The 72,089-nt window shown below is 32.4% G+C and overlaps 1 protein-coding gene, 1 long non-coding RNA gene and 1 pseudogene across 3 annotated transcripts; 2 read left to right on the top strand and 1 right to left on the bottom strand.

Moving 5' to 3' along the window:
- Positions 1-22,575: 22,575 nt before the first annotated feature.
- On the bottom strand, positions 22,576-24,179 carry LOC146886439 (uncharacterized). The gene is made up of 2 exons (XR_014995198.1): positions 24,002-24,179; positions 22,576-22,929 (listed from the first exon to the last, which is right to left on the bottom strand). It is a non-coding gene; the product is annotated as an uncharacterized LOC146886439 (long non-coding RNA).
- Positions 24,180-26,324: 2,145 nt separating this feature from the next.
- On the top strand, positions 26,325-54,719 carry LOC114184308 (putative LRR receptor-like serine/threonine-protein kinase At1g53420). The gene is made up of 24 exons (XM_028071605.2): positions 26,325-26,608; positions 26,699-26,870; positions 31,779-31,850; positions 31,971-32,039; positions 32,248-32,319; positions 32,412-32,483; positions 32,733-32,804; positions 32,907-32,978; positions 33,067-33,138; positions 33,217-33,291; positions 33,446-33,529; positions 33,823-33,894; positions 34,659-34,724; positions 43,486-43,551; positions 43,639-43,671; positions 43,869-43,909; positions 51,493-51,869; positions 52,036-52,231; positions 52,319-52,477; positions 52,923-53,041; positions 53,166-53,376; positions 53,480-53,717; positions 53,881-54,031; positions 54,242-54,719. The coding sequence occupies exons 1-24, from the start codon at positions 26,503-26,505 to the stop codon at positions 54,635-54,637; spliced, it is 3,063 nt and encodes a 1,020-aa protein (XP_027927406.2). The 5' UTR covers positions 26,325-26,502; the 3' UTR covers positions 54,638-54,719.
- Positions 54,720-64,155: 9,436 nt separating this feature from the next.
- LOC114184310 (uncharacterized) lies at positions 64,156-67,475 on the top strand (annotated as a pseudogene). Its single transcript, XR_014994777.1, has 2 exons — positions 64,156-64,797; positions 65,480-67,475. The product of XR_014994777.1 is annotated as an uncharacterized LOC114184310 (transcript).
- Positions 67,476-72,089: the final 4,614 nt, after the last annotated feature.

Below are 72,089 nucleotides of genomic sequence, written 5' to 3'. Positions count from 1 at the left end.
TCTAAATTCAAATGGGCGAGCTTTAACAGATTATAGTTGCCTTCCTCAACCTGATCTTTCAAATTCATTCAAATTTCAAAATCTCGTCTTACCTCAATCAGTACCTATTGCATTCATCTATTCTAATATCTCATGTCCAATCATGTTTAGCATTATCATAAAAGTATATTTCATACAATAAACCCACCGCTATACCCATCTCTCGCTTTTTCATCCATTTTACATACACTCCGAATTAAATCGTGCTCCTAAATACCCAAGCCCTACCTGCACCCTACGAAACTTCATTCCGCTGAGCTCTTTGTGCGTCGCTTGGCACTGCATAACTTTCCACCAAGTAGTGCATCAGGGTTATTAGGCAAACCCTCAATTTTGCACCTGCGCAAACCCTAAATTATCACACAATCCTTGGGCTGAAATTATACTCCCACTCAACCTCAAACCCCCATGAACGCTCCAATTGATCCATGCAACAATTTATTCCAATTCAATTAGCATAGAGATATTCCAAGCAAAAAAAACAAACTATATATATATATATATATGTGTATATATATATATATATATGTATATATACATACATATATATATATATGTATATGTATATATATACATATACATATATATATATATATATATATATATGTATATATATATATATACATGTATATATATATATACATGTATATATATATATATGTATATATATATATATACATGTATATATATATATATACATGTATATATATATATATATATATATATATATTTCAACCACACTCATAGAAGGTCAGGAAGTCGAGATTAACACAAAATTCCATAAAAATCCAACAAAAAGTAGAGAACGAGTCAAGTCTGCTCGCGTCGCCTAGTGGACATTCATCGCCACCAGGAGGTTCTTGACCGAACCCAAAATTTTGGGTGAGACAAGTTGAGTCGCCTGGCGGGCCTTCATGGCCGCTAGGCGGTTTATGTGGAAAAGCCTAGAAACGTCGAGAAATAGCGTAAAATGGTGAAAATTCAAGCACCCATGCAACAATGTAACACAAAACACATAATTCGAATTAAAAACAAGTAGGAACAACTCCCCTAGCCTTTTCTTTAGCACATGGAACCCCTTCCTAGCCGTCTATGCTCCCCTTAGGTCTCCTTTTGATGCTCTAAAAATTTTGACTTATGAGCTACACGAATTTCCCTTTAATTCTTAACTAATTAACCCATTAAATCATTTTTCAGCCCTAAAAATATGAATAAAAAATAATAAAACGAAAATGATTAATTACCATTCAATTTTGTAATAACATGGAGGTTTTGTTGTCTTTCCAGCGAAAAAAAATTACTTAGCATTAACCATGGTTCAAACTTACAACCACATAATTATCAAACATATGCACAAACCAACAAGTCATTACATGTTTCATGCCATCTCATACATATATAAGTTTATAAAATTCTCCAACATGGTCGTGCATATTCAAAAGTAAAATAAACAATCAAATGTCACACAAGTGGCATACACAGGACTTGAACCAAAGCGTTGTCTATATATTCTTCAAAAATACAAATGCTCTATAGACAACGCTTGGAAGGACAAGCGCTCTCTATGTATTCTACATGAATAAATAGTGTTTTCTCAAACAATCGTTGTGTATTGGTTCAATTATTTTTTTTTTAATTTAATAATTTTTTGTTTATTCCTTCTTATTTTAGTGTTATCTCTCAGAAAACATCTATGACAACTATAATAATCAATAAAAACCTAACCAAATGTGATTCAAAGAAATATCCATACATTAACTAGGCAAGTGTTTTTTTTTTTAAGATAGTAAACACTTATCCATAAAAATTAAAGATAGTTAACAAACTTCTATAAATGAACACTTGTACAAAAAAGAGCCTAGCAACCAACATCAAATCAAGCATCTAACTCAAAGTGGTACAAGTAACCAATCAATATCAAGCCACAAACAAGTAACAAAACATTAATACAATCTGGAACTAACACGCTAATTAACCAAACCAATAGACCAACTAGCTTATGAAAATAGCAAGCCTACCCTACCCAAGTAAAGGTCGCCCAAACTGGTAGCCAAAACCATGTAATAGATGAACTTAAACAAAACAACAACAACTTGATGATTGAATAAAGAACGCTGATCGAAGATTTAACTCAAAGTTGAACTTGATGTAAGCATCAAATGTTTGAGTTAATGTTGTTCGATGAACCAACTTGAAACAAAACATTATATTAAATTTTTATTTTGACAAGATTAAGCAAACATGACTATGGGGATTAAACACAATTTTTATTTATGATTAAGCAAACAGATGGGATTATGCATTCTCTTTATAGTCATTGAAAGTGATATTGCATGTCAACCGAGATGTATAATTTGTATTTTCTGAATGGATTGATATGAAAAGGAAGATAAATGAGTCCACCAATTTGTAGAAAAATTGAATTATGTGATTGGAATGACACCTAGAAAAGACCCCATTAGTGTATTTGGTTACGGACATAATGCTAGTAGTCAATAGACACATGGATTATCGTTTTATTAAAAGAATCAAAGTTTGCTATCCGAATTTGAAGATACGAATGTAACTTGAATTGATCAGTCCTCATTTTAATGCAGTACTTGTAGTGAATTGGAGAAATTGTAGTGATGTTACTATTAAATATAGATAGTGATTGGTAAGTACAATAAATAAATAAATATATATATATATATATATATATATATATATATATATATATATATTGTTTTAGTTAATACGTAACTGATATGAGTTTGTATATCAATTCTCTAAACACCAATATAATAGATAGCCCTAGAATTAACTTCAAATAATTACAAATATTACTTTCTATTTACATGTGTATACTATACTAATATGATTTTATAATGTAAAATAGAATCTTCACAAATATTCACCTTATGTAAGCAATTCTTAATTTTATCTTCCCAAGTAAAGTACATGCATGAATGTATAAGTCATTTTAACCCAATTACATTATTTTTTTTAATGTGTCAAACATGTTTTTCTACTGACATTGAAATGGGAACATATCAAATGATGTAAAGACCTTAAATACTAGCATAAAACTTATTTGACACATAAAATACATTTAATATAACTAGGTTGAAAAGATTATATCCATTCATTTTCAAAATTTGGGGACCAAAATATATAAAAGTCTCGGATAGAATAAATTTCAATTTCACATTAAAGTTCAGATACTAAAACATATTTAATCAAAAATAAAATAATGAATTAAATATATTTTTCATCCCCAGTTAAAATATAAAGTATTTACTTCTTATAAGCCATGTAAAATAAAGGATATGTGAAGATTAATTATATTATAGTTTCATGTAGAATTTCATTTCACTACAAGAAAATCCTCGATTAAAAACTAATTTTAGTGAGAAAAAATTAGTTAGTCACTATAGTGACTAATCTAAATACCAATTTACAAAATACAAAATTATTGGTTACTAAAATAGTTACTATTATAAATAAAAACTATAATTGGTCACTAATTAATTAGAGACCAACTTAGAAACAAAGTCATTTTGGTAACTAAAAACTAGATAGCTAACTTCTAGTGATCAATTTCATTTGGTAGCTAATACCATGGTAGCTAATGTTAAAGACCAATGTAGTGACCAATCATAATTTTTCATTCATAATATTGACTATTTAAGTAACCAATAATTTTTAGTTTGTAAATTAGTATCTAAATTAGTTACTATGATTACTAATTATTATTGATCACTATAATTGGTCACTATTTAGAATTTTTTTTTAAAGACAAATTATCATAAGAATGTCTTATATAACTTTTATAAAGTGTGTGACCAAATATTTTATAATTAAATTTAGAAATTAAATAATCTTTTAAAATAATTCAAGATAAAACATATTTTTAGCTCTAAAAAATAAATATAAATATAAATATTTGATAGTGAAGAAAATCTATATTTTAACGGTTTTTGAGTTGATATAAAATAATAAAGTGTAATTGAAAAAGATTTTTTTTTGTGAGCTTCGAACTTATTTATTTTTTGTAAATGATATATATATATATATATATATATATATATATATATATATATATATATATATATATATTGTATGACATATTATAGAAATAAAAAACAAAAATTGTCACCATTTTGAAAATTCTTTGGAAAATGGAAAGCTTTGCCGACAGAGACATGGAACCAAACTGCACTAGTTCAACCGACAGAATTTAATGGTGTCCAACTGTCATGAACATGATATTTTTTTACATCAGTACAACTCTTTCATTAATGCTTTTGTACGTTTCACGAGTCATGATTTTTTCTTACTATTACATTACCATTTTATCACAGACTATTTTACATTCACAATAACTCTCTTTCGCAAGCTAATGCAAAGAGAATAATAAAGAGATTGTAAGGAGATAAGGAGGAGGAGAATGTACTTTCATACAGGTTCCTTTAATCATATATATCACGGTTAAATCTTAATCTATAAATTAAGTCTTAGAAAGTAAGCTAATGATCCAAAGTATAATGCGAACATTTATTGAGCATGTAGCCACGTTTAATTTCTTGAGTGTTTTTTAGTTCGCGGAATAAGTCACTTATGACACAACCATACATTTTTTTATAGAAGTCACTCCATACTTAATTAATATTCCTTTTAAGAGTCACATCTTATTTAATTAAATATTCTTTCATAAGCTACTTTTATCTTAAATAAATATTTTTTAACCAGTGTCTCAACGTCCCATTTAATTAATAAGCGTAATTAAAAGAAATGTCACGTCCAAATGGTATAGCAGCGCAGTCCTGGGGTATTAAACGCAACCCCTACAAGATCCTAGGTACACCACGAGATCAAAGTAAACCAGTTACAACATTCAACAGCAAACCCAAAGGGAATCAAAACAATAAACTATTACATGGGCCATAGCCCAGAAAGAAAACCCATAAAGATACAGATCCAGTCCAAGCGGACTATGCAGCAGAATCATCTCTCCTCTGTTGATCACGAGTATCTCTCGCATCTGCTCCCATCAATAAATTGATGATCATCGCAAGAGTAGAAGAATAACACACAAGGCATTCAAACAAGAAAAGGGTAAGCTAGAGCCAAAAGATTTCATCAATGCAATCAGATATACTTTCGCAGTCCAATATACATACATCACCCAAGCATGTTATGACCTTCCAAAACAATACACTAAGACTCGACTCGACTCATCCGGATACATATAACCTGGTCGGATTCAGCGGATGCTTGCACTTGTGGTGGATACCTCTGCTCACCCCCGAGCTATGTGTTACAAGTGTTACAATGAATCAATTCCCTCACACACAAGGTTAGCCCTTAATGAGTTTCAAGCCTCCGGCAACTCTCACCATAGGAGTCAGTCCGCTCTAAGTGAGCCTAGCTGACTCCTTAGAGTGTCAAGATGCAATCCTTACCTTGAATCCTTACCAAGTTATATAGATGGGGCACCACTGTGGACACCCACTAACAGGGGCCATGGAATTACGTCCCGACCACTGAAGCACGACCCTGAAAATCTCACCTAGAGATTCCAAGGAATTACGCACTAACACGGACCAATCATGTTCATTCAATCAAGAAAGACCTATCATGCATATTTATATATATATATATATATATATATATATATATATATACACACACACACACACACTATATCAATCGTTCCCATTCACATTCCAGATCAATCCATACCAATTCATCATACTCCATCCATGAATATACCATTCCAACTCATCTCGTTACCCTGACACTTTAATACCAACCACCTCATTAAATTCACATGCTAAGTTCATGCCAAACCCATTATTCACAATTCATGAATCACATCACTCATGCATGTTTATTTGTCTCATGCATTTAACACAATACTCAAATCCAAGCAAGCATTAACCATTCAAGATTCGGGGAAACGATCACAAATCACACCGCCCTCGTCCAGCTCCTCGCTCAGGCTGAAGGGTCTTGCTCAAGCGAGAGACTCTCGCTGAGGTGAGCCCCTCTCGCCAAGGCGAGGGCTCGGGAAGGAGGAATAGTAACCTCACACGGGATCTCGCTTAGACGAGACCCCTCTCACTTGGACGAGATGCTCGCTCGCTCAAGAGCAACGTGGGTCACTTGAGCGACCACTCGCGTGAAGCAGCTTGGGTGAGCCTCTGTTAATCTCGCCTAGGCGAGACATGCTCGCTTGGGCAAGAAAACCAGTGCCCACCACTGTTCTCTCGTGCAACAGTCCAACATTACCACCAAAGCAACGCAATAGCATCTCATAAACTCATAGTAGCATGCCATCCAATCAAATCATGCAATATCATCAAGCAATCACGAAAAATCATAGATTTGGCAAAAACCCTAACTTCCCTTACCTGGAAATAAGCTAGTAGACTATCACTACGCGACCTCGACACCGAACAAAGAGTGCAGCAGCTCTAGGAACAAGGATCAGTGGTTGGAAGGAAACAATGGGACAAGCAGAGCGGGTCACTGAGATTAGCCTCAAGGAAATGCCAAAAATGAAGCTAGAGGAAGACTACTACGAGTTCAGAAGCAACTTACATGGAGAGGAAGGGCTTGAGTTCACTTCGGGAAGTTGACGGCCAACCCTAGCAGAGTGTTCTGAAAAGGAAGAGGGTAGTGTCTTAGGTTCTGTTTTTGCAAGAATGAGGCTGACAAGGAAACCCTAGCAGCTTTAGGGCCTTAGCACCCTATAGGCCAACCCTGAGGCCCAACAGATTAAGGCCAAAAAGGCAGAAAATAAAACTGGGCTTTACAGTAAAAATTTTTGCGAAAGAATCATTAATGAAATTAGTAAGACCAGAGGTGATACTTATGTTCTCATTTAATGTTTAGTTTTAAATTTTTAATTGAATTTTGTTTTTAAAATATTAATTTAATTGAGATTTAATATAATTTGGTTTATTGAGCATGAGATAGAAAAACATGGTTAAAAATAGTTTTATAGCTACAAAAATGTTCTTTGGATATTTTGAGGTGTGTTAGTGTAGTTGCAGCTAAGTTTAACTCATGGAGGTGTGGAGATAAATTGATTAAAGCTTCATGACATCTTAAAGATAAATTTTGATAATAGAAAATGATCAAAATAAAAAAAAAATCAAGCAAGCATTGCACGAAGAAGGCAATAAAAGCTTAAACAAGTAAAAAAGTTTGGCTAAGCCAAGAAGACGAAACAAGCAACAAAAGTTGGACCTTAAGATTTTCTTTATCTTTTTTCAGAGTAGAGCTTTAATAATTCATAAATATTTTTGATAAAAGATAATTTGGGAAAAAATATATCTTTAGATATTTTATATGATATTTTAAAATAATTATCGTATTTAATTACCAAATCTTTTTAAGTATGACAATATTTTCTTAAATATTTTTAGATATCCGCAACAAACACATATATGTTGAAGATATTGGATTATTTAAAAGATAATTGGAGGAAATTACAAGTAGTTATTTGAATCATTTATGCAAATATTAGTTGATTATAATTTATCATATGTCTTTAAGTGATTAATTTGTTTAATTATATCAGAAATTATTAACCAACTACATTTATCAAATAATTTTAAAATTGGCTATACAAATATTTTTAGATATTCATAATAACTATAAAGATAAATGATATTTATAATTATTTGAAAGATATTTGAGAGATTTTAGCAACAAAAAAGCTCAGTCCAAGTCTTATATAAAGAGACCAAAGGAAGTAGAAAAGACAAGCCGAAACTTCGGAGTTTAGTAACCCTTAGGGGGCCTATTTTCTTTCTCTCTCTCCACCCTTTCTTCTTTTATTTTTCTTTTATTTTGATTTTATGGAGTGCTAAGCTTCAAGGGTGAGTTCCACTATAATTTCATTATGGATTTTGAAGTTAGAGTTAAATAATTTCTTTGTTCTTTTTATTATTGTCATGGTTTCCATTCATATATGCCTTTATATTTGAGTAACGTAAAATGTAATGATTTTACATGCTAGCTAATTAGCGAAGTGTTTAAATCTATATGAATGTTGATCATATCAGTCCAAGAGTTTTTAAATTTAATTGAGACTTTAGTTTGATTTTGTTTAGAAACTTTCATGTGATCAAATGAGTTTTTAACAATAATTAAGACTTTACTTTGGTTAATGGTATTTACTCAAACTAAAATTAGTCAAGACTTTACTTTGATTAATTAAGATTTTTGTTTGGTGAGGAGATAAAAGAATAGACATGATTAGGCATAGTAAATTTTGATTAAGATTGTACTTTGGTTGAATTTACTATGAATAATCCAAAAATTCTCACTGTTAATTAAAATTGTACTTTGGTTAAAAGTGTGCCAACAATCTTTCCCTTTCACATTCCAGATCAATCCATACCAATTCATCATACTCCATCCATGAATATACCATTCCAACTCATCTCGTTACCCTGACACTTTAATACCAACTACCTCATTAAATTCACATGCTAAGTTCATGCCAAACCCATTATTCACAATTCATGAATCACATCACTCATGCATGTTTATTTGTCTCATGCATTTAACACAATACTCAAATCCAAGCAAGCATTAACCATTCAAGATTCGGGGAAACGATCACAAATCACACCGCCCTCGTCCAGCTCCTCGTTCAGGCTGAAGGGTCTTGCTCAAGCGAGAGACTCTCGCTGAGGTGAGCCCCTCTCGCCAAGGCGAGGGCTCGGGAAGGAGGAATAGTAACCTCACACGGGATCTCGCTTAGACGAGACCCCTCTCACTTGGACGAGATGCTCGCTCGCTCAAGAGCAACGTGGGTCACTTGAGCGACCACTCGCGTGAAGCAGCTTGGGTGAGCCTCTGTTAATCTCGCCTAGGCGAGACATGCTCGCTTGGGCAAGAAAACCAGTGCCCACCACTGTTCTCTCGTGCAACAGTCCAACATTACCACCAAAGCAACGCAATAGCATCTCATAAACTCATAGTAGCATGCCATCCAATCAAATCATGCAATATCATCAAGCAATCACGAAAAATCATAGATTTGGCAAAAACCCTAACTTCCCTTACCTGGAAATAAGCTAGTAGACTATCACTACGCGACCTCGACACCGAACAAAGAGTGCAGCAGCTCTAGGAACAAGGATCAGTGGTTGGAAGGAAACAATGGGACAAGCAGAGCGGGTCACTGAGATTAGCCTCAAGGAAATGCCAAAAATGAAGCTAGAGGAAGACTACTACGAGTTCAGAAGCAACTTACATGGAGAGGAAGGGCTTGAGTTCACTTCGGGAAGTTGACGGCCAACCCTAGCAGAGTGTTCTGAAAAGGAAGAGGGTAGTGTCTTAGGTTCTGTTTTTGCAAGAATGAGGCTGACAAGGAAACCCTAGCAGCTTTAGGGCCTTAGCACCCTATAGGCCAACCCTGAGGCCCAACAGATTAAGGCCAAAAAGGCAGAAAATAAAACTGGGCTTTACAGTAAAAATTTTTGCGAAAGAATCATTAATGAAATTAGTAAGACCAGAGGTGATACTTATGTTCTCATTTAATGTTTAGTTTTAAATTTTTAATTGAATTTTGTTTTTAAAATATTAATTTAATTGAGATTTAATATAATTTGGTTTATTGAGCATGAGATAGAAAAACATGGTTAAAAATAGTTTTATAGCTACAAAAATGTTCTTTGGATATTTTGAGGTGTGTTAGTGTAGTTGCAGCTAAGTTTAACTCATGGAGGTGTGGAGATAAATTGATTAAAGCTTCATGACATCTTAAAGATAAATTTTGATAATAGAAAATGATCAAAATAAAAAAAAAATCAAGCAAGCATTGCACGAAGAAGGCAATAAAAGCTTAAACAAGTAAAAAAGTTTGGCTAAGCCAAGAAGACGAAACAAGCAACAAAAGTTGGACCTTAAGATTTTCTTTATCTTTTTTCAGAGTAGAGCTTTAATAATTCATAAATATTTTTGATAAAAGATAATTTGGGAAAAAATATATCTTTAGATATTTTATATGATATTTTAAAATAATTATCGTATTTAATTACCAAATCTTTTTAAGTATGACAATATTTTCTTAAATATTTTTAGATATCCGCAACAAACACATATATGTTGAAGATATTGGATTATTTAAAAGATAATTGGAGGAAATTACAAGTAGTTATTTGAATCATTTATGCAAATATTAGTTGATTATAATTTATCATATGTCTTTAAGTGATTAATTTGTTTAATTATATCAGAAATTATTAACCAACTACATTTATCAAATAATTTTAAAATTGGCTATACAAATATTTTTAGATATTCATAATAACTATAAAGATAAATGATATTTATAATTATTTGAAAGATATTTGAGAGATTTTAGCAACAAAAAAGCTCAGTCCAAGTCTTATATAAAGAGACCAAAGGAAGTAGAAAAGACAAGCCGAAACTTCGGAGTTTAGTAACCCTTAGGGGGCCTATTTTCTTTCTCTCTCTCCACCCTTTCTTCTTTTATTTTTCTTTTATTTTGATTTTATGGAGTGCTAAGCTTCAAGGGTGAGTTCCACTATAATTTCATTATGGATTTTGAAGTTAGAGTTAAATAATTTCTTTGTTCTTTTTATTATTGTCATGGTTTCCATTCATATATGCCTTTATATTTGAGTAACGTAAAATGTAATGATTTTACATGCTAGCTAATTAGCGAAGTGTTTAAATCTATATGAATGTTGATCATATCAGTCCAAGAGTTTTTAAATTTAATTGAGACTTTAGTTTGATTTTGTTTAGAAACTTTCATGTGATCAAATGAGTTTTTAACAATAATTAAGACTTTACTTTGGTTAATGGTATTTACTCAAACTAAAATTAGTCAAGACTTTACTTTGATTAATTAAGATTTTTGTTTGGTGAGGAGATAAAAGAATAGACATGATTAGGCATAGTAAATTTTGATTAAGATTGTACTTTGGTTGAATTTACTATGAATAATCCAAAAATTCTCACTGTTAATTAAAATTGTACTTTGGTTAAAAGTGTGCCAACAATCTTTCCCTTTCACATTCCAGATCAATCCATACCAATTCATCATACTCCATCCATGAATATACCATTCCAACTCATCTCGTTACCCTGACACTTTAATACCAACTACCTCATTAAATTCACATGCTAAGTTCATGCCAAACCCATTATTCACAATTCATGAATCACATCACTCATGCATGTTTATTTGTCTCATGCATTTAACACAATACTCAAATCCAAGCAAGCATTAACCATTCAAGATTCGGGGAAACGATCACAAATCACACCGCCCTCGTCCAGCTCCTCGTTCAGGCTGAAGGGTCTTGCTCAAGCGAGAGACTCTCGCTGAGGTGAGCCCCTCTCGCCAAGGCGAGGGCTCGGGAAGGAGGAATAGTAACCTCACACGGGATCTCGCTTAGACGAGACCCCTCTCACTTGGACGAGATGCTCGCTCGCTCAAGAGCAACGTGGGTCACTTGAGCGACCACTCGCGTGAAGCAGCTTGGGTGAGCCTCTGTTAATCTCGCCTAGGCGAGACATGCTCGCTTGGGCAAGAAAACCAGTGCCCACCACTGTTCTCTCGTGCAACAGTCCAACATTACCACCAAAGCAACGCAATAGCATCTCATAAACTCATAGTAGCATGCCATCCAATCAAATCATGCAATATCATCAAGCAATCACGAAAAATCATAGATTTGGCAAAAACCCTAACTTCCCTTACCTGGAAATAAGCTAGTAGACTATCACTACGCGACCTCGACACCGAACAAAGAGTGCAGCAGCTCTAGGAACAAGGATCAGTGGTTGGAAGGAAACAATGGGACAAGCAGAGCGGGTCACTGAGATTAGCCTCAAGGAAATGCCAAAAATGAAGCTAGAGGAAGACTACTACGAGTTCAGAAGCAACTTACATGGAGAGGAAGGGCTTGAGTTCACTTCGGGAAGTTGACGGCCAACCCTAGCAGAGTGTTCTGAAAAGGAAGAGGGTAGTGTCTTAGGTTCTGTTTTTGCAAGAATGAGGCTGACAAGGAAACCCTAGCAGCTTTAGGGCCTTAGCACCCTATAGGCCAACCCTGAGGCCCAACAGATTAAGGCCAAAAAGGCAGAAAATAAAACTGGGCTTTACAGTAAAAATTTTTGCGAAAGAATCATTAATGAAATTAGTAAGACCAGAGGTGATACTTATGTTCTCATTTAATGTTTAGTTTTAAATTTTTAATTGAATTTTGTTTTTAAAATATTAATTTAATTGAGATTTAATATAATTTGGTTTATTGAGCATGAGATAGAAAAACATGGTTAAAAATAGTTTTATAGCTACAAAAATGTTCTTTGGATATTTTGAGGTGTGTTAGTGTAGTTGCAGCTAAGTTTAACTCATGGAGGTGTGGAGATAAATTGATTAAAGCTTCATGACATCTTAAAGATAAATTTTGATAATAGAAAATGATCAAAATAAAAAAAAAATCAAGCAAGCATTGCACGAAGAAGGCAATAAAAGCTTAAACAAGTAAAAAAGTTTGGCTAAGCCAAGAAGACGAAACAAGCAACAAAAGTTGGACCTTAAGATTTTCTTTATCTTTTTTCAGAGTAGAGCTTTAATAATTCATAAATATTTTTGATAAAAGATAATTTGGGAAAAAATATATCTTTAGATATTTTATATGATATTTTAAAATAATTATCGTATTTAATTACCAAATCTTTTTAAGTATGACAATATTTTCTTAAATATTTTTAGATATCCGCAACAAACACATATATGTTGAAGATATTGGATTGTTTAAAAGATAATTGGAGGAAATTACAAGTAGTTATTTGAATCATTTATGCAAATATTAGTTGATTATAATTTATCATATGTCTTTAAGTGATTAATTTGTTTAATTATATCAGAAATTATTAACCAACTACATTTATCAAATAATTTTAAAATTGGCTATACAAATATTTTTAGATATTCATAATAACTATAAAGATAAATGATATTTATAATTATTTGAAAGATATTTGAGAGATTTTAGCAACAAAAAAGCTCAGTCCAAGTCTTATATAAAGAGACCAAAGGAAGTAGAAAAGACAAGCCGAAACTTCGGAGTTTAGTAACCCTTAGGGGGCCTATTTTCTTTCTCTCTCTCCACCCTTTCTTCTTTTATTTTTCTTTTATTTTGATTTTATGGAGTGCTAAGCTTCAAGGGTGAGTTCCACTATAATTTCATTATGGATTTTGAAGTTAGAGTTAAATAATTTCTTTGTTCTTTTTATTATTGTCATGGTTTCCATTCATATATGCCTTTATATTTGAGTAACGTAAAATGTAATGATTTTACATGCTAGCTAATTAGCGAAGTGTTTAAATCTATATGAATGTTGATCATATCAGTCCAAGAGTTTTTAAATTTAATTGAGACTTTAGTTTGATTTTGTTTAGAAACTTTCATGTGATCAAATGAGTTTTTAACAATAATTAAGACTTTACTTTGGTTAATGGTATTTACTCAAACTAAAATTAGTCAAGACTTTACTTTGATTAATTAAGATTTTTGTTTGGTGAGGAGATAAAAGAATAGACATGATTAGGCATAGTAAATTTTGATTAAGATTGTACTTTGGTTGAATTTACTATGAATAATCCAAAAATTCTCACTGTTAATTAAAATCCAAAAATTACTATGAATCCACACATTCCATGTATATTCTTGGCTATGCTTAAAGGATGTCATATTTCCAAATATCGAATGCATGAATGATTTATTATGTTTGTTTGGTAGTTAGGAATTGCGATGATGCAATTTGAGGCGCGTTGAACTGCAATAATACTTAAATGGTATTCTGGATGTGTGACTGCGATGCCTTGGTGTGTTAGAAATCATTCTATAGTGCTTAAACTAGTAGAATTTGTTTTACTAATGTACCGCTTGGTGGTGTGGATGGTACCGCTAGGCGATAGCTACAAACAAATAGATCCCTAAAGCGCATGGCGTTTAGCAGCGTGTGGGTATCACCAAGTGGCCTAGAGCACAGCTTCGCTTGGCGGTGCTTAAGCAGCGCCATGCGATAATGTAGGGCTTGTTGTGGAGCATTTGGCATGTGTGGTTATGATTGGTTTGGTCTGGGATATCCTTGAATAAATTACGAGTGGGGAGGTTCATAATGAAGTTTGAAACGCATGATTAATACGGGTGGGGAGGTCCGTGTTGGTTGTACTCTTGTGTAGGGATACGAGCGGGGAATTTCGTATGTTCCGTGCTCACACTTGAAGCTATTATGAGCGTGAAGGTTCATACTAGGTGTTCACACGTGTTGGTCTATGAGCGGGGAAGTTCATAGAGTTGGACTATGAGCGAGGAGGTTCGTAGAGTTAGACCACGAGTGGGCAGGTTCGTGGAAGCATTAGAATCCTTAAGACCATAGTTAGGTCTGCATTCTTCTCATATAGGTTATAAGATTGGGGTGACATGGTACAAAGGAATTTATGAATCACAAAATGGCTAAGTTGTTTTGGGTGAGTGCAGTTATCATTATTTATGTATGATTGGTTTTTTCAACTCACCCTTTTTGTTTGTGTTTAGTGATGATTGTGTGACTTGTCACACGGGAGCAAATGGGAATCCAGGTGACGATGGTGATGCGTAGCGACGGAGTGGGGATAACTATAGGGATTGGTTTATGACTTATTTTCAAACCTTTTGTAATTTTCTTTTATTTTGGTTTTGGACTATGGATTTTAATAAGGCCTTTGAGGAGTATTTATATTTTATGCGGTATAAGTTTTAAATTTTTCCAGTGCTTGGGAATCATATAAGTTTTTGAATTCCACATTTTATATCAAATTTGCTTTATCAAGTAATATTTGCTTAGGGTGTTACACCACCTTATAGGAAAGTTGTGATATTAATGGATAGAGTGAGAGAGAATGAACAATCAATTAGAGATTACCTGAAACTGCAAAATTTAGAACACCTCGTCATCACATAGAGGATGTGTTTCTAAAGTTAGCTATTAGAGCGAAATATATGTTTGATGATTTAAGTCAGCTAATGAATGATGTAGTTAGGGAGGCCACTTTCTAAAATATGATGAAAATGAGGGTTGAAATGAAATAGACAAGATAAGACAACAAAAGGTCAATTAAATGAAGCACAAGATAGATGTCATGAATCAAACTTTCCAAAGCACTAGAACAAGAAAAGGATTTGACATCAGTTATTTCTGGGTTCTACTTCGGTTCTCCAATCGAAACATATCAAGGTGAGGTAAAAAAGGGAGGCTTTAAGCTTTGGTTTTTACCCAAAGCATATTGTTCATAGATAGGCTTTAGTTATGGAAGAAACTGAAGCCTATATGTGACAAAAAATTAAAATTATTTAAATGCATAAGTGGTAGTGTGCTTCAAACAAGGGAATGTAGAAATGGGAGGCTACATGTCTATAGGGTGGGCAACACAATGAGAAATGCCCGAACATTAGAAGGAGAAGGTGTGAGCAATGGACTAAGGCGTTAGTAACGGAGCAAAGTGTAAGACCCAGGAAAAAATGATTATTGATTCAAAAGGGGTTTTGGGACGTGAGGTATCATTTAAATAAGTAAATAAATAATTTTACACAACTGAAGTGTACCACAATTGGTTAGAGCCTTATTATGGGTTGATGGTTAAGGGTTTGAGATATACGTGTTTGGCATGAGCTTGGCAAGAGTGGTCCTACCCAAGGATTTGTTAAGCGGGTGGAGTTGTTGCTTGTTAGTCTATGGAAAGCAAGGGAAGGGACTTTTTCGAGAGGCATTGTTGTTCAGGAAAGGTATAGTGGTTGGTTATGAGAGAATGTCATACTATTTGATATTAATTAGTGGTAATATGTTAATGATTACATGTTATAGTTTGAGAACATGTGACAAATGATAGCTTGGATGAGTTGATGAGAACTTGTTCTTATTTGTTTTTGTGGTTATGTGTGGAGATTGTGTATTTTTTCCAAGCATGAAATTGTAAAGGAAGCAAAGTTTGTTTTTATGTTCTTATTATGGATGAGGAATTCGTTGATGGTGGTTGGTTAAGGTGTTGAATTCAATAATTCTTTTTTATGGATGAATCATTGGTGTAGTTGGAGATAATTGATTTCTATCATGTTATTATGTATTTTTATTTGTGAGTAGAGAATTGGGTGTGAATAGTTTTATTCTTTTGGAATGTTAATTATGGTTTGGAAATAACCATGAGTTGATAACAAGTTGTTGGATATGTGGCCATGGAAATCTTTTGTGAAGTACAGGGTGTTTGGAGGTAAGTTGATTGGTATTTTTTTGATGGGCTGAACTTATCGTTACAAAAGTATAGGTGAACGGTTGTATGGAATATAATTGTTCAACTTTTGGCATGTGGGATATTCTGGGTAATTTGAAGGTTTGATGATATGAATTTTTTTTTTGTTCTTGATCTTATGGGAAATTCCATTGTGTAATAGCAATTGGAGGTGTTTCCTTGTTACGATGAAATTATGGTTTGTTTTGGAATTAGCATGGCGGGTTTAACTTTTGAATCAATTCAATTAAGGTTTATGAAGTGAATATGGTTCAAAAGCGTATTATTTAATTGGTTTGGGTGCAAAAAAATGTTTGTGGATATTAAGAAATCATAAGTTCATGTCAATGATTGGGTTGATTTTAATTCCAGGTTGAATAAGTGAATGATATGCATGAAATGGAAGGTTGAAAGGTAAGGAATAGAGTTTGGTAAAGCAGTATGCATGATGAATGATTTTTTGGTATAATGTTATGTTAGAGTGCTTTTGAAGTGATCAAAATATGTGTAGAATGTTATAGTGTAATGGGGTTTAGGTTGTGAAGGATTTTAACTAAGTTTATTCATAGGCAAAGTAAGCATGTGTATATATGGTTTCTGTGATTTTAAGAATTAATGTGGGATGTGTATGCTTGTGCATGAGGATATTAGTATAAAAAGCATTTTGATATGTGTATTTTATTCCAAGAGGTAAGTATATGGTGGGAGAAAGTTTAGAATGTTTGTGTACATGTTTTTGGTTGTTGGAATGTGTGAAATAGGTACCTCGTTCATGAAAAATGTGTTTTCGTGTTTCTACGTTGTTCCTCTGAAAACAAATAAGGGATGTTAGGGAACACAAGTAATGCCTTACCCCAATCCTTGACCTCTGAAGCTGGCTTCTTCTTGACTTGTACACGTCGTCTCCTAACGTAGGCGGTTTGGACCCTTAAAGGGTTACCTACGGAAAGGGCTTTGACAATCAAGTCTGCAAAAGGCTCTCAAAAGTCAAATCTCATATTAGGTAATTAATGAAAGTGTACCTCTTAATTGTTAGGGTCCACGTGTATTTATAGAGTTATTAATTACGTCTGTCCCTTCTTATGGGCTGGGCCACCTTAGTTGTGTTGAGCCAATATTCAGATTCTAGATGAGTCTGGGCCAACCCAAGTTCTGTTTTAGCGAGTGGACGATAGGGGCCTCGCTTGCAATTTCCTAAGTTTTGAGTTAGCTCTTTATTACACACTATCCTTTTATAGTAGGCGGCCTAGGCCATCATGTGTGTTATGTTGTCTAGTTAACCACCTGTCTATTCTTTTTCATACTAGGACTATACGTAGGCGGTTTATACTGGGTAGTTATTTGGGTTAGCCTAGGTATAGTACATGTGCAAAGTGGGGGTTGGGCGTTGGCTCACTACCCCCAAGCAGTAAGTCTTGGGATGTTAGGCACTAGTACCAATCACATAGGAACATAAGAAGTTGTGCCTGTCACATGGGTACATAAGAAGTCATGTCTGTCACATGGGTACATAAGAAGTCATGCCTGTCACATGGGTACATAAGAAGTCATGTCTGTCACATGGGTACACAAGAAGTCGTGCTAGTCACATGGGTACATAAGAGGTCGTGCTAGTCACATGATAACATTAACTCTCGTGCAAGTCACATGATGACATAATACAAAGTCACATGATAACTCTAATTTGTATTATAAAAGACCACCTTCATCATCACATTCTAAACTCACAAATTCAATATTGTAATTTCTCCTTACTCTAAAACTCAATTCGAAAGTCTTGTTCAACGACAAACTTAAATGGAAGGATTAATGTTTGTTTGCGTGTACAATGATAGAGAAATTGCCAATGACCCTCAAACTGGTGTCTCATTTGCATCTCTAAAGACAATCATGATATGCATCCATAGAGGTTTCGAGTTGTCCAAAATTATTAGCATAATAATGGACAAGGCAAACAGAGATCCAAGGGATGGAGTTTCATTCATACACTTCAAATTTCCTACTAAAGTGTGTGGCCAGATTGTCACATACACAACCACCCAAATTCAAGATGACGATGACTTAGATGGCACTTTCAACATGATACATGCCACGCCAATTGTTACATCTATTGAACTTTGCACCACCCACAACTCAGGTACCAAACCTTCACAACCAAATTCTTTAACACATTTTGATGCACATCATCCATAACCAAACACTAAAGCCACACAAGAACCATTTGACCTTAACACTACCTATCTAAGGGAATGGAGGCATGATATACAGTCATATACCAAACTATTAATCGGTCTGTCTACCTTAAATATTTTTCAATCACCCGCAAATCACAATACCCAAACATTCTCTCCTCTAACTACTGTAGAAGTTGAAATTCTAGGTCTACCTACAGTGTCCTTAAACATGTTTAGTGAAGATGAGGACGAAATACTTTTTGATCAACCTGATGACCATGATCAAAACTTAGATGTCCATCCCTTACAACAACAACACCATCATACACATGTCCCCTACAACCCACCACAACACTTCAAATTATATGAAGAATACAACCAGACCCCACACCAGGATTTCCAAACACATTTGACCACCACAGAATGTTGCATGACAACTTTGAGCACGATGTCGGTACACTAGCCCAAGGAATGAAGTTCCAAACAAAGGAACAATTTATAGATGCTTTAAATAGGTACCACATAACAAACCACTGCACCTACAATACCACACACTCAAATACAACAAGGTTGAGGGTGCAATGTGTACAACAAGTGTGTCCTTGGAAATGTTTGGAAAATTACATACAAGAGACCAAGTGCAGGAAATCAGAAAGGTTGAAGGTGTGCACACATGTGCCACACAACTCATAACACAAGACCACAAGCACTTGGGCTCAAGAATAATTTCCCAGCATGTAAGACAAATGGTGAAGTAAGACCCATCCACACCAATTACTATAATAATTTCTTCCATCTAGACCTCTATGGGTTATAACACAACCTGTAGAAAGGCATGGTTGGCGAAACAACAAGCAATTGAAGATGTGTACAGAAACTACAAACAGTGTTACAATTGATTTTTGTGCCTACTACAAGTCATGCAAACTTATTTGCTTGGGTTTGTATACAAGTTGAAAACCAGTCCAATTACAAATAGGGAGGTGGTCCTAGAAAACCAACAACACTTTCGAAGAGTGTTTTGGACATTCAAACCATGCATTGATGGCTTCCAATATTGCAAACCAATAATGCAAGTGGACGGAATCTTCCTCTGCGGAAGGTATATGAGCACCCTTCTAGTAGTTGTTGCACAAGGTGGGAGAAATAACATTTTCCCCATTGCATTTGCTATAGTAGAGGGTGACATGGCTGAAGCTTGATTTTTTTTTCCTTAAAAGCCTTAAGAGGCACGTTACACCTCAACAAAATTTATGCTTAATGTCGAACCACCACAATTAAATTTGTGTAGCATTCAACAAACTTAATAGTGACTTGACTGAAAGGAACTGTGTGCAAGTCTTTTGTATTCGACACATTGCATAAAATTTTACAAAAAAAGATTCAAGAATACAACTCTGAAAAAGGACCGCATCAACATGGGTAAGTTATTACATGTAAAAATATGTCTTTCTCATTTTTTTTTGCTATTAATTATTCACTCCCATTATTAGTAACTATTTTTCAAAATTATATTTGTAGCGTATGCATTGATCGAGCCACGCTACAACTACTATTACAACATCATTAGGGAATATCACCCAGAAGTAGTAACATGGGTTGACCAAATTCCAAGGGAGCAATGGTGTCTTGCATACGACCAAGGAAGAAGGTGGGGTCACGTAACAACAAATCTAGCTAAAGCAATAAATTTTATGCTAAAGAAGACAAGGAATTTACCAATTTCTTCAATAGTATTGGCCACGTACACCAGGTGCAACACCTACTTCACCAAAAGAGACAGACAAATAACTGTAATGGTGAGTGTTGATCATGCGTACTCTGAATATGTGACCAAGTTTCTACAAGATGCAGACTCTAAGTCAAACACGCACTAGGTCGTTGAATTTGATAGAAATACCATAAGATTCAGAGTGGAGGAGATGGTGAATCCCAAATAAGTACGTCTTGTAGGAAAATTTGTCAGATTAGATAAAAGGTGGTGCGATTAGATAAAAGGTGGTGTGATTGTGGAAAGTTTCAAGAAATCTATCTACCATATTCACATGTTATTGTAGCTTGCAAACATGTACATCACGACTTCAACATGTACATAAGTCCCCATTATAGGTTGGATGTCGTCATGAAAGTATATGACAATTTGTTTGGCAAGTTAAGACATGAAGAATATTGGCCACCATACCAAGGGTCACAGGTTTGGCCTCATCCTGCCACATAAAGGAGCGAAAGGGGTCATCCTAAATAAAGTAGAATTAGGATTGAGATGGACATTAGCGAAGGAAGACAATCAAGAAAGTGAAGGACACACAAGAAATAATTGTCCTAACAACCCTACACTTAGATGATCTACATCGAACCACTTACTTTATGTTGTACTTTTAATTGTGTTCAATAAATTTATCCTTCATTCAATTCAATGGTACATCTTTTATTAGGGATAAGTATGTTTTTCGTCCATGTACTTTCATACGAAAGTGGAATTGGTCCCCCTTTAGAACTTCATACAAAAAAATCCTTATACTTTTAAAATGCTTGGAATCCATCCTTCATCTTAGACAGTGTTAAGTGATTAATGACGTGTCTAACGAAGTTGGTGATGTGAATATAAGTGAATGACACGTGTTAATTTAAATTTAAAATATTAAATAACTTAAAAATCAAATAATATTTTATTGTTTAGGGTTGGTGATGTGAATATAAGTGAATGGCAACCATGTTATATTTTGCATTTTTTATCAATGGTTTTCGAGCAACCAAAGCATCAAGGTCACTATAACTGGATTTTGAACTCAAGGTTGGTCCGTGGGCGTGATTGCGAGTTCAAAATCAAAGTGGGTTCAAGGTGGTGTGATTGCGAATCTTAGGGTTTTTCATTTACAACAACAAAGGTGCATTTTGGAGTCTCAAATTTACTGTTTATGGTTTTTTCTGGGAAAGTATCAAATTTTTAGGGATAAATGTTAAACTATTCTTATGTGTTGATTTAGTGATGGAATCACATGGTGAAGGTTGTACATTTGTTCGTAGAAGCTATGGATCAAATAGTACAACTTCATCAACATTGTTTTCGAGCTTAAGAGGAAAAGGAAAAGTATGTGGTTGTGGGACAACATTAATGCTTCTCAAAGCAAACACCGTGAAGAACAAAGGAAAGTTGTTCTAGAGATGAAGGAACTGGAAAGTAAGTAAACTATAATTTTGGCATTAAATTATGTTATGACTATTTTGTTTATGGGTTGTGGTTTTCATTGTAGAGTGATTGTCACTACAATTTCTTTCAATGGGCTGATGAAGCAGAATGTGAAATGGAAGAGAAGCCGAAAATAGAAGAAGACGAAATGGGTGACGTTAACGAGAAATTGATCATGAGTTGGTAAGGAAGAATTCAAAGTTGAAGATGAAATTAGAGTCAGAAAGAAAATAGGGAAAAATAAAGTTCTTGTGTTTTGTTGTATCTTGGGCATTTACAATTATATTTTGTATAATTTTTGTGTTAAAGAGCAATTGTAATTGACAATTAAGTTTAGGTTGAAGGTTTCCTTTTGGACTAGTTTGCAGGTGAAGAATGTTGTTAAGTTGTGAATGTAATGAAATTAGAACAACACCATGTCCTGGGCGAATAATATTGTCAAGGACCGGGATGCTCTGTTCAAACTCGCAAAACATTGCATGTTTTATTATGCATGTAATACTAAACTTCGATGTAATGGCACGGTATATATTACGTGTTTTAGAAATCAGGATTATTATACAAGATTTCGAACGGACTTTAAAATCATTAAATTCATTGGATTTTCAAGTTGCTAGAATAAGTTATATTTTATTCATTCAATTTAAATGCAGAATAAATTCTTTAGCCATAATCATTTATGTCACATTAATGTTACTTTAATATTTTCTTTTGTAAAATGAATGGTCTATAACAGTGACATAATACAGTGAATTAAATATCATTTTCAAGTGGTCTATAAGAGTGACATAATATAGTGCACCACAACTATGTGAATTGTTTAACACACTGAAATCCAACTATCCAAAAGCAAAAGATAACAAAAAGTGAACCCTTGTGACAATTGTTTAATAGTCGAATACAACTATCCAAAAGCAAAACTCCAAAAGCAGTGGACCACAATGCAACAATAGTACAAAAGTTTCAATCAAGGGGTTGCTTTCCACGGATTGGGAGCCTCAATTTCAAGACCCAAAGTTGTTAGTTCTTGCTTGGGAGCATAAATTATTGTTCATTGTGCTTGGTGGTCTCCCTCTCCTCACTCTTGCTGTAATGTTGGTGGTAGATATGTTATTTCTCTTCTCCACTAGTTCAATAGGGGTGGTGCTCTTCCTGATTCTCCTTCCACATGTAGATGGTTGTGTCGATGAAGGTCCAGTCTTTGATTTCCCCTATTTTGGAGCAATAAAAACTGGCATTAATCACCAAGCAAAGGTAAACTACATAATTTAAACATCAATAGTAGGAAGAATTTGGTATACCCGTAAAGTTGTGGTTGGTTTCTTTTTTCATCCTCTATTATTGTAACCATACTGGTGGCACCTACTACACCTCATCTGCATATTTCTTCTACTATTTTTTGAATGGCTCATATTTTCATCAGCCTCCCTCCTCCTTAATTTCCTTGGTCTCCCAAGAGGTGTCTTGTATGTTGGAGGTAATATTTGTTGTGAATTTGTTTTAGGCCACAATTCTTGACCATTAATGGGGCTAATTTGTTCTCCATAAGTACATTGGTATGCTTCCCTCTTGTAATATTTATGGACATAATTTTCTGGCTCTTCTAACCTATAATTAATAACAGCCACAACATGTCTACATGGGATACCAACCAATTCCCAGAAATTACATGTACATGAATTATCTTTAAGATCAACTACAAACTTTTCCATTGTAAACCCATGTGTAATCTCAAACTTATCACCACCAACCCAAACAACTATTCAGTTACCACTCCTTTCAATTTCCCTATCTAATCTTTTTATAGGTTTGGGCATTACAGTTCCAGGATATTTATCTAATTCTTCTCTTAACTTTGCAAATCTACTCATCAAATAAGTTCTTATCCACTCCATCATTATTATGATAGGTTTGTCTCTAGCTAATAATATGGTGCTATTAAAGGATTCTAACAGATTATTCATCAAGACATCACATTTGAGATAAAAGCTAAATGCATGTTTGCACCAACATTTTCGTGGAATACCCATATGATGAAATATTACAAAGAAGCCCATTTCTATACAATTTCAAAACCTTACTTTAACCCCCATTTCAAACCCCTGGACCAATTCAGCAAAAAAGAACCCAAAATACATGAATCAGAAAAATAAATCCCTAATTTTCGATTTCGCACATCACCATGAAAATGCAAATGAAACAATAATGTGAACATTAACTCAAATAATAACAATAATCTGCATAATTCTTCTTTCAAAATTAAGAAAACCCATAAAACCATACCTTTGTTGTCGTAAGTGAAAAACCCTAAGCTTTGCAATCACACCACCTCGAACACACCTTTCATTTCGAACTTGCAGTCACGCCCACGAACCAATCTTCATTTCGCACTGTAACTTCAGTTACATTGATGATTTGGTTGCTCGAAAACCATTAATCGAAAAAAAAGACGCTAAATGCAACTTGGCTCATGAAATGGGGTTTTCTATGGCAAACATAAAACACGTCCAATTTTTAAGAGGTTGTTCTTATTTTAAACTTTAATTAAAAAATTATTTGATTTTTAAGTTATTTAGTATTTTAAATTTTAATTAACATGTGTCATTTACTTATATCCACATTACCAACTCCGTTAGACACATTATCAATCACTTAACATCGTCTGAGATGGAGGATGGATTCCAAACATTTTAAAAGTATAAAGATATTTTTTGTACGAAGTTCTAATTAAAGAGCGACTAATTCCATTTTCGTATGAAAGTACAGGGACGAAAAACATACTTATTCCCTTTTATTATTATCTTTTGTTGTTATTTATTTTACATAAACCAAAAACAAATTAATTAAAATATAATAATGAAATGGTTTTAAATTATTTTAGTAATTTCTTTCATTTTAAAATTATTTTTTACAAATTTGCAATGTTTTTTTTTTCACTTCTTGCACATAATTATATTTTATTAAATATATTTATAACCTTTTTTCTACTTTCTTTTTTAACTTTTTTAATTACAATTGCTTTCAATATAATTTTAGGTTTAATAAATATAGTCAATATTCGTTGCCTTTATTTTTAAAATAATATTGCTTAACAATTTTTTAATGAATCTATATTTTGAAATTTATTTGTTTTAGAAAAACATTGCTACATTACAAATTACTACAACAAAAATTCTTACCATATAAAAAAACTAAATATACCAAATCAAATTATTTTTTTTAACATTTTAATATACAATTTTTAAAAATCACCAAAAATTAAAAGAAAACTATAATTTCAATATTTATAAACATCTATTAAAAAAATTAATACTAAATCTATTTTTAAATTAAATTGACTTTTATATTTCCACATTACACCTAAAATAACTTAATATGCAATACTAAATCTATTTTTAAATTATTTTCTTAATTCAAGAAATTCAATAAAAAATTTAATTACATTTACTTTCATATTTTTCCAAATAATATCTAAAATAACTTAATACACAATACTAAATCATTTTTTGAAAAAAAAAAAATTAACTCAACAAATTCAAAAATAAATAAATTGCATTTACTTCCATATATTTCCAAATTAGCTAAAATAACTTAATATAAAATAAGAAATTTATTTTGAATATATTTTTTTAATTAAAAAAATTAAAAAAACAAATTATAATTTTGAACCTCTAATTCCACAATTTTTTGAAAAAACAAATAAAATAATAACACTTAAATCTATTTCTTTAACAAAAATTCAAATATCCTAATTTTAATTATTTTAAAAAAAATGAAAAAAAAACAAAATAAAAAATCCATATCAGAATTTGAATTTTTGGAGACCGAATTCTGACCGACAATAAAAAAATAAAATGAACTATGACATGCTCAAATTCGGATTCCTAGAAATCGAATTCGCACCTGCAAATCAAAATCATGTTATATATGTAATATTTATAAAAAAAAAAAACGAAACTGTGCTATATATGTGTAAAAAAATCCCTCCACAGCATATTTTTTTTTTGTCTTTTATTACTCTGTTCAGTTTACTTAAGTAAGCAGGTGTGTCTATAAGTACAAATCTTAATTAGCGTGTAAAAAAATCTAACTTGTGTGTAACAGTGATCCATGAAAAAGGTGACTCAAACCTAGTTTTAAAGTTGCTCTATAACAGTCTCAGATTGTTTGTGGAAAAGTCTTTGGTATCTTCTTTTTCCATTCCCCAATGCCACTTTCATCAAATAAATGCACTCCAATAATTGCATGGAAAATATATTAGACGACTGGGTAGACTTTGACTCTTTCTGAATGAGTATAGATATTTTTCTTAACAAACACTTCAAAAATAAATATGTATATTTCTTAAAAATTTAATTTATCTCAAAATAGTTTTATTTTATAATTTTTTATATTTTTATAAATGTACATAAAGAAATTTATTTAAGATGAGATTTAAATATTTTTAATGGATTTAAATTCTTTCCCCTTCTATTTTTTTTGGACCTTTTCCAAGTATCTAATACCTCAGCTTGAACTCTCATGGTTTAAAATTTTCACTTTTCTTTTCTCATCAAAAATACAGATAACAACAACAGTAGCTTCATCTTACGTGGTCTTCTTTGATTACTCCTACTAATATTTCAGAAGTCAATTTCTTCACTTTGCTTTTCATTACCGAAAATACAATGAAACTTCTCTCTCCTAAATTGCAAACCCAAATACTCCATGCATTATCTACCTTAAAACTTGATCATTTGCAACTCATCTGAACTTGTTTTCCACTATTCCTAATTGTGTAGTCAATGAGCATGAAGAAGATGACTCCCTCTCAGCTTCTCTTCCTTTCACTGCTTCTGCCATGCTTCACATCGCTTGCCTTTGGTCAAAATACCACTGACCCAGCTGAAGGTACCATATTTTTATATATATAAATGTAGTTTGGAAGATAATGAAGAAATCCTTTGCTGATTATAGCCCTTTGAATTTTGGTTATGATAGTGGAAGCTCTGAAAGATATAGGCAACACCCTTGGTAATAAGAATTGGGACACAACCATAGATCCATGCAGTAATAAACCTCCGTGGAGTGTAACTATGGAGAAAGACAAAGCCAACTATGTCAGATGCAATTGTTCTATCCCCACCGACACCTACTGCCATGTTGTTTCAATGTAAGTTTCTTTATTTAAGGTATTCCCATTCCTCTGAACATTTCAAGTTTATTTTTTAAAGAAAATTATAATTACTTTTGGACCAACACATGTTAGACTGGATATAACTTTTGGTCTAAAAAAGTTGAACTCAACCCTTCTTCCGAAGCTCATTTTGTAAACTGAGTAAGACTCATAGGTGAATGAGTTTCTATCAACACTTGTGGTCTTTCAATTGGAGTTCATCTTGGTTTACTCTTTTTAAGAAGAAGACTGTTTTTGCTACATAATAGGAATAAAACTATAATTTCTCTCATCATTCTTTCAAACCGACTTTTATTTTATAGCTCCGTGTAATCTATAACTGTAATTAAGGGTAGATTAGTTTTGGTATTCTCCAGTTAATATAGTAAAGAATGGTGCTCAATTCAGTCCCAAAAGTCTTCTGTATGCATAGTGACAGGAAAGATGGGATATTTGAGTCTGATGGTCCTACTGACCTCTCCCATCCGGCGGAACTTGGACAAAAAATTTAGAGGCATCAAATTAAATTTGTTACATATAATTTTTTTAGTTAAATTTTTTTTTTCTCTTCATTTCTTCAGCTTAAGACAAGCACACATAATAGTAGAATTCAAAAAAATATGACTATCATTCGTTATTATATCATGCTATTATATCGTGATATAAACCATGAATACCATTTTGATAAGCCCTTCGTACCTCATCAATTTGATTTGGTGGCCATTGTCAAATGTGAGGATATTTTTCCGGATCGTGTTCTAATGAATTATTAAATTCATTATATGTAACCCTAGAAAATTTAGATATTTGTTTTTTATTATCTTGAATTCTTGGTTCTCTTGAAATTTCTTAAGTTTAGTTAATGTAGATGCTTTTTTTTTTCATCTTTATTACAAACCTTCCCCTTTCCAACAAAAGACCAATTCTTTTACTCTTTATCATAATCTTTCTAATATAAATTTATCACCTCTCACATATTTAGAAAAAGAAAATTTGTATTCACAAATCACAATTATCACAATGAAAAACATAACAAAATTCACATAACTTTAATTAAATAAGCAACACTATATAAATTCAAAACTAAAAAAATTTACCATAGGTAGTTGAAAACATAAAATCCCTAAATTTCATAATTAAGGGTTATAATAATTTGGGAAAAATTATAATTAAGGTTCATACAAATCTCATCAAACAATCTCTAAAATCAAAATTAGGGTTTATACTCATTTGGAATAAACTTAATTTGGGAGAAACATCCTAAAAAGAATCGTAAATTTAACATATATAAATTATAATAAGATACTAACCTTGATATGTGAGAGATCATCCGAGAATGTATACTTCAATCTCAATCTATGTGTTCCTCAATCTCTATTTTCTAATCTATTTCTTTGTATTTATTTCTTTTCACACATTTTCATAATAATTTACATTATGGAAAGTTCTTATAGATAGAAAAAAAAATTCTAATATCTTTTATAAATTAATATCTCCATTAAACTTTTTATTTTATCTTTTATTATAATTTTTCATAATATAAACTTAATATAAATAATATATAAATATAATTTAAAAAAATAAATAAATATATATAAAAAATAAATTTCAAAATTTTTGGGGAGCCGTGACTCTCCTCTCATCGAGTAGGTCCGCCGTTGTCCACATTATTTAAATGTTTTTAATTTTTATTATTGTACAGCATTGTTTGTATCGGAATATTATTAAATATTTTATTTATTTATTTATTTATTTATTAGATTTTCTTTTATAGTTTACTTTAATATATTTTTGCTATAAATCTCTTTACTTGTGTAGTTAATAATAAATTAGTCTTCTATTACTCTTTCATTTCTAATCATTGTAGTAAATTCTTATTTCTTTTTGTAAAATAATCAAATTTGAATCTAAAAAGATTAAAAAACACTATTTTTTTTTCCACTTTTCTAAATTTATCCAGAGAGATTTAAAACTATAGTTATACGAGATAGACCAAACTTATTACACTACAAATGTTATGTGAATTAAATTATGAATTACTAAAAGAATTTATATTTTTTGTAAATTTTGTTTTAAAATTTTTTTCATCTGTTGTTATAAAAAAAAATCGTAAGAAATTGTTACCCATTTCTTTATGAAATATTTTATATAAAATATTTTTCACAAAAATTTTATAAATAATATTTACAAATTTATAAATTTTATAAAATATAACTATCTAAAAAAAATTATTTATCAATTAAAATTATTATAAAAATTGATAAAAAAGTTTTCTATTACAAATTATTTTTAAAGGTTTACAAAAAAAAATTCACTTAATATAAAAGATTTTAGTAACAGTCCTATCTGTTTTTATGGAACAAAGGTGAGATATAAAGAAGGGACTAACTAATTTGCAATGATATATATATATATATATATATATATATATATATATATATATATATATATATATATATATATATTCAAGCTACCATAACAAATTATCGGAAAGGTTAAAAAAATGATATGTGTAAATAATTTTCTTGTAAAATATTTATAAGACAAAAAACTAAAATTATATTTTTTATAAATTATAATTGGTTTACGTATAATATAAACTGAATTCGACTGCTATAAACAGAACTATTTTCCAAAATGTACTATTTTTGAACTGAATTGCATTATTTTTGAACTGCAATGCACTACTTTTGAATTAAATTGCACTATTTTTTAACCTTTTTTGAATTAAATTGTACTATTTTTTAACCTTTTTTAAATTAAATTGCACTAATTTTGAATTGAACTACACTATTTTTTATCCGAACCGTACTATTTTTGAATTTGAATTGAATTGTACTAATTTTGTACTAAAATGCACTATTTTTTACCTTAATTAAATCGAAAGCTAAATATAAAAATATGACTTAAATTTATATTTTTACATTTTTTCTTAAAAACATAATATATTTACAATTTTGTTTCTAAATATATCATATTTATATATTTGTAAGTGTATTATTAATTTTATATAAATAAAATTTAATTTTATTATATTTACTTTGTAAATAAATTTGAATTCTCGCTAACAGCGGTAATTATTTTATAAACATCCTTTTAAAAATATATTACTATTACTTGCATATTATTATTGTTGTTGAATTCATTTATTTATAGTTAGAGTATACTCATATTTATATTCTTCTATAATTATTCTATTCCTTGACAACTTAATTAATCGATTAAAACATCAACACAATAAATTAAATATACGTAAAATAATGTATTAATCAAAATCAATTTGTGAAAGAATATTACTATTTCCAAATATCAATTTCTTTAAAAATAAAAAGTATTATTCTTACAAAATATGAAAATTAAAATTTAATAATATTAAACTAGAAAAAAGAAAAATCCATTTAAAATTCACATATACCAAACCAAATTCTAAATTGATGGAAAAGAACAAAATAGCTAAATTCGGGTGGTAAATAATCCATTGTAATTTAGACGGTGGATTGGTTAGGTATATGAAAAATAAATTTGGATAATATTGTAAAAAAAAATATTCAGTTTATGCTAAAGCATGTGTTACACGACCATTGGGCTGTTGTGGGTAATAGAAATCAGTTCCACTTACAATACTAAAAAAAATGAAGGAAGAGTTCAGTGCAGTTATGAGAGTAATTAACTGTTATGAGTTCAGTTTTTCAAAACTTAAACTAATAAATAGTATAGTTTATTTTTCCTATTAATAGTTCAGTTAGTTCTAGTTTAATACAGTTCAATTAACTATAATTCAGTGTAGTTAGGTTATTTTTGCCCAACCCTAGCCCTACACTCGACTAGGCCTTCAACAAAGTTCCATTTGGCTAGGCTTTCAGCCAAGACCCATTAGACTCAACTTTTAGTTAGGATAGACTTTATTCAACCTTTGGCTTAAGCCAACTCTACTTAGTCTTTATTGGGGATGTCTCATCCCCAACTTTATATCAGTTTGATTTTTCAACCTTATCCACCTCGATTGACCTTAAGCCCTCGACTCAGTTGGACCTTTGGCTAAGGTTCACTCAATTTGACATTTGGTTGGGCTCAACTTGACACGACTTTCAACTAAGGTTGACTTAGTCTGATCTTTGGTCAACTTTTGTCCTAGACAGACCTGGCTTAACCTCCAACTCAGACAAAATCAAATTTACTTTCAGTTCAGACCGACTCAGCTCAACCTTCGATTTAGGTTGACTAAAATTGACCTTTGGTCTAGGTGTACTCATCTTGACCTTCAAATTTGCAACCTAAGTGACTTAGCTAGAACTTAGGTCCAAACAACTTTGCTCAATCCTCAGCCCAGACCATCACTTGGATCTTTAGTCTTGGCATACTCACTTCAACCACTAGGACCAACTACAATCATGATTGACTTGACACGACCTTCTATAAATCTTTTTCTAATTTTCAAATTGTTCCATGATCTCTTAAAAGAAATGTAGAAAATACTCGAAAATATATAAAAAATTAAAACTTATTTATTTTCATATTTTTATAAAGGAAAGTTCATTGTTGATTTAAGTTGACTTTTTTCTAGAATTAAAAAATAAAATTCAAATGATATAATATTATGCCATTTAGAATTGTTCTTGATTTTTTTTTCATAATAGATATAATCTTCTAATGTTTATAGTTGTTTAACTTCTTTTACAAGAAATTTGCTATATATTCATTGTTCTCAGTTTTGATTTGGCTTCCATGTTTTTTGTTTTTTTAAAAATATTTTTTGTGTGATGAATGTTTTGTGCATGGTAATGTTTAACTTGGATTTAAAAGAAAAAAAAAACGGAATATGATCACCCTTGATGAAAAAAAGAAGTCATTTTTTATAATATTTCTAATTATTTTCATTTTTTTATGTTGCATAAATAATTGTAGAACGCTGAAAGCACAAAATCTTACTGGCACGCTCCCATCTGAATTGACAGGGCTACCTCACCTTGAAGAAATGTACGTAACAATCAATTCTTTTTAAGAACAATAAATTTGCTTCATTCACTCTACTATTAGTTTTGCCCAATTGTGTATGGATATGTGTCACCAACCTTTTGATTTTCTTTATTTTGACAGTGACCTCACTCGCAATTATCTTAATGGGACAATACCTATTGCCTGGGGCTCCTCCAAACTTCGTATTATGTAATTTTTTTCTCTACTTTTCTTCTTTGTTCTACTTTTGCTTTTTACATTTTAATGTATAATTTATATATTTTGTTTTATGCACTTTTCTATCTTTTATCTTTGTTTCTTTACTTTTTTTCGTTGTATTTTTTTATATATAATTTATATATGTCGTACTCACTTATGAGAACATTTATCTAATTCATGTCTTCCATTTTCATGGTAGTTCTCTTCTTGGAAATCGACTTACTGGTCCCATCCCAAAAGAGATAGGAAACATCACAACCCTCGAAAGTTTGTGAGTTTTTTACTATCAAGCATAGATCATAAAATTTTCCTTTTCGATTTTTGAATTTTTATTGTTCATTGTAACTTACTACTACTTAACAGGGTGCTGGAATTTAATCAATTCACTGGAAATATTACACCGGAACTTGGGAACCTTTCTCACCTTCAAAGATTGTAAGCCATGCATTATCCCTACGGGGAGGGCTAAAACAAATTTTCATTATGTTTACAATTTTTATACATAATGTTGTATATGATTAACTAATATAAAAATTACAATAAATATTATTCTTAACATATTTCTCATAAAAAATATAAATAATCATCCAAAAATATCTCCTTCCCAATTTTTTACTTACCTTGAATACTAATTTATGAACAAATTTTTTAATATTTTTATATTAAATTTTACTGTACATATAGGCATCTTACCTCCAACAATTTTACCGGAGAACTTCCCGAAACTTTGGCTAAACTTACATTATTGAGAGAACTGTAAGTTTCCCATTTTATTGTCATTATTTATTTGAATTTTGTTGTCTTTTTTTCGGTACTTTGAATTTTATTTGAATCGTACTTTCCATTGTTTACATGCAGTCGTCTTAATGACAATAACTTCTCAGGAAGCATACCCAGTTTTATTCAAAGATGGACAAATCTTGAAATATTGTGAGAACAATGTTTCAACTAAGATGTAATGCTTTTTCTTCTTTTTTTTTTCTATTACTTTTTGTTGAACTGTATTTTTATTGTACAGAGAAATTCAAGGTAGTGGTTTAAGTGGGCCAATTCCTTCTCAAATTTCATTGCTGCACAACTTATATGACTTGTAAGTATAATGTTTCATAAGTAATCATGATTTAATTTTAAACCATTTTCTTATCTCCATCAAAAATATTTAATGCAGGAGAATTACTGACTTGATTAATGGATCAGATTCTACTTTCCCACAAATTAATAATATGACAAATTTGAAGACACTGTGAGTTAATTAATTGCTTTCATTATTATTAATATTATCATTTTTTTCGTTGCCATGTGAGATTCATTTATAAGGTCTACACCCATTTAAATGAAAAATTGAGTGTTAACCTATTTTCGTTGCAAAAATCACAAAATTTGATATTGGTTCGTAGGATACTAAGGAACTGCCAAATTAATGACGAATTACCTTCATATCTTGGGTACATGAAAGGCATTGACACTACTATGCAAACCTTGTGAGTGTTTATTCATGCAATCTATTTCCAATATGAACTCTTCCATGCAATTTTCTAGTATTAATTTATATGTTAAAATATGAGCTATTTATTTGAAATACTCTATCTGAAAACTTACTTATCAAAGTAATTGAAAAGAAATAGTTAAGTTAGCTCCGAGAATAGCTTATTTAATTTTTCAGCAGATTTTATTGACTTATTATATTCCTCAACTATCTTAATGTTCACTATAATGTTTTATTATTTCTACTGTAAAAATTTTCATAAGTTGTTTTGGGTGATATTTCTTTCAGAGACCTAAGCTTTAACAAATTACGCGGAAATATTCCAGAGAACATTGGAAACCTATCAAAACTGTCACACGTGTAAGTTAATTTTATTAGTCAATATTTGGTGTGGAAAAATATTTTTTTATTTATTCTATAGGGTTAAATATATTTTTTGTAATGGTTATATATTTTCTTATGATTCTTAATTTTTTTTAATCTTTTTTAAATATATTATTTTCCGTAAAACATTATCTAAAAACTTTATTTTACTGTTTAAAGTACTATATGAACTATTTTTGGGACTGAAAAACAAAAATGAAAAAAAATTGAAATAGAATTTCATGAGCAAAATTGAAATTTATTGGATGACATTACTTCAAATGTATTTTGTTTCGTTGGTTTGGCATTTGTGTAATTAGCTAGTATGTTTTATCTATTCAGTTTTACTATGTTCTTAGTTTAAATGTATATTTAATTTGCCAATAAGGATATAGATCCAAATTTCGGGGTTAATATATGGATATTTTTCATGATACTCAATGATGTATAAGTTTTTTGTATGTTTATTCCATTTTTTTTTTCTGTTAAAAGAAATCCCTCCAAATTTATATATTTCTTATATGGTAATACCATCCAGTTAGTAAATTCAAATTGATAGCCAATTGAAGTCACACAAAAATTAACAGTGCAGAATTTGATTACCCTTTTCCTCTCCTCTATAATGTGTTAGAGGCATTTTTTTATATGGTGCAAAATATTATTATGATTTTATGAAAAAGAAGAAAAGAAAGATGGTGAGAATAATAATGATTAGCTTAGCATTTGACTAGTACATAATTGACTTTTTTAACGTTTCTTAGATATTTCACTGGAAACCAACTTACTGGACCTCTACCTAAGTGGGTAGCTGCAGGAGGTAAACCTATGTGAGTTCTATTTCAAACCCTAATTTATGTTTTTTTATTTCTTTTTTATTGGTAACATTAATTTATTACATCTTCCTCCTAATTTTACTACGAGATTAACCTTATATCTCATATTCTTTGGTTATTTAAACAATTTAGGCTTGATTGAATGTATTAGCTTACATTTTTCATACAAAAGTAATTTAAATATATAATGTTCGAACTTTAGGCAACACCACACACTACAAATACACTTGTTCCCATTGATATAAAATATCTATTTTTATACATCCCTCACCTAGTTTGATATAGTATCTTTATTTTGACGAGGAATTTCAACAATTCTAAAAAATTAAAATATCTAGTAATTAAATTAATTGTAATTGAATTTTTTTCATTTATTAAATAATTGGTTTGGACGAAGTAATTAAAATATTTTATATTTTAATTTTTTTGTTTGGATAAAGGAATTTAATTTTTATTTGAGTCTAACTTAACTTAACCCGACCTTTAATTGTGTACGACTCGTCTTAACTTTTGGTTCAAGTCGACCTTTGGCCCAACTCCACCTCTGGTTTGGCCTAGGCCGAGTCAACCTTTGGTCCTCACTGGATCGGTTCGACATTAGTGCAACCTAGCTACTTTCGATCCGACTTGACCATCAATCCAAGCCAGATAGGCTTGACCTTAGACCTAGCTAGCTTAACTCTACGTTAAGCCAAGTTTGAGCCAATTCAACCTTCGACTCGACGCGACTCGGTTTGTTCCGATCAGGCTCTGTTCGGCCTTCCGCATGAGCAAGTCAATTTGACATTCAACCTTTGGTCTAGTTCGATTTGGACTCCTTAACGTTTTATTTAAGTCGACTTTCGGCTTGATTCGACCTTCAGACCAAGTTGACCCGACTCGAATTTCAGTCAACCCGATCTGACTATACCTTTGACTCAGCATGACTCAACCTTCAAGCTGCCTCAACTCGACTTGACCTTCGGTTCGGGCCACTGTCATCCTGGCTCGACTCGACTTGGGTTAGCCTTGGCAATGTCATGATCAACTCGACCTTCGATCCAAATTCACTCGAGTTGATCTTCTGTTCGATCTAACACGACTTTTTCGGCTTGTGAACTTTTTTTGTTCTAACCAAATAACAATTTCACAACTTATAGAATTTCAATTTTCTTTTTTTTCGAGTGAATTTCAAATTTTACTATTTAGTTATTTATAAAATACCTTCTTAAAATTTTTCAATTTTAATTTTATTTTAATTTCCTCATCCAAACATATATTTTTCTTGAAAAAATTTCAAATAGATGAATTACTTTCTTAAATTTCTCCATGCAAACACAAACACCGATGTATTTCCCCACATCTTTGATATAATTTTACCTCGTATCTTCCTTCTAGATTACAAAATTCCCATTGCTAGAAAATTAATTCAACCCTATTATCCCTATGGATCCCACCACCAATATTCCATTCTTGCCTTGGGCTACTTATTATTATAATGGCATTAACAATTAAGAATCATGTTGCATTCCATCTAAACATACCGTCTCAAAATATAAACGTTAGTCTAATTCATCTATTAAAAATTTGAAAAATGAAAAAAATCTAATTCACTTAAAATCTTCCATTTTTTTTCATGATTATGATTATTAAGAAAGACACTATATAGTCGCGATTCATTTAAAGATTAAAAACGTGGAAAAAAAATATAACGATATGATATAGGAGAATAAATAAAAATGTTTCTAATAATACTTATAAAATCAAAATATAATTTATTAGGATCTACTGCTATTTTTTTAATGGAAACTTGTACAATTAGTTTATACATTTCCAAACATCATTTTATTCTTATTAATGTTTTCTCGTAGTTAATCGTATTAGAATCTGAGAGACTTAAAACAAAATATTTAAATTGAGTATTTGATCAATAAGTATTGTACAAGTGTCATACATGTGTCAATGTATGATATGTGGCAAACATAGATACACCATTGAAGAGGATTGAGTTTCATATTATTTAAATTATTATCAACAACTGTTTTTGTCGGATAGTAATCATAACATACTAATTAGAATCATAAAACAAATGATTGTATTATCATTATTATCATGATTTTACTTGAAATAAGTGTGTTCATTTGCATTTTTTTATTAGAAAAGATTAAATAAATAGATATAGCATAGCCCCTTGTGGGATTCTTTAACCCTTTTATAAAATTATAAATTGGCCTTCTACAAAAGAGATGTTTAGAACCCAAAACCAGAAGCCACTACAACTAAAGGTTCACACCATGACAAGCATACCATATATGTCTCTCCATGGTTATATACTTCTTTGCTTGCATAGAACATTTAACCAAAATAATAGCCTACAATACCACAAGATAAAAGACATGGTTCTCAAACAAAACCAAAGTTGTGGTATTATATATACACCCTTCATAGTGGCAAAAGTTTGTCTTTTAAGTTCTTCATGTTGACTTCATAACTTTGGTCCTTCTGCCACATTCCCATCCTCATTTAGATGAAGGTGTTTTGAACTCCTAAAACACTTATAGCTTACAAAGATTACCAATTCACAAGGATTTTGAGCACATAAAATGGCACACATACCATTCACTATAGGATAATTTAACTTTCAGAATCTTACATTGCATCCAAGTCCATGCCTTCACCTGAGCTAAATAGAAAATTCCTTTCAGGTGTACCTTCCTTTGCCTAAAAGATACCCCATTTCTATGTTTCCCAACTTCCCTGATGATTGTTAACCACATGCCTCTCCATATGAGATTTTTCTTACTATTAGGGTTAAGGAGGTAGAAGTGTTGACAATTGACCTTAGCTTGATTATGATGCACCAAAGACACTCCCCACTCATGTATCGTACATGTTCAACACTCTTTGAGATACCCTACAAGAAAAGAATAAGTGTGACACACTCTCTTCACAATCTAAGCAAAGCTGACACAAATTATTTTGTAGCTAGATCCCTCGTACAAGTAGTTTATCCTTTTTTGGCAACCTATCTAATAGTATTCTCCATCTTACTTAGTGTGCCTTCGAAATTACCTTAATGTTCCATAGCATTTTAAATACACCACACTCATCCCCGTCGGTGATTCCCATAGGAATATTGTATGTAGACTTCACCATAAACACATCATTATCATTTTCCTTCTACACTGAGATATCTGAGCTTTGTTTCTTAAACTTTGGCTATTTATAGATTAGAGGGACTATATCTCCCGAGGTGTTTCCCATTTCAATTTGGTTTTCCTCTGTATTAGATTCCACTTTCAGATACTTTCATCCCAACTCTCAACCTCCCCTATAGTTCTTTCTTTATAGTTGGTAATCATATAAAGCCTAGGAAACCTACAACTTAGTGGTTCATCCCCTACCCATCTATCCTCCGAAAACTTTACTTTGTTACATCCCTTACTCTCCATACCGTGTACTTATCGAACCATGTACCTTGGTCTGAGCTTTCACAGTCTCTACATAAGTCTTTCCATCACCAAAAATGTTTCGTAGATATGTTATTTTAACACAAGTTTCTCCAAGACCCATACTTTGATTCCAATACCTCTTTCCAAACTCCCTGGTCCTCCGTTCCTATAATCCACTTCCATTTAGTTAATAGGGCTATGTTAAAGTTTTCAATATCTCTTATGCCCAGTCCCTCTTCTTCCTTAGGTTTACATAAGTTGTCCCACCTAATCAAAGCTATCTTCCTCTCTTCAAAGCCCAAATTCCAAAGAAATTTTCTTTGTATTTTTATGAGTTCATTACATAGTATTTTTGGCGCTTTGAAAAACGATAGGAAATATAGTGGTAGATAAGAGATTACTGATTTTATGAGGCATACTCTACCAACATAAAATAACAATTTGCCCTTCCACTTAGATAAAATGTTTCTCACTCAAGATATGATAGGTTGCTAGAATTGTTGTATCCTTGTATCCCCCCTATAGGCATGCCTAGGTACTCAAATGGTATATTCATATATATAGAATTTAGTATCTTTGAGGCTTTTTAAATGAATGCCATATTTAGTGCCAATCCACCCACCTTAGTTTTTGAGAAATTCACCTTAAGTCTGAACACCATTTCAAAACTTCTTAATGTAGCTTTTATGACCAATATATTTTCAACACTAGCACTTCTCATGAAGAGAGTGTTGCTTGAAAACTATAATAACCCCAACTTTGTTTCGCCACAATACAAATTATTCTTCATTACTTCTCTAACTAGCCCTACTAGGCCCTCGATTACTAAAAGGAATAAGAAAGGTGCCAAATGATCCTCTTGTCTCAAGCCCTTTGTTGGGACAAACTCCTTGGTTGGGCATCAATTAACCAAAACTTACATTAAAGATAATTCCACACACTCTTTGATCCAATCAACCCATTTATTGCAAAACCTTACCTTCCTAACATATAGTATAAGAAATTCAAACTCACTGAATCATAGGCTTTTTCAAAATCCACCTTGACTCTTACCATTATCTTCTTTTTTATCTTACACTCATCCATTGTCTCATTTGGAACCAGGATGTATCCAATATAGCTCTCCCTTTGATAAACATTGACTAACAGTAGTGTATGGTAGCACACACTTCAATCTATTTCCAAGAATTTTTGAAATTATCTTATATATACACTTAACTAGAAGTATTGGTATATAATCTTCCAAGCCTAGTGGATTTTGTATTTTGGGCACGAGTGTTAGGATTAAAGAGTTAGATCCTTTTGTTATTTTCCCTATGTTGTAAAATCATTTGACTACTTCATATACTTCATTCTTTTAGATATCCCTATTATTTTTTATGAAGAAAATTTTAATCCATTTGAACTCGAACTCTTAGTTCCCCCACATTGGTTTATTACTTCCTCAATTTTCTTATCTTTTATTTCCATTAGCAAAAAGATATTATCATTATCACTTATATTTGGGAATGCAACATCTTGAAGGTTGAGACAATAGTTCTTAGGCGTGGTAAATCTTTTTTCAAAGGTATGCTTAACCTCCTATCTTACCCTAATTAGATCCTCAGTCATCTTGTCATCCATTTCCATCCCTTTCAGCTCATTCTTGATTTTTCCCCACCTTATCCTAGAATGAAAACACTTTGAATTTGTATCCCTATGTTCTTGCCATTTGACTTGATCATTTTGATTCAAAATTGAGCATTCCTTTACACTAGGCTCTATTAATTCACTCATTAGTATTATGCCTTTTAGCTTATTTGCCTCATCTAGATTACTGACTTCATCCATGTTATCCAACTCTTCTAACTCCTTAATTATATTGTGTTTTTCAGTTCCTATTATCCAAAGACCTCCTTGTTCTAAGATCTCAAGTCATGTTTCAACTTTCAACTTTTTCAATTTCTCTTTATGGACTACCATAGCATTTCCTCTTCCAATATACGAATTCCATGAGCATTTTACCACCTCTTCAAGTCAAGGGTCGAAGTTCAATATATGTAGCATTTTGAAAGGCTTAAGGCCTTAATGATAGATGTAGATTTTAAGACTAATGCATAATGGTAAGACACTTGTCTTCCTAAAATACACCATTGTTTACACTCTTCTGTAGACTTTATTTTGTTTAAGTTCTCTGAAAGGGCTTCTTTGTCATTGATTTCACATGACGAGTATACATTAGCCGTAGCCACAAGGACATGAACAATTAGTATTCCTACTATACTTACCAAACACCCCAATGAATCCCTTCCCCACAACTTGGCATTCACACCTAAAACTGACCTTAAGCCACCTAGTTAAAATCCCCCCTGAATTACCATTTACCTCTAAATTTACCCATTCAATATTATTGTCCCCCTATAGATTATAGCAGTTACTCTTTTGTAATTTTTGTAACTTAGTTTCCTGAATGCACATCATATCAATTCCTTCTTTTTCTAGGATTTCTTTTAGGTACCTCCATTTGAATCTCGCACTTAACCATTTGATACTAATGCTAATTATTTTGATTAGAGTCATTTCTCCCCCCGCAATTTTTGCCTCCCGCCATATTCCTATCCCTTGCCTCTATCTCATCTAGTTCCTTATTATTTTCTCCTTATCTCTAAAAAACCTTACTCCTAATTCTTTAGCCAACTCCTAAAGCTTAACAAACTCATTACTCCCCATATCCCTATTTGACCAAAACAAACTATTGCCTTTTTGAATATTATCACTAGATAAGGAATTACATATCGTTTGAAGTACTGACATCATCTTGTTCCTCTTTGCCACCTTAAAACCTTCCACTGCTTTGCCTTTCATGGATTGGTTTTTTGTATATCATCAAATGTTATCTGCACTGATGTCAACTGCACAATAATTGTATTAAATTCACTAATATGATTAATAACCAAGTTACCTTCACTCATTTCTAAGTTGACTAGCCTGCGAATCAAATACAGTTTATTGGCTGCAAATGGCTTTTCATACATATTCGACAATGCTTGCATCAAATCTATAGTTGTTTTCTCATTCATGATGTTGAACACAACATTCTTGGCTAATGTCAACCAGATCACACCGAGTGTGTGCTGATCTAACAACACCCATTTTGACTGCGCCATATCGGTTGGCTTATACCCTTTTAAGGGTAAATACAACTTCTTCTTATACAGGTAGTCCTCTATTTGCATATTTCAAAACCCAAAGTAACTGCCATCAAACTTCTCAATCCTCACCTTCCCTTCTTCCAATGCCATTGCTCTTGCTGCTTTGAAGAAAGCTCCTATTACTTTGACAAAACCTCTTGATGCTTTTGACAAAAACCCCCCACTACTTCTCTAAACTGAGATTTCCAAGAAGAAAAAGAAACCAAATCTTTTCTGATGTGGAAGATCAAACAATGTGCAACCACAAAGCATACCAAGAAAAATGGCTATTGATACCAATTATTAGGAACAAGGCAATAAAGGAAGGAATAAATGAGAGAAAAATAAATGACACGAAGAATTTAACGTGGTTCAACGTACAATGTGTATGCCTACGTCCACGACTACACTAGAAAGTACTTTTATTTATTTTTGGTGTATCTCAAACTTTACAAAGGGTGTCTTATGTAGCAAAATAGAGAACCACATCTCACAATTCTAAGCGATGTAGGACTAAGTCAAGCACCATAATACTAATAAAACATCTGCATACATTGAGCACAATTGTAATAAACACAATCCCTAACACATTTTCTAGTCTCTATACTTAGCATACTCTTAATCATTTTCTAAGTAGTCTTTTCCCTAACCCTTTATATATTCTTTGCATATAATTTACCATGTTTGAGTTGAACCCCCTCCCATCCTATTTGTTTCGTGCTTACATTTATTGTTCACCGTTATAGAAACCCCAAACATGTTACTAGGCTTATATAGCAATTAGAATATTTCAAGTTTGCTTTTGGGATTTTATATGTTACCTATGCCCAAACCTTTCATTCCTCTACATCCTATACCTTATAACAAAAAATATCTCTATGGTTCCATATCGTTCAAGTAATTGCTATTCACATATAACTCCACATCTTATTTCCTTTATTATTCAATTGTAATAAACTGAACTGCAAAAGGTGTTGTTGTGGAGCATGATGATGTATAAAGCTTAGGCACAACCATATGTCACACATATTGACACTTTTCTTTAAAATTTACAGCTAAAGAACAAATGATTTGATGTTTCTTCACACCATCCACATAAAATGCAAGTTGAACTCCCAATTATCACCCTTCTATGGCCTAAATTTTCTCTTGTAGCCACTTTATTTATAATCACCATTCAAGCATAATAGTAGGGATTGTAACACTTTTAACATTCCAAAACTGGTCATAGATGTTTGCATCTTCTCCTACAATACTATTTTATAGTAACTTATATGCATGTTTGACAGTATATTACCGTGATTCCACTCCACTCCAACTCTACTCATCTTCGATTCCTTTATTGACAAAATTGTGTCTATGGTTTGCAAGAATTTTGTTACACGTTTGAGTTCCCATTCAAACCATGCTTTTCTTTCCAGTTGCCTATATCAATTGCGTAAGCACCCTTAAAATTTGAATCACTAAAAATCTTGGGAAAATTGTATTAGTGGCACCTCACGCATCCACTTATCCCCCCATAATCTAATTTTTCAACCCTTACTATTTTTCATATGACATTGTTTTCATACCACGTGTTTCATTTTCTTGCCCCCACACACCTTCCCCATATCCTTCCACCACCAAGATTCTTTTGGCGTGTCCCCTGTTCTATTCAAATTCCTCGTCATATTTTGGCTCCGAAACATCTTTCCACAATTCATGTGACCTTTTTCCTAATGTTCGTCTTCACTTTGCTAAAAGCACTTTATTAAACAATGCTAGGTCGTTAACTCCTAACTCCATTCCTCCTTTAGTTGACAATACATAGGTTTGTGAGGTTGCTCAAAATAAAATTCCTACCAATGTGAAATTTTAGCTCTAATAATATTCTAATAATTTTTGCAAAAGACATCAGTCGAGTCAATCATATCTTTGTGCCACTTTTTTCTATTATACTTTTACATTTCAATTATTGATAAAGAGAGGATTGGCATTATAAATCATGTTATGTTGATTGATTTTTCATGCATTTGTTAAATATGTTGCATATAAACATTTCTTCCTTTACTATTGTTTGAATAAAGTGATATTTTATACCTACGTGCTTAATCTCAAAATGAAAGTGATATTTTATATCTTTGTTTCTGAATTGCACTTTACATGTATTTATAGAGATCTTTCATATAACAACTTCACTGATAAAAACTCCTCCATGGCATGCCAAGAGAATAAAGAAGTGTAAGAACTGAAATATTTTTTATTCTTTTTATCTCTAAATTTATCAATATATTTGTATTAGTATTATTCATATATTTTATACTACAGGAATTGGTTTGCAAGCTTCCCAATGAGCCAAAAGTAAGTAATATACATTATTTTTTCATGTGTAAGGTTTAGGTATTTAGAAACCATTAAAGTTGGTTTAAGCTTAAAATGCAGTCCATGTTTAGAAAAAAAATTGAATATTTTTTCATAAATTAGTACGACGAGTGGCTTAAGGTTTGGTTAAATGTTTCTGCTAACTCGTTTTTGGTCTTCTCTTAATATTCCTACAGTGGACCTATTACCTGTCTGAGTAGAGAAAACTGTACAAGACGTAAGTTTGAGTATTTCCTTCAAGCTAAGTTGTCTACTTTTGCATTATATATATATATATATATATTTGAAAATATGTACAAACAAACATAGCATTATATAGTTTAGCCTATTAATAATATTAACATTTTAAAGAGTTTCTAAAATCATCCTAAGAAAAGTTAATGTAACCCTATATCAAGCTACAATCACTACAACTAAACTCCAACACAAGTTTGTAGCTTAGTTTAGAAGTTTGAGGGAAACCTACTTATAACTAAACTATAACAATTTTGCTTTCTTTGTTTCTATATCAATAATGAATAATTTTATTTGTGATGAAACATTTAGAGTGTTTTACCCATTTTTTTATGTATAAAATTGAGGTCAAAATAAACCATACACCAAGAAACATAGATTTTTGTCCATCCTATTAATAAACATTGAGTCTTCCTCTTATCTTCGTACCAAAAGTCAGAGTATCTATTCATCAAACAAAATCCTGATTGGCACTTCCTTCTTCTTTGGTGGTTTTCTATTTCTGCTTCATTCTATTGTCTAAAAAGCACTTTAACTTTGCTTCATGTATTCTTCTCCCTTAGCCGTGTAAAGTCTATAAGTTTCCTTCTAGTTCAAAGGTCAAAATCATTCACTTATCATCCTCAAGGTTGTTCACACTTCAAGTTCTATTGCGTTTGTAACATTGTTGTTGTTATTCTCTTGTGAGATTGATATGCAATATTACATAAGACAATTCTATAAGATAATTCTAGATTATGAAGTTTGAGATTGATTAGGTTATACCCCAATTTTACATCAGAAAATCCAAAGCATATATGTTTAGGATTGTCTAGTTACTTCAAAATATTAGCCATTGTCACTCTTAATGAACACTATTAGGACTTCAAATATGAGTTAGAAGTCTACAATTAAGTTAAAATGAAAAACTGAGTGATATAAGAAAAAAATGAAAACTCATAAACATTAAATTTTATGATTTTATATTAAAAGTGGTGTTAGGTCTCTTATACATGAGTAACTCATATCTTAAAAGTGGTCAATTTTCCTAGTTTATTCCAGAAAAAATGTCAAACAATGATATTAAAGTTGATAGATTGTACATTCCATATATGAAGTCTCTACATATTCTTATTTATATCCAATTAACTAGAGTGGAGCAAACAGATATAATAGCATTCTTATAGGAAATCTTAGTAAAACCAAAGCATAATCTTTTGCATCCTAACTCTTATATTTGTTTAATATTAAGAGTTGAACAGTGATTCTAGACTAATTGAGACACAAAGTAGAATGAAAAAGGGATAGGATTGATTGTTCTATCATTAAGGATATGATTTGAAAAGGTCTGGCCTATTAGATTTTCGTCCATTTATTCAAAGTCATTGTAAAAGTTCATGCCTAAGATTATACCTTTGTTATCTCCCTATTAACACGATTTTTATGCCATGGCTTTAACAATCATGACTTATATTGTCCAAGAGCCTTCCATACCACCTTTATCAAAATTAGTTAGAAATGAACTTTAAACTTAAATCAATCTCATAAAACTGACTTGTAAGGAAAAGTTTGCAATTATTTATATATTGTGAATTGTACTTATGTCTATTAAATGTGGGATTTCCAACACAATGTTCTAGCCATACAAAACATCCTCAGGCCTGACAACATGTGAAACATAATTTAGGAGTCATAGACTACCACATAATATGTGCATTACTATGTCCTTACTCCCCATAAACATTTGTTCTTTGTGTGGGCTCCCACCTCATCTCCTATGTTTCTCGTTCCACAAAAATCCTTTCATGGAACACCTGCACCAAACAACATATACAAAACATACAACTGTTGAGCTATTGTGCCTATTTGCCCACATTGTCATAACAACACCCAATCCTTGACATATCAGGTGACATATGTTACTACACTCCGCAACCCATTAAGATTCAAATTTAGGGTTAAATTTTTTAGTTCATATTCTACACATACTATTTCTGCAATATTTGAATGGATTATAAGGAAACTATAAGACAGAGGTACCATTTTGAATATGAGAAGGAAACTTTTGGAACATTCTTGGTTAGTCATGCCCACACCTTTATTGTGTCAATCGAAAGATTTCATCCTGTCCATCTTTTTTTTCCTAAAAACTACATTGCTCTTGTAACTTCAGATGCACCAGACTATTGTTAATGGACACGAATATTTAATTACCCATTTGCTAAAGAGATTAAAACATATATCACAGTATTTGATTTGAGGATACTCGCTAACTGTTAATAATTATTACTGAATTTTATTTGAGTATTTTTTTTTTAAAATTCAAGTGATTAAAATAAAATGATTAGTGATAAAATATTAATCACTGAATAATTATTTAAAATTTGACTTTATTTATTTATTTATATATATATATATATATATATATATATATATATTCATTTACACTTATGGAGTTGAAGTTATTTTATAAAAAATATAATTTTTTTAAAATTTATATTTTGGGACAACTCATTTAAATTTTCTTTTAAAAAGACCAAATTTATTTACAGTAATATTTTATTGACTAATTTGATTTGAGTTGTACTTAAAAATTAGGTTTCATTAGTAATTTGGTTCCTATAATTAGGTCTTCCAATCGTCTTTGTCCCTATATCTAGTTTTTTACTTAATTGAGTCATAATATTTGTAAAATAGAGTCAATGAATAATTAGTAATTTGGTCCCTATATTTTTATTTTCACTCAATAAAGCCCCTATATTTTTTAAATGATACAGTGGGGTCCCCTTTTCCATCAACATCATCCTCCACAAATCTTGGAAACAAACCTGAAAGCTATAGTTGAGTTCATGTGTTCATCTTCTACGATGGAGTAGACAAAAACAAAGATATTGGACTTTTAATATTGGTTTGAAAGAGGTGATTTTGCATGGGATTTTATTGCCAGAAAAGAAAGAACTAGAGAGGAAGAAAAGGGTTTAGACTCTTAATGTAACAACTTGTTTCCTCACCCTTCCATATCCAACATCCCCTTTCCTAAGTTAGGCTAAACTCATTTAGACTTTGCATCTATGTAGAAATTTAAGGGAGTTTCCAAGTAAACTAATCACTTCTTTATTTCAACTCCTATTTCGATATATTATTTGTCCATCTTTCTTACTCTCGCACCTTTTCATCTTTTAAGACTACATTGTAATACAATCTAAGAAACATGTGTTTAAAAGGTATGGTTCCCTTGCATTCGTCACTCAAAACGGTAACCATTGTGTCATCCCCAACCTTCAATGTGACATTTATATCAAATCAATTTCCCAAATTCTCTTTAATGCACACCTTCGTTAAGTCTTTCAACCACCACGATTCCTAGGTTTTGACTCACTCACATCCTTTATGTAATGTCCCTAAAGAAAATTACTTAAATAAAATAAATAAATAGAAATTGAAATACAAATGTCCTCATTTATTATTCCGAAATGCGAGAAAAATTTAAAATTTATACAACACGCTAAAAATTCAAATTTAGCAAAATCCATAAAAAACCATAATCGTTTACAAGTTCTCAAAATGAATTGAATGAAAACTAAACTCATATATAAAGGCAATTCAAATCCCATGCGAGCCCTCTCTCCGTCTCTTGGCATCACCAGCATCACTTGGAATATCATCTGTTCCCGTATGAAAAGTCACATGATTATTGCCAAACACAAACAGAAAGGGTGAGCTCATAAATAAATATCATATAACTTGGTAAATAAGAATTCACCCAAATTACTTTATTCTATTTAGTTATTGGACAAGACCTTATACCCCAAGGTTTTTCAACCTGCAAGTGACACAACAATTGACCATGGACTCAGGATATATGATGCTCCCACGAACTAGCCCGCTCGTGCTCCTGCCTCTACGAACCTCCCTGCTCGTAGTCTAACTCTACGGACCTCCTCGCCCGTAGTCCAACACATGTGATCCATTAGCTATGAACCTCCCCGCTTGCAGCAACTCTTAAGTGTGAGCACGGAACATACGAACCTCCTCGCTCGTATCCCTACACGAGAGCATCAAAATATGAACCTCCCCACTCATATCATCACATGTTAACCACCAACCATTAACCTACCCACTCATGGTGCAACATCTCCTTATCCAAGTCTCACATCACAACATCATAACAAAAACAAGACGAAGTTCCTAGTTGGAGCGCTATAATCCTGCGCAGACCGCCTAACGGGACACATGCGTCACCAGGCGTTAGGATGCATTCAGACCCATTGTCTCAGGGTCTATCGCTTCGCGATTCACACCTCACCGCCAAATGCCACACGTTGTAGGGACACCCTGTTAGTCCTATCGCCTAGCGGCCCACTCATGTCGCCAAGCACCATACTAGTAGCAAGATGCTACTGGGTTTTAACATCCAAAAACAGGTTTTCCTACAATCCCAATTGGTTCCAAAATTATTAACGTAAACCCCTCAATCAAGGTCTAATTTTTATTACCTTGCCATCCATACATGGTTCAATTACCTATAATTTCACATTCACAAATTCCTCTATTTAAGGTCTATGATTCCCCAAGTACTCTAGGCTTTTATACTAACTCAGTCTTGTTTATGAAAATGACTACCAATTTAGTATCTTAAAATCAGGCAGCCTACTTCTAATGCACTACAATGGTACCAAAACTTTTCAGTCAAATACCCTCTAATTAAGTTACACAAATTATGATGGATTCCTGAACCTGCTATATTATAATTATCCAACATCTTTAAGTCTTTAACCAGCTGAAATCATATCTTCCCAATTCCTACAATCCTAATTACGATTATCCTTCATTCTGTTTTAAATTCCAGATCCACATTAACTCTCAAATACCCCTACCATGATCATATCTTCATAATGTTTTCATTTCGGCATTCTGAATTATCAAGGCTTAAGCACAATATTCCCGTCCATCCAAATTTATACAATGACCAATAACCAAATCATGATTTCCAGCACTATCAAAATGCTAAGCTGGAAAATTTCAATTATCGCCTGGCGGCAGATAATGCGCCGCCAGGTGGCAAATTAGATTATGGGAAAATTCTTAGTTTCTCTTTTGTGCGAATATCCCTTACTTTTCCTCGACCCCATCTCACCGTACAACTAGGTCGAATTCGTACGCAATTCCAGAAATAAAATGCATAAACAATGTTAAGATTAAATAACAATTAGACGTTGGAATCAATTTCCTAGTTGTCCTCTTTCAGCCCCTCTCATAATCCCATGATCGCCCACGCCCCCTTACTCCAAAGCCTTATCATACGACCCAATTACATTTAGTCCATAGCATTATTGATTAAATACAATATACACCAACAAATTCCATAAGTCAAAGTAACTTCTGCACCAAACAACGCAAAACAAAATAGAACAGCTTCGCATTGCCTAACGGAAATTTATTGCCGCCATGCGGTTCATATTAGAACCTAACAACGGGGTCACCATTGATGCGTCCCCTGACAGCATACTCATGGCTGCCAAGCAGTTTTTGCGCGGAAACCCAGAAACTTACGAAAAATAGTGTAAAAATAGATAAAGTTCATGCAATGATACATGGCAAGTCACATTCATTCATACACGAATAAAAACACAAGAAACAACTCCCCTTACTTGGAAGTCCTTGCCCTAGTGATAATTCACACATTTTGCTTGATTTCCAATAGCCTCCGTTGGCCTCTCCAACCAATAGCTCTCAACCCTCTCTACATAGTAGCTCGAATCCTCTGGAAAATCTATGCCCCAAGACCCACACGAAACTACAATCCTTCACTCTCCTTTAATTACCTTCTTTCTCTAAGTTACTACCCCTTAATCACCCTTTAATCCACCAAAACGAAATTAATAAAAAAAAATACTTAATGGCTATTCAATGACCATTATTGGTTGTTTTTCCCAACCCACTAGGCTGCCCTTCTTGGCAGCTAGGGTTCCTCTACCTTTTCACATTCATGCCAAAAAGAATTTTGACAAAAAGAAAGTTTAATTCGTTCTTAGAAAGGTTTGAACACATAACCACTCCATTACAAAGGAAGTGCACACCCAATTCAACCAATTCATGTTTTGTGATAATTCCTATAAATCTAAGATTTTATTATCACTCCTCATGATCAATCATATTAACAAAAATAATACACAATTAAAAATAACACAACTTGGCATACATAGGACTCAAACCCAAGTCCTTTCAACATAACCAAGTACTCTTAACCATTTGAGCTAGTACTATTTCACATCTTAACAATCCGCATTAAATGCCATAAAGGCTCCCACTACCCGCATTTATTAAATAATTATTCATTTAATTATTTAAATCCCTCGGGTCTTACCCTTTAGATTTCTCCACAACCCAAATGTTGCCTCTAGAAAATCCTTCTAGAAGCCTTCTAGTATTTCTTTTATGTTTCCATTTCAACTTTTTCAGGAGGTCATAATAGAATGGATAAATGTGATTTACCGTTAGAACTCCTCTTTCTTTGGGCTTACACTTGAATTCTTACCTTTACACTTGGATTCTTACCTTTTCAAGCTATTTTCCTTCTTCTGCTTCCATGTTCCTATAGAAAATGTTTCCACATTTTCTTAATCTCCTCTCTAACTAAAGTTGGCATTTCAATGAAAGTAAAAGAAGGCGTCGACAAATAGTTAAAACTAACTTAAGCAAGCTTACTCTAATAACAAACGATAAATAAAATGTCTTTTCATGTTTCTTTTAATAGACTTCTATTGATGAGATAAGGTAGACATCAAATGATAGACATCAATACCATTTAGTCATTTATAATGATTTTAGCAAAATTATCCAATAGACTTTTATTAGTTCCCATTTCTTCTAACTTATTTTTCACAAAATTAACTCTTAGAGCCCTTATGCAATTTTAAAAAATCTCAAAATGTGATCCAATTTCACCTTACACAAAAGCAAAGTAACACACACACATGAAATTTTCAAAAATCTCAAAATGTGATCCAATTTCACCTTACACAAAAGCAAGGTAACACACACACACATGCAATTTTAAAAAATCTCAAAATGTGATCCAATTTCACCTTACACAAAAGCAAGGTATCACACACACACATAAAAAATCTCAAAATGTGATCCAATTTCACCTTATACAAAAGCAAGGTATCACACATATCACACACACACACACACACATAAAAAATGTCAAAATGTGGTCCAATTTCACCTTACATAAAAGCAAGGTATCACACACATCACACACACACACACACACACACACACCCACACCCACACCCACACACGCACACGCACCCACCTACACACACACACACAAATATATATTAGGTCTATCCTAGCCCTTCTAGCTCCTACACTCACCCGTTGTAACATATTCCTTTCCTCAACCTACCTAACTAATCTAAATTGTCCTTTTATCATGAAAAAATATTTTTCCCCTCATCATAAAAATAAATAAAAATTAAGATCTCATTATCTTGAACATAACCAATACTTAAACTCGTAATTAAAATAAAAATTAGTATTACATTACTAAATTTGACTTTTTTTCTTCTTCTGTAACAGTCTTTGACTCATTCCACATAAATTGTGGTGGTGAACAACAAAGAAACAATGAAAATATTATGTACGATGAGGACTTTTATCCATCAGGGGCAGCAACATCTGAAAAGCCCAAAGAAAATTGGGCATTTAGCAATACTGGTCATTTCTTAGGTGGTCACAATGAACTAGCCTATATCCAGCAAAGTCAAAATACACTTTCTATGGCTGATTCTGTATTGTATCAGACTGCACGTGTGTCCCCCATTTCCTTGACTTATTATGGAATGTGTCTAAAAAATGGAGACTACACAGTATCACTACATTTTGCAGAGATCATGTTCACTGATGATAACTCATATAACAGTCTTGGAAGACGTATATTTGATGTTTACATTCAGGTACTATGTGATTAATTTAATTATGTTTCAATCATGATCAACAAAGTAGAATTTCCTCTTTGTAGTGCATTTGACTTCACTTGTAGAATTATTCAAAGTTTATATTGTATATATTAAGAACTACAAAAATAAAAATTCATTAAGGTTTGGATTTGAACTATTGTAGGGAAAGCTAGAATTGAAGGATTTCAATATTGCAAATGAAGCAGGAGGAGTTGGTAAGAACATTACAAAAAGAATTTCAACTATTGTTACTAATAACTCTTTAGAAATTCGTTTTTATTGGGCTGGAAAAGGAACAACTTCTATCCCATATAGATCAGTGTATGGCCCACTTATATCAGCTATATCTGTCACTCATGGTAAGTCAATTTGTCTCTGTCACTTTATTCTTCCAATTTTGCATTCAAGGTATTAAATAACACATATTGCTCTTCTGCAATTGTCAGTAAACACTACAGTTCCCAACAACATGCATCCAGACATTGACCCAGGTGGCATAACTATAGGGGTTGTAATTGGGATAGTTCTTTCTGCAATGGTATTTGTCATCCTTATTTTACTTGGCTGGAGATTGCATTTTGCAAAAAGAAATTCATTGGCAAAAGGTGATTCTCTATAATAAAGTGACAAACTTTAAATGTTAAATATACGTGTCTATTTTGCTCTTCTTTCCTAGATTTCAAATAAATTATGTCATTTTATTCTCTTAAAAATATTTACAAGAAAATAATATATGTACATCACTATACAATGATTTATAAAATGTTATTTCAGTTTGGTATATTGTTTCTTAATTAATATAAGAGAAAAAAAATTGTACACTAATATAGAATAATTTTATATCTTCCAATCCAACCTATTATATAAAGCAATTATATTGAGTTTTGTAATCATTACCTTAGAAATATATTAACAATGATTTTCAATTTGATAACAACATCATAATTAAACTCTTAAAAATAATACCTATGTCTTTCAATATATTGACAAAACACAACATTTTCTCCAAGATGTATGAGGTATCTAATTTCAGTTCTATTTTATTGACAGAGTTAAACCATTTAAATTTGCAAGTGGGTTTGTTTACTATGCGTCAAATCAAAGTTGCAACAAATAACTTTGATATTTCCAATAAGATTGGAGAAGGAGGCTTTGGTCCTGTCTACAAGGTATACCCTTCAAAATATTACATAACTTCTCATAACTGTTATGATTGATTTATTGAATTTTATAAATAACCTACTGCATAATACGTCAAACTCACAAAAATTATGTACTATTTCATAATTGTAGGGTACTTTATCAGATGACACAATAATAGCAGTTAAAAAGCTTTCATCAAAGTCTAAGCAAGGGAACCGTGAATTTATAAATGAGATAGGGTTGATTTCAGCTTTGCAACACCCTTGTCTTGTTAAGCTTTACGGTTGTTGTGTTGAGGGTGATCAGTTGTTGTTGGTATATGAATATATGGAAAATAATAGCCTTGCACATGCTTTATTTAGTAAGTATTTGTTTTAATAATCATCAAATATGGTTCCTTAATTTACTTTAATGTATTTTTAATATTTAAATGACTTAATGGTTTTAATGTCTAATTTATGCAGGAAATGAAGAATCTTGTTTGCAATTGGATTGGCCAACCAGGTATAAGATTTGTGTTGGTATTGCTAGAGGTTTAGTATTCCTACATGAAGAATCAAGATTAAAAGTTGTTCACAGAGACATAAAGGCTACTAATGTGTTGTTAGACAAAGATCTAAACCCAAAGATATCTGATTTTGGTCTTGCAAAGCTTGATGATGAAGACAACACTCACATAAGCACAAGAATAGCTGGGACTTAGTAAGTAAATGAAGTTTCTATTAATAAATCTTTTCTATGAATTTCTTAAAAAAACAAGGAAAGAAAATTTACATAGTAAAATTTTTATGATACTTCAAATAACAAATTTTAAACACTATTTTATTTAAGAAATTTGATACTAATATGTATTTTAATTATGCAGTGGATATATGGCTCCAGAATATGCCATGCATGGTTATTTAACTGATAAAGCAGATATCTATAGTTTTGGAGTAGTTGTCTTGGAAATTGTAACTGGAAAAAGCAATACCATCCCTCAACCCAAACAAGAAGCATTGCATCTTTTAGATTGGGTAACTTCTATTTTCTATTTGTGAATCAAATTATACATTGCATACTATATTTACCGTATATGACATGTTGTGTCATTCCACTTTATATTTGATAATTTTACATGTTATGTTACATTCAACTTGTGTCCTCTACTAATGCTTTTCATATTTTCATTTTTTTTCCCATTGTTTTATTTTCACATGCTTTATGTGTTGGCTTCTGTTTAATAGGCCCATTTCTTGAAAGAGAAAGGGAATCTAATGGAGCTTGTTGATAGAAGGTTAGGATCAAATTTCAATGAAAAAGAGGTTATGATGATGATAAAAGTAGGTCTTTTATGCACAAATGCCATTGCAAACCTCAGGCCTTCCATGTCAACAGTGCTCGGCATGCTCGAAGGAAAAACTGTGATTCCAGAATTTATTTCAGATTCATCTGAAATAATGGATGAAAATAAGCTAGAGGCTATGAGACAATTTTACTCTCAAATGGAAGAAAATCAGAGCAATGAAACACATACAAATCATAGTTCATCGAAAGATGGGTCATGGATTGCTTCGCCTTCATCAACTTCAGATTTATATCCTGTCCATACTGATTCTTCTTATTGGGAAAAAAGAAATTAGATGGGTGTACTTTTGTTCTTTCACACTATTTTCCGGACCATAATTGTAATATTATATATAAATTAGTTGATCATCGTTATTATATTTTTTAGTTAACATAATGTGTTACACTCTTTACCAACTATGTAGTAATAATAAAGAGTATAACAACAACAATATGTGTCAATTATCATTTTCGAATAAAAAAGATGCACAACCTACTAAAAATAGTATAAATGTTATGTAGGCTATGCCAACATAACCAAATTACAATTTTTTGAGTTATGATGTTAATGGCGCAGTAGATCACATTTAAGAGAACACCAAACCAACTATCGTTTGCACTAAAGATCACGAGCACATGATAACTCTATCTAAGACAAAGTCCACTTGTCATTGGAAACAGGACCAAAACCTACATATAGTATGATTTCCACTTATGATCTTAGATACAAGTAGCTGTGCTCAAACGTTAAGTCTTCAAGTTGTGTAATTAAAAAGGTTATCACCTCTTAACAAAAATAATCTCAAAATAAATACTTTTAATAAGGTAATGAAAATACTAATATCATATTAATAAATTAAGTATAAAATTAGTTTTTTATGGTTATATTATTAAAAAATAATATTTTTAATATATACGTATTACGTAGTTGAATTAGTTTATTGTCATTGGTTTTGATTTTTATAGTTCTGTTACTCAATCCGATTTTGATTGGATTCACAAATGAAAAAATCAGGTGTATCTATATAATTCAATTTATGAATTGAATGAGTTTAAATCTAAAGTACATATTGTTCCAACCAATGATTTTAGATCATCGGTATTATATATATATATATATATATATATATATATATATATATATATATATATATATATATATATATATATAAATATAAAGATGGAGTGTCACATATTAAACTAATTATTTTAAAATATTTATTATGTAACCTATTTATTCGTTGTTAAATGAACTGATTTCACATATTACATTGACCAAGTAATATCATATTATATCTATTCATTCAATGTTAAATGAACCTATCATTTTTTTGTTCATCTCTTCCTCCAATATTTTCTTTGTCGCAACTTTTTGTCCACTTACTTTTATTTGTTCTACTTTGTTGAGATTGGACCATTTTTTTCTTGTCTTTCTTTCTTCACTTCTTTCTTCCCTATTACTCTCCTCACGCAAGCTTTACTTTATGTACCAAGTTTATGTACTATTGAAATATTGGTTATGTACTAAATTGTAATTTTATAAATAATCTATTACATGATACAAAGGAAAATATGATTTTGGTCTAAGGGATATTCTCCAAACCAACTCGGGCAAATTCGGTCAAATTTCGATTGATGCAGACTTGGATGAAATTTGGTGTGAGTTGACTTGGTCGAATTCGGTCAAATTTCAGTTAAGACTAACTCAATTGAATTTGATCGAATTCGGCCAAATATTTGACTTGAGCCAACTGGAGCGAATTTGGTTGGGACCAACTCGACTAAATTCGTTTGAGGCTGACTCAATCGAAATTTGATCGAGACTAAATTGATCGAATTCAGTTGGGGGTTTCTTGGCGATGGCCAAATTTTGGTTGGGGTCGACTTGACTTAATTTGGTGGGAGCAGGCTTGCCCCAAATTCAACCAGCATTAACTCAATCGAATTATGTCAAATTTTGGTCGAGTCAACACCGACAAAAAATTGACCGAGTCGACCCCGACTGAAATTCAGCCAAGTAGACTTAGCTGAAATTCGACTGAGTCGACCGGTCTGAATTACGATATATATTTTTTAAATTTAATTTCAAAATTTTACATGTTAAAATAAATATTGGTAAAATGAAATTTTATCGCATAAGAGAAATTCAATTGTTTGATCCAAACAACAAATTGAAATGTAAGGTATTTAAATTACTCTATCCAAACAAATTATTTAGAAAATTAAGAAAATTCAATTGCAATAATTTTAAATACCATGCATTTCAATTTCTTAGAATTGTTGAAATGTTTCATACAAACATAAGGTAAACATTTTCATTTGCAACCATCTAAACTTATTTTCTAATATTACTAATTGTGTAGGGAATGAGCACGAAGAAGATCACTCCCTCTTAGGTTCTCTCTTCCGTTCACTCCTGCCATGCTTTACATCGTTTGCCTTTGGTCAAAATACCACTTACCCAGATAAAGGTACCATATTTATATATATAAATGTAGTTTGGAAGATAATGAAGAAATCCTTTGTTGATAATAGGCCTTTGAAATTTGGTTATTGTAACATCCCAACCGGATATTACAGATTTAAATAATAAAATAAAGAAAAAGTAATTAAGCCGCATTTAATAAAACCTCATTTCCCAAAAACGCGGGAAATTAAATCTTTATTTCACATATGGATAATGAAAATTCCAACAAGTATTCTTCCATGATAAAAATGAAAGTCTAATAACATAAATGTTTACAACTGATTCAAAAATATAAAATAAAATCCCCAAGCTTTCCCCCGCTCCATAGCTAAGCTCACTAGGACCACCTGCAATATCAACTGCTCCCGCGTACTGCGTACACGATCATCGCTAAACACAACCAGATAGGGTGAGCTAATCTAATCAACACACATACATATATCGATCATAAATATAGCAAAACACATCAAAAAGAAAATTTTCTTCCACATGGCCACAACCATGTAATATCAAAACACATAAAGGAAACTCGTTCCCTTCCTTCCACATGGCCACCACCATGTAATATCAATGCACATAAAGGAAGCTCGTTCCCTTCCTTCCACATGGCCACAACCATGTTAGCAATGTTCTACATCTTCTAGTGAGTATCTCAAGATGCCTTGTTGCCACACCTATCGGCCACAACAGATAGAGCACGTGCGGGAAACCATGCTACGAATCACACACCGTAATGCTAGGTGGAGTTCTCAAATATGAACATAATTCGTAACGTCCCAAGACTACCAAACTCGTCAGCTAATCACTGAGGAAGGAAATCCATCTAGACCCATCCGTACTGGCCACAACCAGCACACTCACACCGGCAACACTCGCCAACCCGAGCCACAACTCAAGAGTGCCTCGTGTTAATCCGCTATCTTGAGCCACAACTCAAGGGAAGTCATTCCGGGCTACAACCCATAGAAATCCACGTGCTTAATCCCTATCCCGAGCCACAACTCAAGGATACGTTCTAGGCCACAACCCAAGGAACACCAGCAAGCCCACCATTGAGATATCTTAGAAACATTGTAGACAACACATCTCACGTTCAACACCACTAATCTGATACTGCATTATCAATTTCCTTGAAGCATACCCCTGCACTTCTCTTTGCTTAGGCTAAAAGCCTTTGTTCAACATCCCAGACCATCTCGCTTAAGTTAGACTCACTAGCCTGAGCGAGTCTTTATACAGTAGCAGCCCCACGTAGTCTCGCCTAAGCGAGCTCCTTCTCGCTTGGCCGAGACCATCCTGTGCTCATAGCTAAGGCACCTCACCTAGGCGGCGAACCCCACAACGTACGACATCATTCCTCGAACTCTCGCTTAGGCGAAAGGCTCTCGCCTGAGCGAGACGCACTTTCGCCCAAAACAGTAAATCCTGCCTACACGAGATGTGCAACCAAACCACTCAATACACACACACGAGTTCTCGCTTACGCGAGACACACTCGCCTAAGCAAGATGGCCTGTCGCCCAAGTCCAAATTACCCCACCTGAGCGAGATGTTTGAGCAGAAAATAGAGTACGAGTCCCTGCATATCTCGCCTAGGCGAGCCTGGCTCGCTTGAGCGAGAATTGCAGACTCTGACATTGTTTCACACACCCAACACCAGCAACCATGACCAATTCACACTCCAATTCATACCATTCATTCAGAAACAATTACATCAGGCATATGAGCATAATTAGACACAAAAATAGGCCCTCAAAACCCAACTTTACACAATAATAACACACATAGTGCAGAAATCCCTCACACACCTTACCTTGGCTAAGGAATTCAATCATACCACATCCAAACCCTCAAACCCCCAAAGTCTCATCATATACAACACGATTTCATGGCACGAAAATCATCAGAATTGTATGCATACAAGATTTAGACGAAAATTTGGGTTCAGCTCCCCTAACCTGGATCCTTTTGCTTAAAAGTGGATTACTTGAGAGCTTCCAATGATCACCACAATTTGCCAAAACCCTCAATTTCACTACAATTTGGCCTTTTATATGGTGCCTTATTACTAGGTTAATTACAAAAACGAATTAAAGCACAATTGGTGATGTTAAACACCATTTATTGGATCTTTATGGTCTGTTTTGCAGCCACCCTTGGCTGCCAATTCCTCTAGGGTTTATGTTAACCCTTCACCTTCAAGCCCAAGGCCAAAAATAGCAAAAATAGTGTTTAATTTGGGTTCTCCAAGGCTTGAACCCATAACCACACCAATGCCAAGTCAATGCTAAACCATCATGCCAATTCATGTTTCTTGCTAACTCACACAATTCAAGTATTATATCATTTCAACATGCTCAAACATTATTATTAAAACAATAATAATTAAATAACACATAAATGGCATACATAGGACTCAAACCCAAATTCTCTCACTTGATAAAGTACTCTTAACCACTTGAGCTAGTATTATTCCACATCATACCAATCAAAAATTAATGTCATAAATACTCTTCCTACCCGCATTTATTAATTAATTAATTAATTATTTATTTATTTATTTAATTAATTAAATTATGCAGATGTTACAGTTAATGTACGGTGGAAGCTCTAGAAGATATAAGCAATACCCTCGGTAAAAAGAATTAGGACACAAATATAGATCCATGCAGCCAACAGTGTCATATGCATTTGCTCTATATCCCCGATCACACCTTGTGCCATGTTAATTCACTGTAAGTTTTTTTTTTATTTAAGGTATTTCCTTTGAAATTTGGAGATATTTTCACCAACTCTGATCTTTTCCAACAATCAAACTAGATATTACTCCGTCTCTGTAATTAGTTATATTGAAAATTTCTCCTCTTTTCTTTGAAAAATTTATAAATTCTTCTGGACTAGATAATAAATTTTCCTCCAAAAAATTAAATTCAATCCCTCTTCAAAAAAGTCATATTGTGAATCGAGTAAGACTTATAAGGTGAATGAGCTTCTTTCCTTCAACAGTAAGTGGTTCTTCAATTGGATTTCATCTTCATTTATGCTCATTACGAAGAAGACAGTGCTTGTGCTCAATAGATACGAATAAGTGCACCCATTAACTCAAGTTGCAATATTCTATGTTAAAATTACTGATTATAAATTGATATTATGTATTAGTCCCATAAGTATTCTCTAACCATAATTATGTGTAGATTAGTTTTGGTATTCTCAAGTTAATATAACAAAATGTATCGAAAAGGATACATAAGAGACTTAATATCATATCCTTTAGCTTTGTCTTCTCAAAGAGGAGGCCATTTATTCCCGCACCACCATCAAATCTTAAATCTCCAAACCACCTCTTATTAAAATTATAATAAAAATTCTTGCACCTTCTTATTTTTATTATTTTTTAAATTTGATATTTTGGAAGGTTTAATATTTGAAAATTGGTTTTCGAAACACTCAATCTCGAAAGTACAAAAAAATATATTTTGTAAGATCTACTTTTTCTGTCCCAATGTTTAAGGTCTGCCCTAATCATTTGGGCTTAAGGCTGGCCCATAGGGTCCCCAAAACCCCAAAACTAGCCCTAACACTTTCATTTTGCCAACTTTTCGGAAATCAGCTCCCCTCCTCCCTCATAGAACAGTAGTAACGAGCTTTGCTACGGTTTGGCCCCTTTTCGCATCAAGCTAGCAAACTCCACTCCTAATCCACTATTCTCAGCTCGCAACTCTGTTCCTGGAGCTGTAGTAAACCCTCTTTTGAGTGTCGGTGCTTTCCCCTAGCATCTGTCCAGGTAAGGGAAGCTAGGGTTCTATTGTTTCAAGTTGTTTGGTGTTTCTATATTGTTTTATCTGATATTTGAATATTGGGTATTTTGGAATGCATGTATGGTGATGTTGACGGTATGGAAAATGCTCTGGTGTTATTTTGGTTGCGGCGGCATGCGTGAGAGCAGGTGAGTTTTGCTGAACTTGCCCAGGCGAGTGGGATGGTCGCTCAAAATGAAAGCTTTCGCTTAAGTGAGGAGTTCTCGCCTGAGCGAGAACAATAGTAGCTCACCCTCTCTCTGTTTCGAGGGCTCGCCTAGGCGAAGGCCACTCACCTGAGCGAGAAGAGCCTCGCCTGAACGAGTTGGGCTAGCTTGAGCGAGACCTCGACATGCCCTCTGTTTGCAATCTCACTCAGGCGAGGGCTGGTGTCTTGAGCGAGGGATTTCCCTCGCCTAAGCGAGAATTGGGCAGAGACGTGTTCCAATGCGGTTTCTTCTCTATGTTTGGTTGTTGGTCACATGATTGATTGGATTACCCTATTTAAAGTATGAAGTGTGTGAATATGCATGTATTATATGATTTATGGACTGGAATTGATGAGTTTGGTATGACTATGCGTATGAAACATGATTGGATGGTTGGTTGTATATTGGCAGGAGATTGGTATTCATGATAGTCCTATGTTTGGTTGGTGAGACATGAGTATGGTTTGGGTTAGGACGTAATTCCATGACCCTCCTGGTGAGAGTTAATGATGGTGCCTCATCTAATGGACATAATTCCATGAACCTCGTGGTGAGAGTTCATGGTGGTGGCTCATCTAATGGGCGTAATTCCATGAATAACTCGGTGAGTGTTCATGGTGGTGCCTTATGTAAGGACGTAATTCCCTGACCCTCTTAGTGAGAGTTCATAGTGGTACCTCATGTAAGGACGTAATTCCCTGACCCTCTTAGTGAGAGCTCATGGTGGTGCCTCACAGCCAGAATGTAATTCTACGAAAGTTTCGTGGTGGTGCCTCACAGCCAGGACATAATTCCACGAAGGTGTCGTGGTGGTGCCTCATGGTTAGGACGTAATTCCATGACCCTCTTGGTAAGGTTTCGTGGTGGTGCCTCATTATATGTATCTGGATAGCCGAGTCTTAAAGTCTTAACTTTGTTTGCTATCACATGTTTGGATGTCTGATATGTATTCTTGACTTTGAATTGCATGTTGAGTTAAATGATAAGAGAATCTTTTTACTCTAGCTTACCCTTCTATTTGCTTGTGTCTCATGTGTGGTTTTCTCCTTTTGTGATGATCATCAATTTATTGATGTGAGCATATGTGGGAACTCCTGGTGATCGTAGTGGCGACGAGAATGGTGCAGCTTAGTTGGACAGGGTTTGGTGTTGGGCTCGTTATTGAGCCCACGTTGAAAAGTTATTATTATATTGTAATCCCTTGCTTACGAGGAAGCTTTTGGTCATATGTTGAATCTTTCTGTTTTGTTAAAGGTATAATGGTGTGCCTTAGTTTCTCTTTATTGAATACTTGGATGGCTACAAAATCCTTATACTTTAAGTCTCGTGCCCTTGAATATTGTAATATGTATGATGTTTTATTAGAATAGATTTATCTATTAAAATTGGGCATTACACTTTTGAGATTTATTGTTTTAGAAAGTATTTACAAATTTGAAAATGACTTTTGAAAGATTCATTTTGGAAAAAAAATTAATATTCTGCAATGATCGTTTCAAAGGTATTTTTGGATTCAAAAATGATTTTCAGAATACTTGTTCTGGAAATGTCTTTTATATTTTAGAATGTCTGTTTTAAGTGTATTTTCAAATCCAGAAATAACTTTTTTTAAATAATGTTTTTGGAATATAAAAAATATTAAACAAGTGTTTTGAAAGTATTTTCCAAATTCGTAAATATCTATCAAAATATCTAATATAGGATGTATTTAACATTATATTCTATCGGATCCGAAAATTCATTTATTGAAATGACTATTCTGAAATAAAATTTTAAAATTATTCTAGATTTAGTATTTGAAAGATATTTTCAAATCTAAAAATAAATCTAAAAATACTTCCAGAACACCTAATTGAAAATGTGTTTAAAAAATGGATTCCACCTTCTCCATTTCATACCATTGTAGCACATGCACTTCATACAAGAATTTCAATTTTATTTAAAAAAAATTATTATCAATTTCAAAATTTATACTCCGAAAATGTTTTGAAAAGTTGAATCCAATATAAGTATGTATTTGGAATTGTACATTGTGAATATAATTTTGTGTTAAAGATTATATTTAAGAATGTACAATACAAAATACAAAATTTATTTTACACGTTCATTATGTATTTTTAAATATAAAACAAAAGTATATTCGGAATTACATTAAATTTTTAAATAGGAAGAAGATAATCTACTAAATATATTATTATACTGTATAACTAAGAAAACCTAAGTCTAATGAAATTACTCAATACCTCAACTTATTTTCTTGATAAGTGTCCATTTTTGTGGTATTTTGATCATTTTACATAATTTTGCCCATCACTTCTCCAATTGACACATGTAAAGTCCTTTTTATACTTCATATATTCACTTCATCCTTCTTTCCACCTCCTTCTTCCATATTCATCTTCCTTCAATCTTCAAAGCTTTCCACCTCCTTCGTTCATATTCATCTTCTTTCTTCTTGCTTGGAAATTAGTTCATTCCTTGGTTGAATGGTTTTTTCTGTAGATAATTTGATATTCTTTGGTTGAAATTTATTTATTTCTTCAACATGCTTTAAAGCTTCAACCTTTCTTGATTTTGTTTGGTTGAAAGCTTCAACCTTAGGTTTGTTGTTGCTTTGATCTTCTTTGTATATATTTATCTTGAACTTGCAAGGTTTCTTATATTTTCTTGGTTTAGAGTTAGTTCTTTCCTTTTATCATAGTATTTTTCTTACATTTCTGGATTTTTTTTGGTACAATGTTATTGCAATCAACGTTTCTTGATTTTTTTTTGTTGAAAGCTTCAAACTTATATTTGTGGTTGCTTTATTTTTCTTTGTATATTGTTATTTTGAAGTTTCAACCTTTCTTGATTTTTTTTGTTTTATGTTGAAGCTTCAACCTTTGATGATTTTTTTTGTTCAAAGTTTGTTCTTTTATCAGTTATATAAAGTATCTCATGTCTATATATTTCTTTTGTATATGGCTAGAAAACTTGATATTGTAACATTCCGATTAGATATTACTAATATAAATAATAAAATTAAGAAATACAATGAAAACCCTCATTTATTGTACTTAACTTCCCAAAAACGCGAAAAATTTTAAAACATTTACTACATCGAAAGTTATCCAAAAATCCATAATTTATAAAGCTCCAATACAATATCCAAATTCACAAATCAGTAAAACACTGTTTACAAAGTTCATAAAAACAACAATGATAAAACTCTAGTAACACTATAAAAAATTAATTAAATAAAGGAGGTCATTTTGTGGAAGTTTTTAAAACCTCCTTAGTTTTAATAAAATATATTAATTTTTTGTTTAAATAGCAGAGGTTTCAGTAACCTCTCTTAGTAATTTTATTCCCGCTCTTCCTGTTACACTTATCTGTCTTTTCTACTTCCCAAAATTAATATTTAGAAATTAAAAAATAAAATAATACTCTTTTTTTCTCTTACAACACAACTTTACTTTACCTTCAATAATTTGTCGTCGCAACAAACCACACTACGCTCACCAAACGCTCACCAAGGGAAACACGAAAATAGGGGGTTTCAAAGGAGAAGAAAGGAAAAGTGTAGGGCTATGTGGGTCACTTTACTTTATCTCCATTAAATCTCCTTTTTCCCATAAATCATTATCGCAACTCACAATCCTCTACCACAGCTGACATTTTGCACCTCCAAATTGTCGCATTTTTGCACATCCAACTTGTCGCACGAAAAGAAAAGAAAACATCGCTACATTGGTGGAGGTCTCACCGTGGGTCACTCTTATTACAGCTTGTTGCCGGGGCATATTGTTGTTGCAGAGGTTACATTGGTAAGAGAAAAGAAAGTCAAGAAGAAGGGGGTTTTCAAAGGTCTAAACTATCTAACATCGCTACAACAATTTTACAAGTTTTATTAGATCAAGAAAGCCAACAACTTGAGAAAGAAGGAGATTCAAGGTCTAAGATATCTAACATCAGTGCAGATAGTCGAAGATAGTACCTTTACGGTAAGTGTTTCTTAATCTTTATTAGCATCTAACTACCAAATTCATGGAGGTTAATATTTTCATTTGCAAACTTTTCAAAATGCTTTGTCTCTCTTTTCGAGAACCATTACCGAACAAACACAAATGATGCCCTTCTTAAATATGTTGTGAACACCAACATCTTCGTCCAACGTAATATAAATTTGCTTGTTTTAATACATTATTTTAATGAATTTATATTTAATACTATTAAATTAATATCATTTGATTAAATTGAAGTAGGTTTAAACTATTGAATGAAATCATCCAACTCAAAAGGTATATTAAATTTGTGATTCAGTTTCGTAATTATTTTTTCACTGCTCATGCTTTTATAAAGTGACATCGTAAATACTAGGTTGCATTATTTTTACTTCGTTTCACACTTTATCTCCATTTTTATTAAAATATTATATAATGTATTTATTTTATTTCTAGTTAGTTATCTATACTTGAACTTATTTTTCTTCCTATGTTAGTAGACTTTCTATGTTGTAATGCTTTTGTTTATATTACTTACTAAGGTAGATATTTAGGTATTAGAATAATATATGATGAATCGTTGTTAAAAAATTATGTAGGTGTCTTTATTTATGGATAAATCTTGGATTTTTAAACTACGAAACTCAATTGAGTACTTCATTGTGTTTAAATAAATTCCTAGATTTTGCTTTTGGGAATGGAGTTACAGGAGATATGATCCGATGTCCATGTCCAAATTGTGGCTTTATGAAATGGCAAAGTAGAGAAATAGTTGAAGATCACTTACTTTATAAACAATTTCCTCAAAGTTATGTTATATGGGATCTTTATGGTGGAAGGCAATCATTAGAGTCTCCTCAAATGGAAGATGATTCACAAGAACATGTTCTGCTTGAAGATCCAATGGAAATAATGATCAACGATGCATTTGGGCATTGCAGGTAGGAAGCCACTTACACAAATGCATCATAACCATCAAGTGCAAATGAAAATTTAAATGAAGGGACAAGGAATGATCACAATGGTTTTCATGAGATTTTGAATGATGGAAGGCAAACACTATATGAAGGAAGCAACTGCACTAAACTAGAATTTATAATCAAATTGTATCATATAAAAGTTTTATGTAGATTAAGTGACAAGGCAATGAATATGATACTAGATTTTTTGAAAGATGCATTTGAACAAGCAAAGTTTCCCCATCTGCTTATGAGGCTAAGAAAATCATTAACAAACTTGGTCTTAACTATATAAAGATAGATGCATGTCCAAAAGATTGTATGTTGTACTTAGGAGATGAAAAAAATTTGGAGACATGCAAGACATGTGGAACATCTCGGTGGAAACCTAAGAAGAAAAAGATAGCTGCAAAGGTTTTACGTTACTTTCCATTGAAACCAAGATTGCAAAGATTGTTCTCATGTTCTAAGACTGCGCAAGATATAAGATGGCATGCATTAGATAATAATAAAGATGGCTTGATGAGGCATCCAATAGATGGTGAGCATGGAAGACATTTGATTTAATCCATTCAGAGTTTGCTTTAGATCCTCGCAATGTTCGCTTGGTCTTACTACTGATTGTTTTAGTCCATCAAGGACCATGAGTTCCACATATAGCATTTGGCCAGTGTTCTTTATTCCATATAACCTTCCTCCTTGGATGTGTATGAAGCACACTTCCTTCATCCTATCAGTGATCATTCCAGGCAAGAGATCTCCTAGAAATAACATAGATGTATACTTATAACCCCTTATAGAAAAGTTGCGTGAGCTACGAAATGATGGTGTTGAAACCTTTGATTCATCATTGAATGAAACTTTCAAATTGCATGAGCTTTGATGTGGACAATTAGTGACTTTCCTGGTCTAGGCATGTTATCTGGTTGGAACATACACACAGGTTTGGCTTGCCCAACTTGTAATTTTGATGCTAGGCCTTGTCATCTTCACAATGGTCGTAAATGGTGCTTTATGAATCATCATCGTTTTTTAAGTAGAAATCACAAATTTCGTTTGGCTCGTGCTCGTTTTGATGGAAACACAGAAGAATGAAATCCACCATTAAATTTATCGGGGTATGACATATTTGGACAAGTGAGAAATATTAATGTTATATTTGGATCAGGGGCAATAGTGAATGGAATAGAAGAAAGACCCAAACAAAAGCCCAAACAATGGAAAAAAAGAAGCATATTTTTGAGCTTCCATATTGGCAAACCAATTTGTTGCGTCATAATCTAGATTTTATGCATATAAAAAACAATGTCTGTGACAATGTCATTTATAATTTGTACATGTAACAGAGGCTTAAAACCTCCTCAATATAGCCTCCGCAGTATATTATCGATACCAAAGGTTTTAAAAAACCTCCGCTAATTGCTTGTGGCGAGTCTAACTGTGAAGGTTTTTAAAACTTTCGCAGTTTAATTAGTAGAGGTCGAAAACCTCCATTAAACAACAAAAAAACCTCCACTATTTACTTAGTTTTTTGTAGTGTAAAAGCTTTTCTCAGCTAACCCTCTCTCTGATGCTATGCCTCACCAACACCACCTGCAACATCATCGTCAAACACAAGCAGATAGGATGAGCTAACAGAATAAAGTTATATATACAATTTAAAAATATATATATATATATATATATATATATATATATATATATATATATATGCATACATTCATCAAAGGAACTCTATCCTCTGATTCCATGTCACACAGCCACTGCCATACTATCCATGTTCTACGTCTTTAGTGATAATCTCAAGATACCCTTTGCTGCCTCCAACTACAAGCCACAACTTGTAGAACACGTGCGGGAAACCTACTACAGACCACACTCCGTAATGCCAGGTGGAGTTCCTAATACGAACCATAGTTCATATTTGTCCCAAGACTACCAAACTCGTTGGCTAACGCCAAAAAGGGCAATTTTCCTGGACCCATCCGTACGAGCCACAACACACACACTCACACCAGTAACACTCGCCAATTCGAGCCACAACTCAAGGATTGCTTTTGTCCATCCACCATCCTGAGCCACAACTTAAGGGATGTCATTCTGAGCCACTACTCAAGGAATGCCATGTGTTTACCTAATATCTCGAGCCACAACTCAAGGGATACCATTCCGAGCCACAACTCAAGGAATGCTACAACAAAGTTCATCCTTAAGGTTCCACCCAAAGCCTCATAGACCACGCACATCCAAATCACTAAGCAATTACTCGACCATGGACCTAAGATATATGATTCTTCCACGAACCTGGTCGTTCATGGTCCTGCATCTACGAACCTCTCCGCTCGTAGTCCAACTCTACAAACATCCGCTCGTAGTCTAACACACGTGATCCAACAGCTATGAACCTCCCCGCTCGCAGCAACCCTCAAGTGTGAGCACGAAATGTACGAACCTCCTCGCTCGTATCCTCACACGAGAGCCTCATAATATGAACCTCCCGCTCATATTATCACGTGTTCATCACCAGCCATGAACCTACCCGCTCATGACACAAACAAGCATCTCCTAATTCAAGCCCAACATCACAAACACGCAAAACGTAATCTAAAAGTGCACACTGCCCTCTGCGTTATCACCTGGCGCGGCCTAAGCGCCGCCAAGCGAAATCACAGCGTAGACTGCCTGGTAGAACCCTCTCTCCGCCAAGCACTGGACAAAAACAGAGCCATTATATATATATATATATATATATATATATATATATATATATATATATATATATACCATGATGTGTTTTTATGTTCAGAGTGATGTCATACCTGCAATGACTAAGAAGGAAGATATTGAAATATGGCAGGACAAGCTCATGGAAGGGAGCACTTATATAATGCAAAATTTCAAGATCTTGAAGAACAATCTCAATTTAGAGTTTGTGACCATCTGTTTAAGTCATTGTTCATAGGAGTAACCTATGTACAACCACAACCCATCACAAATGTACCTGTGAAGGTTTTCAAGTTCAAAAGTATCAAAGAAATTATTAAGGAGAATTACTCTACTTATTAGTTGGTTGATATATATATATATATATATATATATATATATATATATATATATAATATTAACTTGCCTTTTTCAATTGTTACCTATATATATTTTTTAAATGTTTTATCTTTGTGAAGTTGTGATTTCTAAATTTTTAGATTAGATATTTGTTTTGACTTTGTGAAGATGTTATTTGTAAATTATGTAGATGTAATTGGTGTATTTTTTAAATGTTTTATCTTTGTGAAGTTGTGATTTCTAAATTTTTAGATTAGATATTTGTTTTGACTTTGTGAAGATGTTATTTGTAAATTATGTAGATGTAATTGGTGTTTCGTACAATGTGAAGATTAAAGTTCAAAACAATAATTTCACCTTTCAACAGGACTTGAGGTTTACTTTTCAGCAGGACTTGAGGTTTTTGAATTCTTTCATTTGTGTTCTTTAAGTATTTATTTGAGTTTGTAAAATGACTAATTTTTTTCTTTTAAATAATCATGAAGAAGACTATTGTGCTATAATTATGACTTAGGCTAGGGTCAATCCTGCATTATGTGTTGTTCATTTTAACTTTTATTCATCATATCGTTTTGTTGATGACTAATGTATTTTCTTTGTATTAGCACCATGGCCAGTGTCATTATCTAACTCGTGGAATGGTTCCAAACTATTAATGAGTTTTGATGCACCTGAACTACAAGAATTCAAGAATAAATTTTTAGAGTATGTCTTCATTTTAAATGAATTGAACAACAACTTTGTTTATATGTATTGAGCTTAGATATTTTATTGTAGAATCTACAAAACTGTATTTAGTTAGAGTGAAGACCTAAGCCAGTTCAATTCTTCATCATAGATTAGTGAACTTGACAAATTATTGTATAAAGTTGTTGTTAAAACTTTGTCTGAGATTATTAGTATTAAAGAGGTATTATTCCTTTTTTAGTTGCATGTCATGTACAACAAGTAAATTATGCAAGTTATTCTGATAAGACATTCTTTATTATGGATGACGGATAGGATATGTGTAATTGTTGCCAAGACAATCAAATTTAATTTAGGTAATGAGGGGTGAAGTTTCTTTGCCTACAACAGTGGTAGGAAAATACAAATGAATTTGACTCTTTCAATTGTATTTTTTACGATGCCTATAATGATAAACCTGGCAAGAAGTTAGAAACATGACCTATGTAGTGTGTATACCTTTTACTTAACATATACATATGAAATTTATGTTGATGTATGTTGTTGTTTGTTTTAGGTATAAACTTTAGATTCAAGTGTCTGATGGGAAGAGTTTTTGTAACTTTGTTTTATGGGACCAAGACTGTCAGAATTTGATTGGCATATCAGTTGTTGATTTAACTTCCAAAATGATTAAGTTTATACTTCTTCATGTGTGTATGAATTTATTTTTCCCAAACAACATTGTTGTACTATAAATAAATATGGATTTCATTTCTTAATATTTGTAAGTATAATATTGTATTGTTTTTTATTTTTTTTAGGACGATGAAAACGATCCCAACTATTTTCCTCAAGATCTAGATGTTCTCTTAGGATGTAATTTTGCCTTTAGAGTTAGGGTCTAAGGTAAAAATAGAGCGGCATCAATAATGAAGGTTTCAAGTGATTCTAAGACTATGGATCATGTTAAAAGGCTTATCCTTCAAGAAATGGTAAAATTTGTGATAAATGTTTAAGTTGTGGATGGGATAACCCTATGTTTTCGTTCTTTTTTTTTGTAGTAGATATATTAATACATTCATTTCTGTTTCTAATTGTTGACATTCAATAGAAATTGGAAAATGTAGTCAGGATGTAGTTGTTGATTTCGCAGCTGATACATGTGAAATACTGGTCGATACTGACATGAATGGATCATCAAGTTTCCATATGGAAGGTTCTACCACATCAAAAAATGATCCAAATATTGAGTTTTGTGTCACACTTGTTAAAGTAATGTCTCACAAAGTTGACTTGGAACGTTTGTCAAATTTACCATCAACCATACCTAAGTTCAAAATTTTGGAGGACGTAGCCTTAGCCCAAATTTCAACAACAAAGATGAAGAAGAATATGAAAAGGATATCAAAAGGGAGAAATATTAATGGTTATGTTTTCTATCGAACAATTTGCACTAATATGTTTATTTGCTATACTTTATTTTTTGTTGTTGGTGAATTTTCTCCCAACTACATAACATAGGTACTAATGTTGCAAAATTGTAATATTTTTTGGCTTATATTATTGCAGTTTTGTATATTACAATTTTAAATTGTAATTTAATATTGAATTGTACTTTCAACACAACTACTTTTGTCAATGGTCTGATGTTTTGAATTGAACTACAAATTATATAGTTAGGCATGATGTTAGTTATTTTAATACAAGTTTTACAATAAATAAAAATATATGCATTTATTAAATGAATGGACATGAAAATAAAAGTTTCACACTTAATGATAAGAAATGCATTTAATAATTGAATCAACTTGGAAGTGAAATCTTTACATTCAATGAAAAAACAATTGAAGATGAAAAGAAATGTTCTGCACTCATTCAAAACATATTCATTTAACAGTGATGTGACATGCATTTATTGGCCATAAAGGCTTCACACCTAATGATAAGACATGCATTGATTGATTGAATCAAGATGGAAATAAAATCTTTACACACAATGAAAAGACAAGTGATAATGAAAAGAAAATCTCTACACTCATTGAAAACACATGCATTTAATAAGTAAATTGACATGCATTTAATGGCCATAAATGCTTTACACCTAATGATAACACATGCATTTATTAATTGAATCAAGATGAAAATGAAATCTTTACACTCAATGAGAAGACAATTGATGATGAAAAGAAAAGCTCCACACTCAAAGAAAACACATGCATTTAATAAGTGAATTGTAAGGCATTTAATGGCCATAAAAGCTTCACAAATGAGTTTACATGGATTTATTAATTCAATCAACATGAAAATGAAATTTTTACATGTAATGAAATGACAAGTGATGATGAAAAGAAAAGCTCTACACTCAATGAAGTGAAAGTGCATTTAATTAGTGAATGGACTTCACATTTAATAATAAGACATGCATTTATTAATTGAATCAACATGGAAATTAAATCTTCACACTCAATGAAAAGAGAAGTGATGATGAAATATTTTACTCTACACTCAATAAAAACACATTCATTTAATAATTGTTGACATTCATTTAATGGTCATAATTGTCATTATGTTTGTAAGTCACAAATGTTAATTTAGATAATT

The sequence above is a fragment of the Vigna unguiculata genome, chromosome 5 (assembly GCF_037176805.1).
Source record: "Vigna unguiculata cultivar grain cowpea cultivar isolate G323 ecotype 2 chromosome 5, ASM3717680v1, whole genome shotgun sequence".
Classification (NCBI taxonomy): Eukaryota; Viridiplantae; Streptophyta; class Magnoliopsida; order Fabales; family Fabaceae; genus Vigna; species Vigna unguiculata.
Note: the sequence above shows the minus strand (reverse complement) of the source record. Positions and strands in the feature narration are given on the sequence as shown.

Coding starts and splice junctions, on each gene's coding strand:
- LOC114184308 (XM_028071605.2), top strand. CDS start 26,503: ATGAGCATGAAGAAGATGACTCCCTCTCAGCTTCTCTTCCTTTCACTG. Junction 32,484..32,732: donor CTTTCTCACCTTCAAAGATT/GTAAGCCATGCA, acceptor CTGTACATATAG/GCATCTTACCTCCAACAATT. Junction 32,805..32,906: donor CTTACATTATTGAGAGAACT/GTAAGTTTCCCA, acceptor GTTTACATGCAG/TCGTCTTAATGACAATAACT.